Source organism: Thalia democratica, chromosome 2 (assembly GCF_965202585.1).
Source record: "Thalia democratica chromosome 2, ktThaDemo2.hap1.1, whole genome shotgun sequence".
Lineage (NCBI taxonomy): Eukaryota > Metazoa > Chordata > Thaliacea > Salpida > Salpidae > Thalia > Thalia democratica.
The window spans coordinates 46,239,283-46,311,371 of record NC_139166.1 but is presented as its reverse complement, the minus strand read 5'-3'; the positions used below and the strand labels follow the sequence as shown (position 1 = coordinate 46,311,371).

The following is a 72,089-nucleotide window of genomic DNA, read 5'->3' as shown; positions in this document are numbered from 1 at the left end:
TAGTTCAAAAATAAAATCAAGTTTTAGTGAAGAGATACCTCAAAGTGATCAAATGTAAGTGATGAATGATGCATGTATGTTTAAATAAAGCTCTATTAATATAAATTGAAAAATAAAATTAATGAAGTCCGTAAGCGGAGCTAGTTTTTTATAAATGCTCTTCAGTTTTCGCTTTACTTTGAGTTGATGATAATTAAGTTATTAAAAATAACATGTAAGATTGAATGTCTTTTTGTTTTGCTTTTAACGAAGTATGTAAACTAATTTTGAACTAATACCTAAAAACTGCTAAAACTAACTTGAATATTTTTTTAGCTTTTTTTTAATAACAATAAAACTTAAACAATGGTTATAAAAAAACAATAGCACTTGTGACGTTTTGATATACTACAGCAAAGGGTCTTCCTGACTTTAATATTAAAAATTAAACGTTTAAAATTGAATTGATTTTTCATTATAGATTGTAAATACCTTAAAAGAAATAACATTTTATTAAACCAACTGTTAATTAATAAAAGTATACCACTATATTATTAATTACAAAATTGTTTTATTTCACTATTATTAAATTAAATATTTTGTTTTTAATAATTTATAAGCTTTTGGTATGTAATAAAAATCTCAACATAAGAAACGTTATTGTTCTGTTCTATAACAAGCTATAGAATCTAGTTAACAATTTTTTTTCTTTTAATTCATAAAGTTTGAATGTTTTTAAATCATTTTCTATTAGAAAATTAGGATTAAAATTTGCAAACTTTAATCTTTTAATAAGTCATACAAAGAAATATATATTTTGTTAATGACTTACAAAACTAAGAATAAGATTGAAATAGCTTAAATACTACAAGTTTACAGGTTCGTGAAACCACATAATTTTGACAAATAACATCGTAAGCATAATAGTTTTTTGATTACTTTTATCAATTGTTAATTTATCAAGTAAAAGCACTTAAACTAAGCTTAAAATATTAGTTATGTAAAAAGTATTTTAAAAATAGAATCACTGCTTATAATAAGAGATTAGAATAAAGAAATATTTTTTGATTACTTTATATAAATGCTTATAACCTAAAAAAAAAGACGGCGTAACTTAAAACATCTCTTAAAAAGCCAATCTTTATGCAAAAATTAAATTTGTACATTTATCAACTATAAAGTAATAAAAAATATTAATTTTATTTTTATAAGCAATATAGAAATGAACATAGTCTATTTAAATAAAATAAAATGAATAAATCTGACTATGAATATTAAACATAAGTTTTGCTAAAAGCTAACAAGCAAACTAATACGGAAAAACAATATATTTTTCTATAGCAGAAAAAAAAGTTAATTTATCCATGCAGTATTTAACAACAACTAAAATCTTACTATACTAAAAAGATGTTTATACTTCTATGTTAAAGGTGCTATTCTTTTGTTTTTACTGTTAAAAATATTCTTGTTGCTATTTTTCTTAGTAAATTTTTTTTTTGTTATTTGTTTTGTAAAAATTGTTAGGGTTTAATTGAAATTCGACTAGATTAGCAAAGTGTAAGTTGAAAATAATATTTTTAGTTTCTTTAAACTGCTTATTAAATTTGTTTTGATAATTAAAGGTTTGCATCTATTTAATTTGTAAACAAGACTGGTTTTCTTAACCAGGAATGGTTTTTATAAAAATACTTATTTTTATGTAACGAAAAACTTGTCAGAGTTTTCAAAAACTTTGGTTTGGGAAGCGAAATATTTTTAAAATTTTAGTTGGTATAAAATATTTGTAAAAATATTAGTACTTAAAATTGTATGTTTTTCAAATACAAACACACTAAAATAGTTATGAGACTTTTAAAGCTATTATACTTAAAGTTTAATCTCCTAATTGGGAACCGTTAATTATATCGTTTAATTTTTTCCAAGATAAACGTATAAAACAAATTTGATTTTTAAAACTCAAACCCTTGCTAACTTAATAAACTTATAAAATATAGTCTACAAACTGAATGTCAGTACGTTTTGGTTTTTTTATGTCTTGTTTTTTAAAAGTTTATAACTATAAAATTTGTGTATGTTGATGAATATTTTTTATTTGTCTTATTTTCACAGTATTAACTTTTAATAAGTTTTTAAATTTTATTATTAACTTTTGTTCTTATTAAATTTTTTTAATCAGATGACATAATAGAAATTATAATTTTTTTACAGCTGATAAATATAGAAACTCTCTTGACCTTGAGGCAATGACTGAATTTTCTAGAACTAACCATCCTTTAAGTCCTGAAAAAAAGTAAATATCATAATATTTTATATATTTCGAGTAAAATTTTATAAATTGTAACTAGCTTGTTTATAAGCAACCAGTTGTTCTAATGATATTTAAAAAAACTTTAGTTCATTTTTACTACATACAATAAAGTATTTTACCGGAAAGATAATTATCTGATCGAACATGACAAGAATTTTATTTAGAAATGTATTTGAGGTTATAAATTGAACAAAAATAGTTCTCAACTTATTTAAAAAAAAGGAGACAAATATACAAAATTAGTTATTTAAGATTTTTATTTGCAAAACTAAGTTTCACTCTTTAAGGGATCTTCAGTTACAATTTAAGTCTTTATCAATATTTTATATAATAAATGGTAACTATATCAAGGTATACGAACCATGTTTATTCTATCAAAAATTCTAATTATTAGACTGTTAAATATTAAAAATATTTTTTTTATCAAAAAGTTATACTTCCTTATTAATATACCGCACTACATTTTTAATTTAAACAAAATTATTTATATACATTTGTTAAACTCAGTGTAGATTATACTTTATCATCATAGACAGTATTAAAGCATAATTATTTTAATGTTTTTTATAAAATGTTAAAAATAAACTAAAACAGCAAATTATTATCTAAAATACGCACACGTTTTCATACTATTTCAATTCTAAGTTGTTATTTTAGCTGTCTTAAATTAGAAAAATATATTTTAGGTGTAAAACAGTAAATAACTTTTAAGATCTTGGTCTGTGGACGACACCCTAAACAGTCCCGAAATATCAAATCAGCTAAAAGTTAGCAGTGAAAGCTGCTCTAGCAAGAGGTCGAGCAAAAACAAAATGTTCGGAAGCTTCGAGAAGGGTTTGGACAGAGTGCGTACTATGTTGACGCCGAGCAAGAAGAAAACTAATTATGATCAACCGCGAACTATAAAAGTTTGTTTATTACAGTTGTTTGTTTCGTTAATTTTTAATTTACTTACTTTTAAAAAATTGTACACAAGTTGAAAAATTGTCTTTTTATAGACAATGGTTTTTATAATTATTTAAATTTGAATTTCTATAAATTAGTGTTTAATTTTTATAACTTTAAGATTGCAAAGTAGCTTTTATTGAAATAAGTAATCGATTTTTTTTTTTGCGTCAGCTAATTTAAATATACAACAAATATTAATAGAATTCGTGCAATATATCAAACATAACGACTTGTGGTGATGGTGAAAAACTAATGGCGGCCTTGATTGAAGCTGTTAATAGACAAAATATCGACCATGCTGTAAAAGATGGGTTTGTAAAATTTTAGAAACTGGTTAAAAAAATTAATAAGTTTTGACGAGGTATAAAAATATAATTTTAAGTTTTTTCTTGCATTTTATGCTTGTTTAAATAAACTTTTTTATTAGTTGCAACAGTTCTGAAATAATTAAATAGTATAAAGATATTTATTATCAAAGTTTAAAAATGTGATTAGCTTTGATGCTATTGTACAATATAAACTATTATAAGAATTCTTAAAAAATAGTTTGTATACTGTTTAAGGTATTGATCTTAAATTATTATATTTAGCATCTACCTATACATTTTCATCTATATAAAAAGAAATAGTTATTTTGCAGCTTTGTAAAAAACTTATTCTTTCTTAGCTGTGTTTTTGTTTTGATTATGAAGAGTATACCTATAACAACTTTTTTTTTGTATAACGATTTTATGGTTAATACATTTTAAACAACATTGTGGTCATTAAAATACATAACAGTATTCTTCTAGTACATGATAAAATAAAAAATATAAAAGTCAACTGTTATTTTTTCAAAAGTAAGTATTTTGTTTTTCAATAAATATTAAGTTTGATGAACAAAGTTTATTAACTAATTATAAGTATAAATTGTTATTTCCTAAAAAATAGTTGTTAACAAACCAAATTCAGAGACATTGACAACACATTAATATGCAGACTAGTAGTAAGCTAATATTTATTTATCTTTTTCACAGACCAAGCAATAAAATAGAAAGTTTGCATATCGTAAAGTATCAAGCTAATAAAAACGAATCGTCATTGTTATATCCACCAAATCATTGTTTCAGGTTTATGCTAAGATGCAAAATATACGACGGATCGCAAACAAAAAGCAAGCTCTCGTTCAAACTCGAGGTTTGCCAAGTCATCACCTGCAACATGAACTCACCCCACGGATTTTACGGAGTGCGAAGAAAGAGATTGAAGGGAGACTCGTACTTGTACAAGAAAGTGTGCCAGCAAATCATCTCCAGTTTTCCTTCTTCGCTTACACAGTGAATTGTTTTGTAATAATTAAATGTATTCCACTGTTTTGTTTTTGTCTTCTCCTTTTAAGAGTATATTTCGTTTTATGTACTTGAAGTAAAGTTTAAAAAAATATTTTTTAAATTATTAATTTTAAGATTTAACTGAAATGTTATTAGCAATTGATTACTTAATTTTCTTTTATCTTTTAATTGTATTTTAATTTAATACTTAATTATATCAAACAGTTGTTTTTTTATTTTGTTTAATGTATTTGTACATGCGATTATTACTTCAAATTGTGTTTGAAAACTTCTTTAAATTAATTAGAAATAAAATTAATTCTTGCTTTATTTGTTTGTTTAAGTAAAATTACATTCCTTTAAAACTAATAACCTCTTCTTTTTAAAAACACTAAAAATATTTTATTCTGATCAATATCGTAAATACACTTACTTTTTTCAATGATTCATGATCAATAAACTGTTTTTGTAATTTAGATTATTACCTTTTATTTTTATTTCTCTAAACATAATCTTAAGCATTATTAAAGCTTTAAATAAATGTGATACTAGTAGAACAACTAAATAAAATTATAATGTACAATTTGAAAAAGACCTTACAAGTTTTTAATACAATTTACAACTATAAACTTGACCAAATCTAATTTTCAGTTTAACATTTTTTTTAACTGTTCAGTAGTAACAATTTGTAGAGCACTTGCTTTATTGAAAATAAAGACTGGCTCACGTTTCTCTGTGTTAAATTAATAAAAATTTTCAACGGAGTTTTGAAAAAATAAGCACTTCAAAGAGTATACGATAAAAAAAGATGAATGTGTGTACTTTCTAGTTATAAACTATAAAAAAATATGATAACAACTAATAATAATTACAAAATATATTAATCATGTACAGTATTAGCTTACAAACGTTAATTAATAAGTTTCAAGTACAAAAAAAATGAATTGTAGTTACGTAATACACAGTGTTATACAAGTTTTCAGGTGAACTACTTTAAAAGTCTGACTTTCTAAAATATAAGAGTCTGATTTTTTGAATAAATTATGAGTTTTATTCATACCAAGTATTTAGTTTTTGTAAGCAATATATTTAGTAGAAATGCGAAAAAAATTCTAAAATAAGTTAGAGAATCATTTTCTTTTAAGTTGATATTGTTTACTTCCTTACCAGTGATGAAGTTTTTTATTTACGCGTTTTCATCTACTAATTATAGATTATATTCAGTTAATACTAACAAGACAAATTTCATATTTTAATTAAAGCCTGCATTAAAAACCAAACTTCTTACTGATTTTATATGCAAAGAAGCTAAAAAAGCATGACTGTTCTCTGATTTAAACACAGGCTTACAATTATTGTCGGAAGATAACGCATGAAAGTATATTGCAATAAAATAAGAGGTAGACAATTATGGTTAAAAAACATAAATGAAGGAACTATGGATCAAAATACTATCATAAAATAAGTATAGAAATATATTTAGAAAATGTCTTTATGTGAAAATTAAAGTTCAAATTGAAAAATGCAAGGGTATTGTTTGAAGAATAACCGTCTGTTGTGTACGCAGTTGTTCAAAGTACCTCGACTTTTGTTAATATGGTTATGGTCTTCAACTGCTTCTACCAGCCGCTCTAGGTTGCGTGTTTTGCATATTCCCTCGCGCTATCGATGTTACTTTTGGTGAAAAGTTATCTATTTTTGGTTTGGTACCATACGTGTGAAAACATTACCAAAAAACGTGATAGTCAAACTGAAACAAATAAAACGCAAAAATTTACATGGTTACATACAGCTCAAATTCCGACAATTCAAATTCTTAAAAAAATACTTAAAAATCTATATCTCAAAAAGAAATATGAACTATTTTAAACAGCAAAACTTATAATCAGAACTAAACTCAAAATTGTTTTCATTTATGAAATTTACACAGTTATTTTACTTCTAAGGTGGAAACTACTTAGCCTACTTCGTAAAGATTAGTTTGAAAAGAGTTTTGTAGTTTAAAATTAGTTTAACTTTTGACTTGTAGAAAAAATTTTTCTGTTCATCAACGAAATAGCTCATTTAATTTTATTACAAAAACTGTGTGTTAGTTTTTATATAACTAAAGTAAAAAATATGAACTTATAAGTTATTACAACTTTAGCGTAAGATAACTTCATTGATTGCATTTTGTTTCTTAAAAGCTTTTAATTTTAATTTTCTTATAAAAACGGTTAAGTAAGTATTAAGTTTTGTTAGTGAACGCACTTTAAAACGTTTACAATATTGTTAAAACTTATACTTTTTAAATATGCTGTGAGTAAACTAATATTATGTGTTTAGAATAGAACAGTTATTGTTTATTGATTATATTTAAGACATAATTTAGAATATAAAAACTTAATTCAAGAATTAATAAAAGTCCGAAAACGCAGAAATGCTATGCTTCATACCTCTGTATTAAAAAAAAAACAAGAATTTTGACTTCAAACCATTTTTTAAGTACATATTTATTTGAAAAACTCACTGACTTAAAAATATGACTTACAGTAAAACATATATATATATAAATTAAGGTAACTTTTCAAAACATTATTTTTATTACATTGCAACAGTTGAAGTTAAAATAAATATATTTGTATATTCAAGATAGGTGGTAGGATTAACGGAGCCAATCATTTCTAACTCGTTCACTTCTAACCCGATTATTTCTAACCTGATCATTTTATCCTGATGATTTCTAACACAATCATTTCTAACTGGATCATTTCTAATACGATCACTTATAACCCCATCATTTCTAACGCTATCACTTCTAACCCGATCAATTCTAACCTGATCATTTCTAACCCGATCATATCTAACCCAATCATTTCTAATTCAATCAGTAAATTTATTTTTAGATTTTTTTAATCACAATTCATTTTTAAAACAAACTAAACTTTAAAAAAATATTCTTTTATTGAAATTTAAAACTTCTTTCTTAAATAAAACTTAGTTTTTATTTTGTTCTACTCAAGATATACTTTTAATCATAATTCCATTTTAAATTATCTTGCTTACAATTTCTTTCTTTATTTTGACATTTTGTTATTATCAATCTGCTTGTATCAAACTTTAGTTTTTATATATATATAAGATTTACTACACAGCATTCATTCTAAAATAAGGAGAAACCAGAGTCTTCTTGATTGACAACCTTCATCTTAATCTAAATTCACTGTCCATTAAAATTGTCTGTGTTAAAGATTGAAAAAGTGTAAAACTATTTTTTCTAATATGCTACGCAAACTATGAACCACAAAAGGGTCTATAAACATTTTTTTTAGATTTCGTATTATTAAAAAAAGTTTTATTTATTTATTTATTTTTTTTTAAAACATTGTTGTTATTCGTCAGTGAAATTAGATTTTCTTAGATTTTTTTGACTAAGTAAGAAGACCCTAAATAAAGACAAAAACTGAAAAAAACAAAACTTGACAATATTATTATTGTAAGTTTATTGTCATACGAAGGACCCAGGCATCAAAACCTAGGCCACTTATACAGAAAGACATACAACAAAAATACAAAAATAAACCAAAATTGTACATTAAAAATGAAAAAAAAACTGAGTTTAACTAATTAAAGTCTAAAAATTAACATAAAAACACCAAAAATTATAACACAAAATTTATAATTCCGGTGCTTCCGAAATAAGAACAACAATATCCTACTTCAACTTCACCCGAACAGATGGTTTCATTCCAAAACTGGTTTCACTTTCATTCGAACGACTGGCTTCACATTATTTGAACAACTAGTTCAGCTTTCATTTGAGTAACCGGCTTAACTTTTATCCATACAACTTGTTTCACTTTTATTCGTATAACTAGAACCGCTTTTATATGAACAACGTTTTTCATTTTTCTTAGGAGAGCCTGCTTCATATTTACTTTCAAATCTTTAATACTCAGATAACTCAGCGTTTGTTGGACTTTCGTAGTAGCTGATAAATGTTGAGAACACTGACTATAAACAAAACTTAAGAACCCAAGGCCTCTAGCACTTTAACAGCCCAATAAACTATGTATTAAGGAACAGGTTTTGTTATACACAGAGGAAAGGCGCCGCTAATAAAATAAAGCTATAGGTTAAACCAAATTAGACAAATACAACCAGTGGTTAATGAAAAAATAACAACAAAAAAAAATCACTTATGAATTTTGCTAACAAAATATTTATAAAAATCAAACTTTTTTAACCTTAACCGAAAATGCTCAACTTTTTTACAAGAAACTAATTCGTTTGGAAGCTTGTTCCATAATTCAACTGAACGATAAAAAAAAGAATTATGCCAAACATTATTATTGAAATTATGTCTGCATGTAAATTTTCTGCTGTTACCTCTCAGTAAATAAGTACATTTATGAGGTTCAAAAATAGACTGTAAATTAATTGTAGTTTCACTATTAATCAGTTTGAAAAAAGTAATTAAGTCAAACTCAATCCTTCTATACTCTAAAGACTTAATACCAAGTTTTGAGAGTCTATCAAAATAAGATGTGTATGAGATGTTACAACGGTTGAAGACTATTCTTGTATATTTTCTGGATTCAAGATGGTTAATATCTTTCTTCAGGTATGGAGACCAAATTGGTGTGTTGTATTCTAACTTAGGACGAATGTAAACGAGATAAATTTTTTTGAGAATGTTTATATCTGTAGATTTAAAACTCTTTAAAACTTGAAAAGAAATAGTTGATGCAATTTGATAAACGTAATTGATATGGTGGTTCCATTTTAGGTTTTCAGCAATAAAAATTCCCAGATCTTTAAACAATTTAGTTGAAGGTAACCTTATGTTGTTTATTCTAAATTCAGAAGTGATACTAGATGTATTTTTTTGAATGTTTAGAACCTGACATTTACTAGGATTTAAAACTAATTTTCTTTCTTTTAGCCAATGATAAATTTTATCCAAAGATTTTTGTAGAATTGTGTTAGAATGGCTAAAAATTTTTGTATCGTCTGCAAAGAGATTTATGTTGTTATCGACATCTACTTCTAAAGCTATATCATTGATATATATATATATATATATATATATAAATTATAAATAAAAGTGGGCCAATAACCCCTCCTTGAGGCACTCCACTGAAAACAGGTAAAGACTCTGAAAAAGTGTTACCAATAACTACTTTTTGGGTTCTGTTTTCAAGAAACTCTTTGAACCAGCTAACTAAACTTTTATGAATTTTGTATTGAGTTAAAGTCTTTATTAGTTTAAAATCGGATACAGAGTCAAAAGCCTTTTGAATGTCTGTGTAAATAACTTTAGTTGACTTATTGCTTAGAAATGAAACCAACCATGAGTGTAAGCAATTCAACAGTTGATGACTAGATGATCGATTAGGTAGAAAACCAAACTGTTTATGTGAAATTAGCTTATTTAAAAAAAGGTGATCAAGTATCTTTATATACCAATAAATAGTTTGGTTTTGGTACTGGTTTTAACTAAAAAAAATAAGTATAAGTCACTCATTTTTGAAAGGTTTATGTAGCGCATCATCAGAATAATCTTGCTAAAAACTGATAATAATATAGTGTAAATTTAATTGTATACAATGAATTTGAAAATTCTAGCTAAAAACAGTTACGTCATAGATTATAAAAGTCTGTTTAAAAAGTTTTATTTAGATTAAAGTTAAACTTTGCTAACTTTAAGTTATTTATAAAACAAAATTGTTAAGACAAAAACATTTAAGATAGTGGAAACTTCTACATTTTAATGGAATTAAAACAAATATTAGGCGAGCCTGAACATTTTTTTTTTTTATTAAAGCCCTTAACTTTTAGATATAACCTTTCTAAATAAAACTTTCTTATAATTTATCAAACCGAAAAAGCATGTAATGTCGACTGACCGTCTACCTTTTATTTCATTAATAAATATCTAGCTAGACCTATAGCAAAAAAATCAATCAAACTTAAACAGACTTGTTTGTTAAACAACAAGAACGAGAATTATCAAATCTCGTCTACTTAATCTTCTTTAGTATTTTCAGTTAAATTAACATAATATATGAAAATTATTACCATATTGTACAGCTCTGTTGCGGTAGAGAGTCATCTTATTTCTTTCCTTCTCTTCTCTCAAACTTCCTAATAAAATTAACGATCACGCTTGAGCGTGGCTTTTGAGTTTTTACTGTTTTGCAGTTAACTATAAGTCATTTTTGTTGGCGGCTTTTTGCTTCAGTTAGTTAGTGATGGTTTCTTGTTTAAGCGAAGGATTTAGGCGAATTATTACTTTGTTTCATGAGTTTAGTTTAAAAGAACACTTAGTGTTCAGCTTCTTTGATTTTTGTAAATTAGTCTTTAAAAACAATTGATAGTTCGATTTATTGGTTTTATGTTGTACAGTATTATACCATCTTTTTGTTTCGCAATTTTTTTGTAAATACAATTTCATGCTTTAAACTCGATTTCAATATACAAATAGTCTAAGTCAAAGTATCAAACTGCCTATGGTTCTATTTCAATAAATAGCAGCATAGGTTCAATCAACACTTATAATCTATTAGAATAATAGTATAAGTTTAATTTACATTTGATAAATCGACTTTGTTAATTAACTAATATTCATTATAAATATAAGCTTAATAAATTATCTAAGGATATTGTGTTAATAGCGCGTTTAGTCAGTAATCGCCATGCTCGCGTATATAAATAAGTAACAATATTAACAGATGGTTTAATTTGATTCACTTTAATTGTTTTAAGTACAACTAAATTAAAACTTATGTTATTGTACTCATTATTTTTTATTTACTTTATTCATAAGAGTTAGAAAAATGTAAGCACAAGCAAAATAACAGCGAATAAAAGCACTTTATATAAACAGAAAATTTTTAAAACCACATATAGTTAAAATAATTATAATTACGACCAAAAGATTATAAAAAAATTTCTTATAAAGTAAATGTAGTTGTAAAAAATTAAATATATCAAATTAAGTACTAATTCAAGTCGTAATTTAAATATTTCGAACGTTGTATAAACATAAGTAAAAGTTTTTAAGAAGATTAACTAGACAAAATTTGACAATCCTCGGACTCGTTACATTAAAAATAAAAAAACCTGTTTAAGTGGTTATATCTAAAAATTATGATTTTCTTATAGACTGTAATATGAAAATCTTTGTATCTGAAAACTATATTTGTAACAGTTTAATTTTTAAAATTTACTCGTGTTAAAATAATACTATAGTTATCTAAAAGACAAGAGTGCATAACTTTAGTTTAGTAAAAACAGCTTACTTTTTTAGTTCAACAAAGTAGAATTAAAAAAAGAAACCATCTAGTAAGTCTATTTAATCTGAAAAAAATGTTCGATTGAAGCAGGTTGATATGAAAAATAAATTCAAAATAAAGAAAACAATTTGAAATCATAATAAGTTAGAATAAAATAATTGTTAAACAATCACTTTAATAAAAGCTATATAAACAATGTTTTTTTTGTTAAGACAAATAAACTATATTTCAATAAAGAACAATTTTGTTAACATTAGTTTGGTTTTAAAATAAACACTTATCGAAATAAATCTAAAAAACAAAAAGTCGCTGCTCAGGTTGAATTGATCGGGTTAGAAGTAATCGGGTTAGAATTAGTCGGGTTAGAAGTGATCGGGTTAAAAATGATAGGGTTAAAAATGATCGGGTTAGAAATGATCGCGGGCTAGAAATGGTAGTAAACCAGATTAACTCAAGTAGTTTAAACTTTATTGAAAAAAAAAACAAAAACTAAACCTTTTTTTTCGAGTACAATTAAAATAAGGTCTTTATTTAAGCACGAGTTGTATAAAACAGTTGTACTTTTAGCAAGATAAGTTCCGTGATATTAGCTTTCCATTATTAAGTAAAACGATACACGAAAAGTATTTTGTTTATATCAAGTGTTTTAATATTTAGTTTCTAAAAAATTAGTTTAATTTTGACTTTTGACTACAAAACGATATATTGTTTGCTAGTTTATGGCTTCATGTCGTCGTAAATGTATTTAAATTACTGACTATCTAAAAATTTTAATAATTAATTTTTGTAACATCCGTAAAATATATACAAATATTTTGAAATTTATGTGAATCATGACAGCTGACGTATGTTTTTGTTCGAGCTCATGCGTATTTTTAAGGATAAAGTAGTTAAATAATAATATCATTATCATTGCTCAACATCCAAATTTTAAACTTGGTTTGGTTGACTTTATGTGGTTAGATTGTTCCCAATAGATTTTAATATTAACCGTTGCTGCAGCAGAGCTTAGTATCTTTGGGGTAAGTGTTTAACGTTTGCAAATAACAAACTTAGGTGTTGGACTATATAAAGGTCTTAAAATACTCATAGTTAAATTTTTATTTGTTGCTGTTTAACAAATAAAGACAATTAATAACTAATTATCATTCTACTGTAAAGAAGATAATACAAAATAAAGTATTATAAGTATTATAGCTTAAAGACTGAATTAAATTTTAAAAATACTCTAATAAAAAACAAACAACTAACAAAAATATTAAAATAAAACATTAAAAGTATTTTAAACAATTAATAAACTGAGATAATAACTTTAAACAAATAATAATTTCTAAAACAAAAAGGGTCTAATAGTAATAAATAAAAGTTGTTTAAATTCACACAAAACTTTAAACTAGTGATCTACCAGATCAATAAAATAAGGATCCTGCCAGATCCAGATCCTGGTAGGTTTAATTTGTTTGTAATTTAAGTAGAATACAATCTTACACATAACAGTTAAGTATTATATAACTACTATTTTAGTAAAAAAATTTGAACAATATTTTATCACAAATTAATAAATAAATTCATAGTTATTATTGATAAACGTTCTTTTAATGAACAAAAAGTATACGTCCTGCTAAGACTAAATAAATTTAAGCTACATACATTAGGTTTAAATTATTTTTTTTGACATGATAAAAAGCTATATTTACAATTAACTTGTATTTTCGATGTTTGTATGTTGTAAGAAAGTTAGTTAAATTTTAGTGATAAAGTGAATGGTTAAAAAAATAAATAAAAAATAAAATAAAATAGCTTTTTTTCTAAGCTCAGTTTAAGAAACATTTCAAACTAGTATAACTTCACGAACAACTTAAGTTATCCAAAAACTTGATAATAAGTTTTTGAACGATAAGAGATAGAATTAATTTAAATTTTTTAATATAGTTTTGTTTTATTTTCGTAATCTTTTAAATTTTATAACTTTAAGAACAAAAAAACTTTGATATTAATTTTACACTAAACTTAAAAGCTAGTAGTAAATCTTTAAATTTATGTATAACAATTATAAAGAAGTACAAATCTCTGTCGTGCAAGTTTATTGAGCAACGTAACTACATGACATGATTTGAACTTGTAAATTATATTAGCACATAAAGTTTCATTAATAAATTTTTTTTTTAAATCGTCGTAACACTAAAAAATGATATTTAGAAAATAAAAAAGTTCTTTTGTTATTATGATTGCTTAATAAACACAAATGTTTATTGACAATCAAGTTGAGATTATAACTATAGTTTAATATTTACTAAATTATCTAACTCCTATTTATTAAGCTCTTCTTCCACTTCAAATATTTACTACATTTCCACAACTTCGCCATCATATAAGTTGGCAATTCACAAAATTAAGCTAGATAGTTTTAATCACTTATTTCTTTTAATTGGCTGATAAGTATGTTTAGTTTACTTAAAAAGTTTCAGTAAAATTAGATCCTTAAAATAACTGTCCAAAATATAAACTTAAGCGTTTTTTAACAAAAGATCCTAGCGAAACAAGTTCACTCGAATATATAACAATAACAAATTATACAGTATCCTTCTTTTATTACACTAACACATGTTTATGTGTGTTTAACGAGTCAACACGCTTCAACTGAGCTAAAAATAAAGGAAGTACTTAATACGTTAATCTTATTTAAAAATTGTTTAATTTTGAACATTGAAGTTGTACTGCTTATTATTTTAAAAGAAACACCTTAGTATAAATTGTAAAAAAACTTAAAGTTTAATTATTAGAAAGTTCATGAGCTTGAATAAAGAAGTATGATCTTATTTTTAATATTATAGACTTCTTAAACAACTTTACTAAACAAAGCTTATCAACTTTTTACTTTTAAAACTTTTGTAAAACCTAAAAAAACTAAGGTGAAAAAAAAACTAATAAAAACTAATACCAGTCTTTATAATTAATAATATAACAAATGGTTTGTGTTTTGAATTAATGAATTTAAAATTATTGTGAATAACTTTTCTAATTTCCGTTGATATTGTTGACAATAAAAAGTACAAAGAAAATAATAAAATTTTGCATTTTTTTTGTTATAAAAAAATGATTTTTTATTACTAAACGAGTTTTGCTCAAAAATAGTTTAATGTTTTTTAAATTTAAACTGTTTAAAACTTAATTGACTACAATGACAATAGGGATAGATTCCAAACTAGTTGCATAACTTTGATTGGAGTAAACGTTTAATGATATTAATAGAAAAAAAGTTTAGTGAAATGATCACTAGTTCAATACAGATTGCTGATTTTAATTACAGTCTTGATTCTGATTTAATGCTTTTCAATTAAGAAAATTGATATTCAGCTTAAATTTGTAGAATTGTCTGTAAGATATGTTACCTAACATGTATATAATTCACTTTAACATTTTAATTTTTCTTGCTAATATATTTAATGTTCCTAAACATAGGTTGTGCTTTTATTTAAGTTACTTTAAAAGTATTACTAATTAATTTACATTGGGTAAATAAAAACTTATTTTTAAGTTATTTATAAAGATACTTGTTAATATTGAAATAAATTGTATTCAGTAAAAACTTACTAACTTTAAAAATTAAAAAAATTAACTAAAATATTTGAATATACTACAACTTAAAACTAATAATTATCCACAGGTTTAAAAGTTTAAAATGTTTGAGGATAAACTTATTGAGCTAAACCGTTTCAATCCTTGTAAAAAAGTTATTCAAAAGGTAGTTCTGAAGGTTCATGATGCAATGGGCAACAAGTACAAGTTTCAAATCCATCCCAACCAACTAATGATGAAGTTGATGTTTTGTTTTATTTTATAAGCAATAGTAATTGAATTAAAATAGTTGAACTTAAATATCAATAAGCTTACCAACTGAATTAGTTTTGTAGGTAATATTTTACTGAGTCTAACATTAGTTCTCTTATTTAGATTAATGGCCAAGTACCTTGAGAAATTTAATGCTGGAAAAAATAAAGTTGGATTAATATACAAAGGAAAGGCTGTTATTGACACTGGCACACCAATTTCAACAGGCTTTAAGAGTGGAGATATAATTTGTGTCTATAAAAAGTAAATAAAATTTTTAAGTATCTAATTTAAATAATTTCAAGAACTTATATCATCTAAATAATAACTTTAACATATAAAATATAACAAATAACGTTAGAAATAAAGTTTGCAACTGTTTAACCACTATTTCTGACTGCATAAGTATTGTATTTTTATAGGGCTTTTGAAGACATTGGAAGTACAGACAAAACTTCAAATTTAGAAGAAAGCAGCTTGCAATCTCCTTGTATCAAAGTAGTAGCTAATGTAGTTGAATATACAGGCACTTCAAGTAAAAAAAGTAAATCAAAACCTGAGGATATAATCCTAAAACCAAAATCAGAAACTAGTTCATATAAAGATGATTCAACAAATGATAGTTATGTTGACTCATCAACAAACTGTAGTACAGATGCAACTATTGAAGATGAATTCAGTAGTGTAAATGAAAACAAAACTTTGAAAAACTTGTACTAGTAAAAACTTGTACACTGTACTACAAAATTAATAAAAACAATGACCTAAAAAGGTATTACTTGAAACAATTAACTTGAACTGATATGAGCTCTAAAGTTTGAAACTATGTTGAATTATTATTACAATTTGTAGTACTAATTTTAAAAATCGAAAAAGTAGTAGTTAAACATATTACAGCTTATAGTTTTAAAATAACTTTAGTTTGTTTAATTGTAATTAAATCTAACTAAAAGAATAATTTTAGAATTATGACTGAATTTTGTAAAGCTCGAGGACTTGAAAGAGATCTTGTGTGTTTTATGTATAATGGTCAAGAGGTGTTTGAAAGAGACACAGCTAAGACTATTGGACTAAAAGAAGGAGACAATATTGTTTTAATATGATGTATTTCGTTAGCAGTAGTTAATTTGGACAGTTATTTTATAATAGAAATCAGGTTCAACACTGCTTTATTTTTTACTTCATATGGTAAAAGACTAGTAAAAGAAACATAACACTTCAGGGATTTTGTTGAGAGCCAAAAAGTTGATCAACACTGTACTCAAGCTGTCGACCAAGTTAAACAAAGTGATAAAATGATAGAAGATCAAACAAATTCGCCGCAAGAAATGAATGTAACTGACAAAGAGAAGATTTTAGGTGAAAAACTTTGTCTAGTTCAAAACATGAAGTTTATTTAAATAAAGAAGGCTTAAAAACACCTGATAGTGCTGAGGTAACAACTTGCAACGAGTATGAAAGATCTGTCAACTTAAAAAACACAAAATCTGTTAATGTAAATAATCAAGAATCAGTTATTACTTCAAAAGAACTGGCAGAAAAAAATATAGCTAGAACTCAAATGACTACAAACGCAAATAATAGTATGGAAAGGTTTGTTTAGATTTATAACAAAAGTATAATAAGAAAGTTTTAAAAACCAGTTACTCAGTTTATTTGATTTTGTTTAATTAACAAACTAAGTACATAACTTGCAACACATATTAACCATAAGTCTAAGTACATTAAATTTTTCAGTTTCGTGATTCAATACTACCGAATAAAAAAATATAGAAAAAGATAAAGTCTGTTTCAAGTACGGTGGTCGTTACATTAAAGACACTGATACACCTAAATCTTTAGGATTAAAAAACGGATATTTAATTGAACTTAAGTACAGGTTAACTACAAGATTGTGTTCAATATTAAACCTCAACATTTTTGTAAGATAAATATAAGTTGTGAAGAAACGTTTATTTTACCATAATAACTCTCCCTTGTTAATATATTTGTAAATTCATTGTTTAGCACATATTACCTTTTTTTATACTGAAGTTAATGATATCAAATAATAACAGAAATACTTTCACTGGTCGAAAATGCCTCAAAAATTCAGATGTCAAAGACCAGTCTCTTTGCTCTGACCGTCTAGTCAATGAAAATAAAACATCTGAAGCTGGTAATGAAGATTAAAACTCTAGCTTTGCAAACAGTTTGAATGAATCTGTTTTAGTAGAAGAAAGCTTTGCAGCTTGTTCAACTAATTGTAGTGAAAACAAAACTTCTGTAGATGATGCTGATAATACCAACAGTAGCAACGCTTTAAAAAATAGTAGAACACTCCATTTCAGTATTAATAAAAACGACAAACTACAAAATTAAGTAGAACACAATTTATTTAAAACCATTGTAAGTATGAACGGTAGCTAACCAAAACTTACTTACTTTTAAGCTTCTTCTAAATTGTACAATAATAGTTCATTAATGGTAGTAAAGCATACTCAAAATGTTTTATCCTCAAAAACTTATCTAAATTATGATTATTGTAATTATTTAAAGTGCATTCTATTTTAGATTGATAGCTGATTTTTGCAAAACTAGAGGTCTTGAAAAAGAAATGGTTTGTTTCATGTATAATGGTCTGGAAGTATTTGAAACAGACACACCAAAGTCTATTGGTCTCAAAGAAGGAGACAACATTGATTGTTTTAACAGGTAGTTAAATTCTTTAGTTGAACAAGTAAGAAACTTATACCTTAAAATAAAAATAAATAAATCACAATTTAACTATTTAAATAAAGGTCTAAACTAACTAAGTTAATTTTTATTTTGATAAGTCAATGTTAACCATTTTGTTACTTACTTAAGGTGTTTAGAATAATATTTTAAATTTAGTTGTATTTCAATTTTTTGTTTGATGAAGTTAAATTACTGAACAAGTTAAAATTTGCAGGGTAGTTACGGACAATTTGTGTAATCAACTTTTTGCTGATAAAAGCGACCATGCTAAGCAAAGTAATGATAATAACTTAGTTCAAACAAGTCCAGAGCAATTAAGCAGTCAGGTCGCTAATTTAAAAAATAATTTAGCTGATCATTGCAGCAAGCAAAATATTTTAAATGATGCTCCTATAAACCACAGCTTTGAAAAAACCGAGGTTGCAAGCTTCAGTTTAGATGATTCTAATTCAAATGACGCACATGTTGTTAATAACTGTAAGGATAACGCTTCTAATTTAGTGAACAAAACTCAATCAAACGTCGCAGATGTCAATTCTTCAGAACCAAAATTATTGAACAAAAATGCTAGTGAAAACGAAAACTTGAAGTATAGATAAATACCAGCCACGCTGTGGAAAGGTTATTTACAGACAATTTCGATAAGTTGACAAAAATAAGTTGTTCAAAATTAAACACGAACGACTTATAATTTAATCCTTTTTTTTCATTTCAGGTTGTTCACGAACTACTGCCAAATTAAAAATTTAAAAGAGATTTTGTGAGTTTTAAATTTAGTGGTCGTGAAATTTTTGATACAGACACGCCAAAGTCTATTGGAATGAAGGAAGGAGATAAAATTGGTCTATTGGAGAAGTAAATTAATGTTTTGTTTAAAAAAAACATTTGACTACCTAATTCTAGCAACCTTAAGAAGCAATATCGGCATTTTTGGTGTAAAGATATTTTTAAAGTTAATGCACTAATAGATATGTTTTGTTAAAGTTAAAATAGTTATAAAATAATAATATAAGTTTTGAATTAATGGAATAAACTGATATTTTATTAATCATTAAGCATGTATCTTTAATTTAAATCTAATAACTCTAAAAAAATATTTTTCTTAAATTTATTAAAATATTTCTTAACCTTCAACATTTTCTCATTTCGCAAACAAATTTCCGGTTCTGACATTTCAAAAAACTTAAGAATGAAAAACAATTATATCATAAACGGCTACCAATTGTAAATTATAATTAATTCTGTTGTTAATAAACCAATTGTCAAACAAAACAAATATTCAGTATCTAAACTATAGTAGTTATAGTTCTCCTATTTATGAAGTGAATAAGAACTGTAGATATTTTAATTCAAGTTAGGTTTTAATTTTAGGCCAACGAAGAAGCTAACCACAAAAGAAAACATTTCGAAATTAAATATTAACTCTGTTGAATCAGTATCTCAAAGGTGTAAAATGTCCAGATCAGATAAGTATTATTAAACATTCAAAGTCTAGTGACAAAAAAAATTTTATGATCCATTTTGGACTTCTAACTCTGTAATCAAACCTTCGGAAATGTCTTTGAAAATCATTAACCAGGAAGGAAAAAAAAAGAGAGTTTAGAATCGATGTGAGACAGAAAATTGAAAAGTCAGTTTGTTTAACTAATACTAATTTAAATGATAAGTTTTCTGAAGTACTCTAAGAATGTATTATTTTAAATTTATTTAGATAGCTAAAAATAGCCCACTGCCTTGGTTTTTTAGCAAAATATTTTAAACTTAAACTGCAGGCACATATCTTTCATGTGCCCCATACAAATCTTAGCAATAGTCATTTTTAAAATATATGCACTTGTAGGTTGTTTAACAAGTACTGCAAGAAAGAGAATATTGGAAACTATTGCTTGTGTTTCCGCTTCGGCTTCGATTTGGTTGAGCCCTCGGATAGTCCTCAGTCACTTGGAATTCTAAATGAAGCTGTAATCGTTGCTGAAACTTTTCAGTTCATCTACTTTTTTTGTTTAAGATGAATGCATTAGTTAATTTCAAAACTCTTCGTTTGTTACATTTATACCATTTTTTATTATTTTTGTTAATTTTTCTTGTTTTAAGTTTTATTCAGATAAAAAGTTTTTGTTCAAAAACTAAACTAGCTAAAAAGTAATGTTTTTTTTTTAAATGTAGAAGTTTATTTAATTTATACACTGTATCATCCCTATACGTTAGTTACGAGTTACGTAAGCTAGCAACTCCAAAGATAATAAAGTTTTCAGATTTAAATAACTCCAAAAAAATTTATGTCAATAATTATACTAAACTACAAGCTAGTAAAATGATGTTAATAACTTAAGAAAAACCAACTTAAAACTAGTGAATGTAGTTGATAAACATGTAAAATCATTTCAAGTTACACTAAAACAATATGCGCACATTGACAATTATGCAGTAAGTTAATATAAGTATCTAGTCATTATTTTCTTACCAATGACTAATAAAACTTGATCATTTAATTTTTTAGAATTTAAGTCTAAAAAATCTATAAAAAGATAAACTAAGCTTTGTTAAGTTCTTAGCATTTCTTATTACGCTTTGTAAGTTTCTTTTACTGAATGAAGTTAAATCTTTTCAGTAAATAGTTAAATCATCATACATAACAGTTGTATTTTTGTTAAGTTTTTAACGACTGTATCAGCGATACAGATTTAATATCATGTTAATCATGGCTATTTATTCAGCCATTTAGTTGTACAGCTTTTTTTTATTTCTAACAGATAAAAACACATTATACCATGACTGCAATGAAATTTGTAAAATAAATCAGCTATTCTATACTAAATCAACTGCATAATGACAAAATAAATACTTTGTCCGCGTGATGCTTAGTTTTTGGTTCTAAAAATGTTTACACATAAAGACATATAATATTATTAGTAATATATTCGTGTAATAACTGTTTTTGGTTTTATTTTTTAAAGTTAAACTTATCAACATCCAACTTTCCTGGCTCTATGCAATATAATATCTTTATAGCCTTTTTTTAAAGTTAATCTAGTGTGGTAGGTTATTTCTTTTTTCTTTTGTGGTTTTCGTAGGCTTTTTAATTTTCAATTAAGACAATGTTATTAATATAAAAAAATTAAAGAATATTAATGTATCAATAAGTTACACTAAAAAATTGCTAACTCTTTTTTTTGCTGAGTTTAACTTTATACATAAAACTTCTACAATAATATCATACCAACAAACAGAGTAATTCTAACAATTTAAAGTTTTAAATACAACCGTATTTACATAAAAATAGTTTTATAGTAAAACAAAACTTTATTAAATAAACTTTTTTTACTTTATTGAAAGAAACGCCAGTTTATTTTTTTGTAAAGACTTTAACAGTTCATTTTTTTTTACAAAAAAAGGCTAAAATAAGTGATCTAAAACGACACAGTAAAGCTGAACTTCATATTACTTTATAAGATACATGTTGATAATAATTTAATGCAGACAGTTTAACAGTGAAATAGAAATAAATGTTGCACACTTTTTTTTTTACAAATCACTACACACAAAATGTTGGCCTGATGGTTTACGTTGGGGCTGAAACGAGACCGGCTGGACCCTTACCCAATTGTTGCCCGGCAATGGTGGTTTCCAGGGGTTTGAAGCCAAGTTCTTCAGGCGGTATTCCGAACGCGACAAGCTTCGACTCATAAGTTCTCAGCAAATCGTTGTGAGCCTGATAATAACAATAAATTTTTCAAATTTGATACAAAAACAATGTTTTTTTAAGCCTATATACTATATTTCGTATTTACAAACTTTTAAATCTTATTAAAATAACGAATTAAATAAATCTAACCTTACAAACTCTTGCGAGCTCATACTGAAGATCTTTGATTGCGCCGTTCTTTGAATCGAGAACATCCTGTTTTTATTAATTGTATAACATTATACAGTTTATATAAACAAACAAAACTTTGCTATAAATTTATAATTTATAAAAAACACCGAAATTCTAAATAAAAAAGCTGTGTTTTTTTTGTCACTTGGTGTTTATCATTTAGTAGTTAAAATTTTCTGCGGTATGCAACACACTTATTTACTTTATGTTCTATAAGTTAGATTTTTTACTTAAAATGACTAAATTCATCGCTGTAATAATCTTTATATAGTACGTTGATTTTTATATTTTTACAGTTAGCTTTATTTAGATTAGAAATCAGTAAAGAGTTGGCTTTTTAGTTAAGCAGAATGTTAAGCTGGTTATAAATATATTCTAAACTATGAAAAGGAAATAAAAGAGAAATTTCTAGCTAGTGATTTTTATATCATTTTCATGCTTCTATAATTGTGACCTTTTAAATATATGTAAGCCAGTAAGAAGTAGAAAATATTTCATTTAATTATCTTTACATAATTTATTTTTAGAAAAAATATTTAGCAAATAAAATTTTATCAATAGAATGAAAACATCTATAAAAAACTTATTTAAAAACCTAGTAAAAATTTATAACGACATTTCGAATAAAAAGACATTTTAGTATACATGATAATAAAACTAAGGACAATAAAATCTTAAGTAGCAGTCAAAAAAAAATCAACTTCAATTGCTTTTAATTCAAAAAAAGTTTTTTATTATAATAAAAGATAGTTTATAATGCAAGAACTTAATGTTCGACTGAAATATGATCTTATTTTACTTATATATTGGTTACATGATTAAATTAAATTTGGTTGAAGTCTGGTTATACTAGACAACTTTAAAGCACTCAAAGGTGTTGAAACAATTATTAGATGGTACATACAACAGTATGGAGCTTTGACCTATGTTTAGGTTTCTCATGATTGCCAAGAGTCCTTTTTAAAATATATGGTGGTTGATATTGCTGACAGTTATCGCAGTAAAAAAATCGAATAACTATAATAATTAGTATCCTAGTAAACGTATTAACTGTTATAAACAAAATTAAGACTAATTGGCATCATGCTCTTTCACAATTTTAAGCTTTTATTCATTCTTAAACGCTAAAAAAATATCTTATAGTGTTTCTATAACTTAGACATCTATTTTTGCAAAGCATTAAGCCTAATTTCGGTTCGTTTTTTTTCTTACAATTAACTAAGTCTTAGTTTTTAAATCTTTTAATTTTTTTTTATTCCTTTAACTCTTAACATCACCAATTGTATACTTATATTGTCTTATTCCATATTTGTAACATTTACTTAGACTACCAAGGTTTTTAACGATAAAGTCTAAGATTTCCTTTACAGAAGAAAAATTAAGCTTTTTTTATACCTGGCTTTCCTGTAATAAGTATCTTAACGTGTTAGTAAATTGCTACAGATGGAGTAAAAATATTCATGACTGTTGCTGTGCTTAAACCAGGTAACATTTAATTTTGATTTAAAGTATAGTTTTGGCTATAAAACGTAATTTAAGGTAATTATCATGCTTGATTTTGTACAGAGAACACTTACTTATATTCATATAACCTAGTTTTATAGTTCTATTAATTTAATTTAGTAATTTAGTTATTACAATAAAGGTCACACACTTTTTCACGGTCCTACATTGCATTTTTTAATCGAAATCTTACACTATTAAACTTTTGAATCCATAAAAGTTATCCTTTAATTTGTTGATTAAAAGAAGACAACCATCTCATTTTATTTAAAACATACGCTTACAAAAGCTACCTGTTGTGCAACAAAAAATCAAGTTAAAAAAACGGCACACAATAACTGTACCTCCAGTTTTTTAGTGACAACAGTCAGGGCAGTCGGGTCGAGGTTGGAAGCGCTGAGAACTTCGCTGAGTTGCGCTTCCTTCTTCTCGAGCGAGTCACCGAGGGCATGCAGCTTCTTCTCGAGCAACAAGTTCTTGAAGTTGGATTTCTGCTGCACCTCCTGAATGGCGCTGACGAATTTCGAGTACAACTCATCCCGCTCCCCTTCCGTCTGTTGCGTCATAAGGATAGTTCAAATTGGTAAAGTTTAAAAATATATTGGAAACAATTTATAATATAAACGTCTTACGTGTTGAAACCGCTGGCGAAGAACTTCAAGCTCCCACTTCGTCGCTTTCAGATCTTTTTCAAGAATGACAATTCGAGCTTTACTATTCTAAAAAAAAAGTTTGATTTAATACTATTTAAATAAAGTAATATTAAACTAAAGAGGTTGGCTTCTCATATTTAAAACAACAAAAAAAATTAGAAGTTTTGGTAAAACAATATTATTATAATTTTTTATAATTAAATTTATTTTGATATACTCTCAGTTTCAAACTAACAGCTAGAGAAGTTTTGTCTTTTCCATAGTTTGCAAGCTGTCGTTTCAAATCTTCAACTTCAGCTTTGGCAATTCTGAGAGGCTCGACTAATTTTCTGTTTTGTGACTGAACTTCATTCATCTCTTTAGTTAATCGTTCCTCATTCTTTTTCATATCTTCAATTTGCTCCTAGATTATTTTAATTAGTTTGTTACGGTATCCTTTAATGATCTTATTTTTCTATAAAAAAAAAGACAAAAAACAAAATTTTAAAAAGTTTAAACGGTTTTTATGTTAATAACTAACAACAAGGATTAACTTTTTAGTAAAAACAATAAACGTTTTAATTTACTTTTAATGAGTTGATGAGAGCGAGGTTGTTTAAAGTAATGTCATTGTAATAGTTTTTGATGTCAGCAAAAGCTTTTTCGTGGTTTTTCATAAGCTGATTAATCTGTTGATTTTTTCTCTCTTCAATTTCATGAATTTCACTCTTGCGCTTTAACTCAAGCTCGTCACGGAGAGTTCCCATTTTCCGTTCGTATTTTGATTCTATTTCTAAAATGTTTGAGAAAATTACATTATAAAACTAAAATAATAATTCAAGTTATTTAATTGGTGTTCACAACAAACTTTAAAAAAAAACGGAAAAAGTCCTATATTTGTTCATATCCGGCTTGGTTTTACTTTTAAAGATAACAAACTTTCCAACTACTAGTTGTAATTATTTAAGGTTGGATCACAGAGTATTAAATACATTAAATGTATCTTAGTTAATTAATATACAAGTGTCGCAAGTTACTCATACCTTTAGCTTGTCGTTGAAAATCTTCTCGAAGAGCAGTGACAGCTTGATGGTGTTTCTACAAAATATTAGCATAAAAGTTTTGGATGACAAATATTATAGAACATTAAAACATCAGAAAAAAAAGTAAACTAATAGCTTTTGTTTTAGGTGCTTTTAAAAGAGTATTAAAATATTAAGTTAAAAGTTAGTCGAAAAACTTACTAATATAAATAAACATAAGTATATCATTATTTATTGTATTAATGATACTAATACTATTATTTTATTGTTACTAAAGTATAATTTATTGGATAATACAATTTTATCGTAGTAAAAGGTCTTTTTAAAAACTATTATATTTACATTATTTTCTTCTACTTAAAAAAAACAATCTATTTTAATGTTACAGACAAAAAATAAAGTAATTAAAATAAGTTAAGCTCACAAAAATTGTTTTTTTAATTCTATAGTGTAGTAGTAAGACTGGCTTAAAACAATATTTTGAATATATCAATTTCAACTTGTGTACATAACTACATACAATTTATTTTATTATAATTACTTTGCAAACAAATATAAAATCAAACATTTAATGTTTTTATTTTACTATAATTTATAAGTTAACTTTAATAAGTAATAACTTATGTAACAAAATAGTTATTTATTTTCAATATAAAACCACTTTTATAGACAAATGTTGTGTACTATACTTCAATTTTAATATCCAAACAATAAAATACAATTAATTTCCTATAAATGGTCCTATAAAAAAATAATTTATATATAGTAAATTCTGGATGTATTTCAAAGTCAAATTTTTCAAAATTTACTAAAATATAAAAAATAAATTAAAAGTTATAAGTATAAAAACTTGAATCAACTAAAAATAAGACCCTGAGTTAATACTGTTATTGTATGAATGTATATTTAAATTATACGGCTAGCTCTAAATTGAATTAATCATATATCTAATCATTTTTAAAATACTGCACAAAATGTATTAAGTGTTAAGATTAATTACAGTCTTATAAGTAATTAATAGTTAACAGAGGTTAGTTAAGTTGTTATCACTTTTTACATATACAGTTATTAGTTGTTTTACTCGGTCGAAAAATTTAAGGAAAAATTTCAAAACAACTTTAAGTGCTCTGATAAATTAAAAATTATCTTAATAAATATCCAAGAAGTGTTCGTTAACTAATAATATATTGAAAAATGGTTTTCCAAACTGCGAAAATGTTGAAGACCATAATGAACATAAACATACTTTGTTTATACAGGTAAAAAATACACAGCTATAAAAAATGGTCAAAAGCGTAGCAATAATGTACGACATAATTTTCGAATAAACTACACGAAGACAATTGTTACCGTTTTGGTGATTGTTAGCACCAATTTTCTTTATAAATATGTTTACTGAATCTAACTCTCTACGTTCAAAAATCAATGTAACTAACAACAGAAAATACTATTACCTTTAAATTATACTTTACTCAGTTTTAAAACCCCTTCGCCTTCAAATCAGATAAACTTTGTAAGGAACTTTAGTGTGAAAAAACTCATTAAACTTGAAACTTACTAAGCGCAAGTCTTTATCGGCGTCTTCGTGAGACAGCTCCTGATCTTTGTTGATCACTTTCAGCGACCTCTTGTCCTTTCTCAGCTCGTTCTCCGACTTGCGGTGCTCCTCTTCAGTTCTCTTGATGACAACCATGTTTTCTGTTTTCAGCTCGTCCAGATTATTCTGATGCTCGTAAAGCAAGTGCTTGACTTTTTGCTTGTACACCTTTTAATTTAAAAAATACTTTTGTATAGTTTATAAGAACTGAATTTGGTTTACACTTAAACATGACTCAACGTATGTTTATGAATGTTTATTATAGGGGTGGGCAACGTTTTTGATTGGCAGGCCGGATCTGGAAAAATTCAGTCCTTGGTTAGTTCGACTGAATCCTAACTTGAAAATATTATTTGGATCCGACTCGATACTAATTGAATGGATCCGGTAGATCACTATTTCAACTTCATTTAATTCACAAAAATTTATCAAATATGACATCCTAAGTTAATTTTTATTAAGTATTTAAATTTATTATATTCATTAGAACACTGGACTGAATTAATATTAACTTTATAAATACAACAACTGGATTACTTAAAATCACTCGTTTGTAACATCTTAAGATAAGAAATACACATTTTTATTAAGTACGTATTCGGAAACATCTATTTTTGACAACCCTGAGCTAGAGTATTAGATTAATAAAATTTAGTTTCATATTAAATAACAATATATATTTTAATATAAACAAGTATATTTAACTTAGATTGATATAAAAATTATTACAACAAAATATTGTTTTTTTATCACTAAACATAAACTAAAAAGCCATTTTTAAACATGTTTTTCAAGTCAAACTCAGTTTTGTTTGGTAAAATTATGATACAAAGTTTTATACAAATTTTGTAATATTGAGCTTGGCGGGCCAGTCACTTTACCCGCGAGCCGGTTATTTTCACTCTCAGCGGGCCAAATTTCATTGAAATTTAAAAAATGTTAAGAGGCCAGTCAATTTCATTCAGACAGATCCGGCCCGCAGGCCATATGTTGCCCACCCTAGTTTATTATATACAATTTGTTTTGTAAATTTATGAAATATTCTGTAAGTGTAAAATTTGTTTCATGAATTTTTTTGTGTAACTATAAAAATAACAAACTTGAAATTTTCAAAGTTAAATTTTCTTTTTTTTAAAACCATTATATATTTTGATGTTACACAAGTACCATTGTAATTAGTATTCTAGATATAAAACAATAGCAAAAAGCTATAAGTATAAGTTTTTTATACTCATAAAATTGTTGATTATTTTCTACTTGAAAAGGATATCTAAATTAAACAAACTATATCTTTGTATGCACACCAATAACAACTAAACTAAAACATTGAGCAGATTTATTTTAATTATATTACTTAAAAATTCTAATCACTTTCTATTATTCTCTTAAAAGCAAACTAACTACAGAAAATTACTTCATATTTCACTCAAACTATATACTGTTGTACAATTACTTACTTCATGACTGTTAATTAGCCTTTAGGAAGTTTATAATAATATCTTCACTTATTAAACATAATATTTTAATTTTAGAGATGATTTTTATTTTATTGAAAAATTCTTAAATAACCTTAATTTACACACTGCTAAAAGTTTTTAAAACTTATAATACAAGTGCAACGTTTTAATAAAAGCTTTTATAAAAGTATAACAACAAAAACTTAAAATTTAAGTACAGTAACCTCTCGCTTATTTACGCACATTGTGTCCACAGAAAAAGTGCGTAAAAATACGAGAGATCGTAAAGATACGAGAGGTACCAACTTAACTTACTATGATTGGCTGTTTTTTGATATTGCTTCTAGTTAATAAAAGACTGGGAATTTTCCCACTTTTAACAATTTGTTTACTTTATTTATATATATGAAAACAAAAGGTAAAACTATACACATATTAAAATAAAATTTAATTTATATAAAATAATAATACTTGTAGAAAAATTTTACTATTTTTAATAATATGTATAATTTATCTATATGTGACTTATTTGATACTTAACATTCATATTCTCTTCTTCTAACTAGTGATATGTATGTTTACTGAAAACTAATTGAGATTCGTGTTAAGTGTAAGGCATAAGCTCTATACTTATCAAGTATCACTGCTATTTTTTGCTAGGAAGTTTCATTAAATTTCTTTTTTAGATGTTTATTTTTATATAGGGAAAGAGTGCTGTATTATTGGTTTGTGTATTAAACTTTCATTATTAGACACAGTCATATTTCTTTCAGAGTTTTATTTTAATCTCTTATTGTTAACAAAATTTCTGATATACTGAATTATAACTAAATGTTTATCAATTAGTCTAAAGATATAGAGAGGTGAGTTAGCATTTAGAAAAACATAATTTAAATCAAAAAAATACAATAAACCTAATTAGTGCAATATAAAAAGAAAATAAAATTTTTATTTTTAAATTTTTTTACAAATCTAAAATGCGTAATTAAACGAGAGTGCGTAAATATGCGAGAGGTTACGGTAATTCTAAACAAAACATCATCCAAAGTAACTGAAAAAAAACTATCACAAATAAATCTTACTTTAAACACTTTCTATTCAGTTTCTAATAAAATTGTTACCTTAATTTCTATTTGATGTCTTTCTTCAGCTTCTTCCATTTCTCTATCTTTATTTCTCAGTTCTGCTTTTTTGTCATCAAACTGTCGCTTTGTAATTTCCCAAAATGTGTTTACCTGTAAAAATAATATTTTAAGTACTTTTCTTATTAGATTTATAAGCTTATATACGAATTATGTTTGGTTAAAACTTTATTCATCAACTTAAAACAAGAGGGGTATAGTATTATATCTTACTTAACACACTTTTTACCACTTAACAAAACTGAAAATTCCTTTGAGATAAAAGCAATCAAACTCGGAGAATTCAATAGATTCTCTATAAAATAAACAGACAAAAAAAGACGGTTTTTGTAAAATTTGATTCTTGCCTTCATTTATTAGGTAAACTTTTTTTTTAATTTTACTGTAAGTTCATTACTAATGTTTAAATAGTTCATTAAAGTCAATTTTTTAACTTAAACAAAAAATTTTTTTGTGTGTTTTATGTAAAACTTTTATATTTTATTACTTTTGTAAATACTACGCAGTCATTTTTTACTTGTATAACAAAAGTGGGTAGCTGTCAAGTTTTCACGAGCGTAAAAATTTGCACAAGGAGACAAAATTGCACAAGGGGAAAAAATTGCTTTTTTTAATTACTGTTACCACTAACCCTCCGTTGGTACCTATTTTTTTTTAACTAATTTATTTTTTTTAATTTTTTTATAGTAATTTTTATTAGATAGTTTTTTTTTTCTATCACTGTTACCTTTAAACCTTACTCTCTGTCAGTAACTTTTTTTTTTGTGTTTATATTAATTAATCGTTTAGTTTTTTTTTTACTCTCGTGCAAAAATGACTCTATGTGCAAAATTGACCTTTAATGCAAAATTGTCTTTGTGCAATTTTGTTCCCTAATGTAAATTTGTCTTTGTGCAAAAGCATCTTTGTGCAAAAGTATCTTTGTGCAATTTTGTGCCTTTGTGCAATTTAGTAACCTTGTGCAATTGTGTCTTCCTGCAATTTTGACCTGCTCCGAACAAAAGTATCCTGAAAATTTTAGGTCAAAAGCTTAAAAAAAATTAATTTTTAATGAAATTTAAATTTCCAAAAAAAAATGTCACAGGAAAATAGCTCTCAATGCTTTTCTTATAGATTTTTTTACAAGATTTACTATAATTTAGAATGAAATTACAATACTTATATTCTATAATAACTGACCTGCATTTATAGTATAAGCTTTCATATAACATTTAAAGTTAAATTTTGTAAAAAAAAATGCATTAAACCCCATATGGTCTTAGTTTAAGGTTTCAATTTAATTAGAACAATTTTCTAAATATTCTTTAAACACTGCAGAAAAACCAATTATAAATGTAGTGATCCAAATTGTAAGATAACTACGACAATATTTTTAAAAATCTATTGATAGCTTACTACTTAAATGTTCTATTGAAAATACTTTAAAGGTTTTTACGAAGTCATGGTTAATAAAACTTAACTATAAAAAATACCATCAACTAGTAAAAAAAGACGAACTACTATAATTTTTTTTTTCTTTTAATGAATAACATTTTTGCTTCAAATTAATATTAAAAAAACATTTTCATAACAAATGCAACTCTACATTAGCCAAGATAGTGATATATTAAAGTTTTTTAAACAGCAATTTATATTACTTTATTACCTTATCACGTTCAAGTTGAAAATAGTTTCTTTCTTCACGCTCCCTATCAAGAGCTTCTCTCATTCTAGTGATGTGGTCCACCAGCTGTAAGCATTAAAAATTTTATTACAGGTTTATTTATAAAACTAAACTTTAAATTTTGATTTAAATATCAAACTAGCTATGTTTAAAACATGCATTTATAAAAAAATTAAATAGCTTTTTTTTTTGTTTACCAGTATAAAATAACTGTACCTCTTCTCTGGTCATTTCTTCTGTTGATTTTCCATCAAGTATAGTGGGGAGAGTTGGCTTTTTTCCTCCTTTTTTCTTACCTTTTTTCCCCTGTAAAAATTTTATAATAAATCTCATAATAAATCATAAATGTTAAATTTTAAACTCCAATAACCTAAGTTATGATACAATACTATAAGCAATACTTGATTCATGTTATGTTGGTACAAACACAAAAACATCAATGAAATAGTTTTTAATTTAACTTGGTATGGGTAAAAATATTTGTGGTTTTCCTAAGGTACATAAAAAGGAAATAAGGTAGCAATGGGCTCACATTTGTGTCAAGTTTTATCAAAAAAGTTCGGGTTATCTAGAGAAAAAACTTTTTTTGTGCTTGAAATCATCTTCAATATATCTCAAGTATGTAGATGACACCGATGTTATTTTTGAAAACAAACTAAAAAACTATCAGCTTTTTAATATAATTATCAATGCTCACAAAACCTTAAGTTTCGAACGGATACAAAAACTAAAATGGTTGTTTTTGTTTAAAGGTCTGTTAATGGTGAGCTTTTAACTATAAACAAGAAAATTGGATTTAGGGTCACTATACACATTGTGAACATCTTTTGGACCAACCAAAACAGAAGTTCTCGTTACCACATTGAAGACACATCGAAAATTCTTCAGAAGCATTTCAGTTTCTCTTTGTTATCAAGGTAGCTTAACATAAAAAATTCTACAAGATTGAGATATTTGACTATACTAAAGATAATTTACCTTTAGAAATTCCAAGTTTACCTAAAACTTACTTACCATAGCAATATTTCTTAAATAGTTACTTAGGAAATGTCTGACAAAGTTAGCCAGGTTTTTGGCTAGGTTATGTTTAAGAATTATACTGCACAATACACTAATTTTCCTTCACTGGATTCCGAAAAACATTTCTCCCAACAAAGTAAAAAGTATAATCATTTATAAGTTCTGTTGTAACTGTGGTATAGATAATAAGCAAAAAATATCTTAAAGGTTCTTCTCACATACTGAACTGGATGTTCTAAAAGTTCACAGAAGTATAATAAATATTCATCTTATAAACCTAAGAATAATCACTTTTATACAACTGGATAACAAAAATTGACAACCACAAGTGTACCAGTAATTCTAATTATAAGGTTGAGGACTTTTGCTAAAAACTCTGAGCTACTTATTTTGGAAGCTTCATTTATACAACTATTAAGACCTAGTTTATGTAAACAGAAAAAGTTTTCTCTACCAGACTATACATTTTAAATCATATATAAAGTTGCTTTGTATAATAATAATTTTTTATCATTTTAATAAACTTATTTTTTTCTAATAAAATTATTCACTACAAAACCTTATTAAAAAAAATACAACCTACAATCTTACTAACTAATGAAACAGTTAACGGAATAGCTTTTGATATTAAATACGTTTTACCAATTAAAAAAAATGTACAGATAGATAATACTTTAAATTATAGTAAACTGAACATCATTTTTTAAACTTAATCTAGATAGTTTTAAACACTTGATTAACAAAAGGTAAAAACCAAAGTTTAAATAAATCATTTACATAAAAATAGGACCAATAAGATAAATAAAAATAAAAGTATGTATAATTTACACTTACTTTTTTTCCTCCCTTTTTCTTGGGTGGCATACTTGTTTTTTATAATAGCTGACAATGATTACTAAATTTCAATATATGTTCAAAGAAAGTAAATAACTAGTTTTCAAAAACATATACTTATAAACTATTAATGTCATTTCCTACCTTTTAAGAATCAATCAATTTATAAAATGAAAATTACCAAATGTATTTGAAAAAAGTAATAATTAAAGTAATCTATAACAGTTTTAAAGTATTTTTTAATCAGGTATTTATGTAGTTTCCCTAAATATTTTGTTTTTTAAAACACTTTTGATAAATAACAAGAATAGTGAAAAGTTAAAAATTCTAAATCTGGAAATTTTTAATTAAAAATTTAATTTTATTTAGTCTGTTCTGAACACAAAAAAGTTCTTGCTGGTTAAACTCTTAATTCTAATAACTACTAGTGCTAGATATTATTGATTAAAATCGAATTGTTTAATCAATAAAAAAGCTAAGCAGGTATTTAATAACTTTAATCTTTCTACAATCTAGAAGCATGTATACTAAAAATTTATAGAAACTATTTAACATCTAGTGGTGTTTTAACAATACTGTGATTATACTAAATATTATAATTATACTGACATAACCAATAATCCCCTCTTATCTATTTCTGAGTTGTTTGTTACATTTGAGGTTGTTCTTGTAGAAAGGGAAAAAAGAAAAATGTGAAAGAAAAAGATCATAAAAACAAAATCTAGGGGAGGAAACTAAGTGAAGCCCATGATAGACTATGGTTTTCATGGTCATTATTAACAAAAAGGGTGCTTAACATTTTTTAAAACTTTGTTTTTTTTTACTTAAATAGTTTTTTTTAATGTATATATACTTACTTTCAATTTTTTTTTTAAATTATTGTTTTAAAGTATTAATTACAAGCAAACGGTGTGCAGCTTGGTAACTGAAAGATATCCCTCCACACCAATCCATTGACCTAAGTAGTGAGGGTTTACATTTTTATTTCTTTCAAAGTAAAAGATAACAACATAATATTCTCATCAGTACTAAACAAAAAGTTTACACATAGTAAGATGATAAGCTTTTGTTATTTGCAATTTTCTGCTTTGAGCACTAGATATTTGGTAAAACAAGAATATACAGAATATTTATTAGTTATTCTTAATATTTGGTGTTACTTAAAATAAAAACATTCTCAAGTTATCTAAGCATAAAAAAACTTAAGTTTTCAAAGTTATTAAAAGTTTTTTACCAATGATAACTAAAATAAAGCAAGCAATATAACAAAGTGATTATTTCAATCAATAAAACCTATTATCAAAGACTAATCAATACAGTCAATCAAAAAAACATTTATCTAGACTAAAGAATAAAAAAATACATTAAAAAGATAATATAATTAAGCTATTTAGTAGATTTAGTTTTGTATAAACATTTTGACTTTATTTTATTGATGTTGTAATTTCCACTCAAAGTTTTTTTTTCAATTCACAGTAAGAAAACTCATTCATTTTTTTATGATTTTTTTATGCAAACTAAGTTTGAGTCAAAGACCTTGTCAGTGCACATATAATTATGCAATTCTTTTTAAATAAAATATAATAGAATAAAGTAGATAATGAAATTTTAGACAGTACATTTTTAGAATTTAATTTAAATAGAATATATTTATTTGAATAAGATTTTTATATAAGCACTGACAAGGTCTTTGACCAAAACTTAGTTTGCATAAAAAAGTGTTAAAAGAATGAATGCATTTTTTTACTGTAAATTTAAAAAAAAGCATTGAGTGAAAATTACAACATCAATAAAATAAAGTCAAAATGTTTATACAAAACTAAGTCGATTAAATAGCTTAATTATATGATTTCTTTAGTGTATTTTTTCTCTTGAAAGAATAAAATACATTTTTTCTCCTCAAGAAGTTGAGATCTTTTTGTTTGTTTTCAAAACATCAAAACATGTAATAATAAAACCATTTAATAAAGAAGACGTATTTTGAATGTCATTATAAATAATTAAATATCAATGAAAAAATTGATAAATCAAATCTACTGTTTAGTATTATATCAATTGACCATAGTTGTGACAATCACAACTTTTTTCTTTTAATTTAAAACTTACATGTAAGTATACTAGTTTTATAACTTATTATCATAAAAAGCATTGTTTTGAAAATAAAGTTGCTAAGTGAAGTTTGAACACTTAGCTGTGCTGTTTATCGAGAAAAGTTAGGTCAAGTCTCAAGTTCAAATTATCTTTTTTTTTTTTGATAATGCTTTGAAAAACATTTTAAGTGATTATTATTTTTTCTTTCGTAAAAGAAGTTTTTAACAAAGTAGATAAAATGTTTATCAAACGTTTTATCTATAAAATATTACGCTATTTCGAAAGAAAACATCTTATAAAGGTATTCAGCGAAGAAAAAACATATATAAAAGGGAAAGTAAATGCTTATTATGAAATTTAGAGTTGCGTCAATAAATGCTTGTTATATTAAGAAAAGCAAAAAATGTTAAAAAAACTAAAACAAAAAAAAATTGAATAATCTACTTGTTCTATAATTGATCATTATAACTACTTAAATTTGTCTTTTTAACTCATACTTAGCTGACAGCTGAATCTGTTTAACTTAAACTTAAAAGTCAAATTAAAAGTTTATTTTTATCTAATTTTCAAAGTATTTTATTTGATATTATGTTATTTTATTTTAAAAATAATTTTTTTTTGCAAACTTTATTTTTCTATACAGTATTATTACTTATTTGATATAACTTATTAGTATTCGCTAAAATTAAAATTTTGTTAGAAAAAGTAAATATCTAGCTTATACAAACTTTCTACCGCATACATTACAGTAAGCTTTTATAACCTCTATTTGAAACCTTTTTATGCCTTATTTAACAAAAAATGTAACAGTTTTTTGTAAGATAATATTTTTCTAGTAAAAATAACATTTATTTATGTGGGCAAGTAAAAACTTTGGCTTTTAGTTTTAAACTTAACATGTTACATTAAAAAACTGTTAATAACTATATAAAATGTAGACAAGCAATAAACTGAAAAACTAATTTAAGCCTTATAAATTATTAAAAGTAAAAAAGTTAAACGCTAGACATACTTAATAAAAACTTAGCCTCAACAATTATGATACACTATTATAAAAGTTTTTTATAAGTAACTAGCTAATTAAAAAATCGAATAAACAACAGTAACAATTAAGTGTTAAAATAAATAATTTCATTTAAAGGCCTTTGATTTTCGATGTAACTAGAAAAACGTGTTTAAAGTAACAATTTTTTTTATTAAATTTAAATTTATTTAAGTTTTCAAAACCTCAGTATTGATTAAAAATTATTTTTAAGTTGAAAAAATTGTTTACGTAGAAGTCTTTTTCGATGGATTTAAAAAAGTTAGACCTATTTAAAAAATAAGACTAAAATAGTAAAGGTTTGTAGTTTTTAGTAGACTTTTTTCAAAACACTTACTGTGACAAATAATTTAAAAGCTTATTGTAAAGCTCTACCAATATTAAATATAATTAACTCTTATATACATATAGTTTCTTCTACTATGGTAAGAAATTTCATTAACAACAATGAACTATTACGTTTTTTTTATTAATTGATAATCTTTTCTGCTATCGCCTGTTGTTTTTTTATTATGTCATTTATATGTTCAAATACCCTTATAATTTTTGAAACTAAATTCTTTGAAAACAGGCATTAACATTGTTTTAAGAAAAGTATATAGGTTGAGAAAAATAATAAGTTCATATGTAATAAAAGTTACAATTTAACATAAAACCTTTAAAAGTTAACTAGTACCTAAATAAATCAAGTTAAATGGTTATTTTAGTAATTTGAATATTTATTTGAACCAACAAAATAAAAATCGTCAAAAAATAATTAATGGTTCACTTATAAAAATTTGAAGGCTATAGTTTTGTTATTTTTATTAGTGTTCATATTTTTTTTATGTTTATACATAGAGAGTAAACATAAAAATATAAAGTAACAAGTACCTATTAAATATACATCTACTGTTAAAGAATGTGTATAAAAATTATAAATTTTTTTTAAATATTTCTAATTAGAATTACTAAAGATAAAAATTTGATATTAAAGTGTCATATGCAATGTTACTAAAAAGTGTACGGCTTAGATTTTTTAGTGTTAATAAAATTATAAAAATATAAAAAAATAATTTAGCTAAAAGTTTTACAATGATAATATTCATATTTTTTTTTTGCATAAAGTTTAAAAAAAAGTTCTACTAAAAACAAAGCAATAATTACTTGTTTTGTGTTTGTTAAACTTACTGTATTCAATGAATTACTTTCTTATAGTTCACATATTTCAAGGAAAAGTTTAGTATTAAAAAACTATAGTTAAAAAAAAATCGACAGACACAAGTTTATACTTAAACTTGAATTTTTTTGAACCTAAACCATAATGTAGTTAAAACGTAAAAATTTAAGTTTTGAAAAATTAAAAAAATATCCTCAAAAAAGTTACCACTCAGCTTTCATCAAACTTTAGATAGTATTCGAAATTTACGAATTGTAATTGATCTTTGACCATATCAAATAAGACTAAATATTAGCAGTATGAGTTATTCTTAATAAATTTAAAACTTATCAAGAGCTAATTTATTTTGTATGTAAAAAAACTTACTTACATTCTATAATCAATCTACTAAAATTAACTTCAATTCGGGAGCTGGAAAACTAAGATTTACTAAACAAAGTTATTAGTCTGCAACATAATTATCTAAAATTTATTAATTACCTATTAACCATCTAATTTGATTATCTTGTTCTATTTCCTTGTTAAAAAAATTCTTTAACCATGGAAATAGAAAAATATTATTAAATTTGTTTTTGGATATACTAATCACTAAGGGTACAGAAAAGTTTCTCACGAATGTCTACAGAAAACCTTTATTCTCAGGGCAATACTTATATTTTGTACTAAAAAACGAAAAAAAAACTTAATTAAAACCTTACACTGTTGAGCTTTTATGATTTGTTCTCCTGAATTACTTCATTCTGAAACAGAGAAAATTAAAGATATTTTGGTTAAAAATGGTTATTCATTGAAATTGATTAAGAGAGTTTTAAGTTACATGATGAAAACTTTAGAAAACCTCAATTGTTTGGACCGGATAAGTTTTCTGCGGTTCTTAAATTACCATATTTGGGTAAAATTTCACAATTATTTTAGAAGAAAGTACAAGATCTCACACAATCAATTTAAAACCAGATAAAACTCAAGTGCATTTACATTTTTAAGGCTTAAACATTGTAAAAATAAATCATCCATCGCTATAGAAAATGAAAAAAAATCAATACTGGAATACAACTAACTCAGTTAAGTTTGTAGTAAGTTAAATTAACTAGCACTAAAAGTAGTTTGGTAAAAATTAACAGAAACATTAAAAAACTATGCAATAAAAGTATTGATATTTTTGTTCTCATAAAAGATTAAATCTTTCAAATGTTTTTGTTGTAATAATTGATTGTGATAGCCTCTTAAGCGTTAGTATAATAACTTGTAGTCACAAACAATTAAGTTCAAAGCATTTAAATTTTTATTAGATCACAAAAAAAGAATAAATCAGTTTGTATGACTTGTAAACTGTCGACAACCGACAAATAAATATCTATTAACTTTTTTTAATTCAAGTTACTTGGATTATTTATGAATAACATTTATTCATAACCAGTTATTGAAGGCTCAACAGCTAGTTTTGGTTGTATAAAAGTTTATTCAATATAGTTTTATTCTATCAAACAGAGGTAAACAAAACAAGCAATATTGTTGATCAAAATAACTCCTGCAGTGCACCAGTACGCAATAAAGTTGTACATGTAGTTCAGCTTCTCATGCTGTGACACGATGTAAGACGTCCATATTGCGAGTCCGCTTATTTGAAGAGCAGCTAAAATTAAAGATTTTAATAGTAAAACACATGTAAATAATGCAAAAAATGTTAGTTTTATTAATGTTTTCTAAATAACAAAAGGTGAAAAAACAAGTTTGTTTAACTGTTAAAAAAAACGTTGTTAAGTTTCATGAAAACGATTATAAAAATATCTATACCTGTTAGTACAAACAGTGCAGTGAAAATAGATACCCATTTCTTGCATGGGTTCTTGAAAGCTCCATTAGTGAACGCCCATGCAAAAAATCCAACAATCAATGCAGAGACTAAAAGACCCCTCGATGCAATTATTTTCGGTTCTGATGCTGTAAAAAGTATTAAAATAAATTATTTTATTTTGGTCAGAACAATTTTTAAATATTTGGTTAACTTTTAAATGCTTTTTATGCTGAAACAAAACAAATACAGTTGTGTTTATTTTACTAAGTAACTAACATTTTAGTTACAAAATCAAGTTAAGGCTTTATTGTTAGCAAAGTAAAAATTTTTTATATAAAAAAAAAGAATTTGATAAAGCCCTCAGTCGTTATTTGAGCGTTTATTAATATTTTATAATTTAAAAACCACATAGGGAATTTATAGTAAAGCATTTGCTTGTGTAATTCTTCTTCGTATGCAGAAGCTGGCTAGAAGAGTATATCGGCAAGGGTATTTTGGGATTAGTAAGTATGGACTTAGGTGTAGACGTTCTACTACTGAATTTTTTTTCAAAGCTGCCAATAAACAGAACGCGCCTTTGTATATCTTTTCAAGTGACCTTACGAAAGCTTTCAATCTAGTAAGGTGAAGCGAAACGTTGAACTTTTCAAATCCTTAGAAATGAATGACAACAAAAGACCACAAACGATAAAATATTAAGAGATACTAATCTCTCTCACCACTATGTACTTAACCCTCAGTAAGCGCAGACTCGGTCATGTTCTGAGGATCGGCATGGAGCGATTCATAAAGTCTCTGCTGTACAGCGAGTTGGTCGTTGGCAGACGTACCCGTGGTCGGACAACTTTACGTTGTAAAGATTTCCAACGCGACCAAAGATATCAAACTTGAGAGAAGACTGCTAATGACCGCGAAATATGGCAGTCTTTTATCTACAAAACACTCTAAGTTGAGTTCGTGCTTTTAACAAAGCCATAAAAAGTCTACTCAAGAAGTCGTGGTTTAAAACTTACAGCATAAACGACAATAATCTAACTATCTTAAAAGTCTTAAGTCTTATGAAGGGATCTTAAAACAAATTAACAATCTTTTTAAATACTCTTTTTATTGAAGCTCAAAAAATGTTCTAGATTATTGAACTATTTAAAGTTTACAGCAATATTGTAAAATGTTTTGTATTTTATCAACTTAAGTTTTATGAATAAGATTGTTTTAAGTTCAAGAACATTTTAACATTGGTGACTATTTGAACACATTAAATACGTAATGTACTTTGTTTACAAAACAGAGAAATATCAATTTCTTGTTAAAGCTAAGTTTTTTTTTGAGAAATTTTTAATAAAAGCGTAAATAGGATTTAGTTGCTATCCTTTAAAGTTTTGAATATATATTTTTTTTACTTTAATCGTAAGCTTTAAGGTGTACTTATGTACATTTTTAAATAGTTTCATTAAACATGAGAAAACTTCAATAGATAATTTTTTGGTTAGTTTTATTTCTTACTGATAAAGCTTTTTAGGTAGAACTAAAAATGAAAACTTATCTTTTGAATACTACGTTTTTTGAGTAAAAAGTAAGCACTAAAGAGGAAGACTACTGTATTATAAGAAACCCAAGAAGTAGATAAAGAAATCATATTACGTTTTTAGTTTTTTGTTTGTTTGTAATTAACTTTATGATATTATCTTAAAAGTCATTGTGTATGCCTTTGTTTTAATTCTTTCTTTTAACACAACTCGCATAGCCAATATTTGCTGAAAGCGGACTTATTATTATTTTGATATTCAAGTTTTTTTTACAAAAAGTTTCTTATGTTATTATTTCTTTTAAACCAATATCTAACAAGTTGAAAGTTTTAATATTTGAATAAATTTAATAATTGTTTAAGTCTAATTTTTCTAAAATCTTATATCTGCGAGAAGACATGTATTAAAATTAACATTATAATTTTTTATTTTTTACACATTTTCTTACTTTCAAATTTTCCGCACTCAGGGTTACAACTTCTGAAAAGACCAAAAGTTTGATTAGTTCCTTCTACAGCAACCCATGAATCATTGCCAATTGGTCCAACTGAAAAACCAAACACTACCCACCATGTAATAACAATTGTTAAGCTTAAAGCAAATTGTAGGTTACACTCAGCCATTTTGATATAGTATAAAATAGCTGTGAATCAAATTAAAGTTAAGTTATTAAAGTTTAGGTTAAAAAACCAAATAAACAACAATTGTTTGAAAAAAAATCTATCAAATGTGTAAGGCTCAATAATTAATACTAAGAAGTTTTATTATATATAAAACAGCTGTTTGTTAAAATATCATGTAAATTTTAGTAGTCTTAAAGAGTTTTCTGAACCACGGATAAACATGATCGAAGTATTAAAAAACCGTTATACAAAGTTTTAATGTTTTGTACAAAAATATTTTGCTGGTAACAAATAACTTGATTATTAAAACAAGCTACAATTATGACGTAATTTACTTTGCTGTTCTGCTGTTCAGACGATACAAAAAAAAAGCTTGAAAATAAACTAGGTACAAAATAATATTAGCCCTGAATTTTTTTTTTTTTTGAGAAAAAACAAAAAGCTGATTTTTTTTTCTACAATAAATACTTCTTAAAAAGACTGTATCGTCTATTTTTGTAACTTTTCAAAGATGTACGATCACTTTTCTTCTTAGAAAAATAAAGCGTTTTTAATCTAAGACAATTAAAACTTATTTGAGTTTTCAGCAGTTTTAACCTGATTTGAATAAGTTATAAAGTCGCCATAGATTTTTAAAACATCTTAAAATAATTTGTAAAACAAGTCAGAGTTCTCCCAATAGAAGCATGAGCTTTCTTTGAGATATGTTTAATATGAGAAAGTAGGCCTAAATATTTACTCCAAGTTTTTAAATTTAAGTTGTTGTAAGCATCTTAATTAACTTCGATAATACCTTTGGTTATTAGATAGTTTGTTTTTAAGTATTTTCTTAATCTATTTCACCAGTATTGTAAAATTAAACAATAACCATACCTAAATTATTGAAAGGTAAAATAAACAAGTGTATAAAAGTGTGAGAGTTAGATAGATATAAAATCAAATTTTACCTACAGAACTAATATATAAAGAGTTAAAACGCATTAAACTTAAAAGCCAACACAGCAAAAAAATAAATATAACCTACAAGATACTTTGCTAAAGTAGAACTTACAAAACAATTTGCTTTTAAATTTTAAAAAACTTAAAATAATTTTAAAAATAAGACTACCAATATATTTAAATTTTTACATAACCTTCTAAAGCTAGGCAACTTTTTGTCTTAATTTTAATTTTTTTCATAATTTTTTAATGAAACTACTTATTCTATATGTGAAACTTTTAATCCTTACGACGTTCCTCAGTCCATTTAAAAGTATTTTTCTACAGAGTCTTATTTATTCTGGATATATGAACAAATATAAACTTCAACAAGTCTCTGTAGCACTTTCCTTATAGTGAACAGATAAATGTCGTCAGTGCATAAAAGTTTAATATACTTCTAAATCAAACTGATTTTCTAAAATAAAGATATAAGTAAGAAAATATATATCAGCTTATATAAAACTAAATACTTAATTACGTAAGTTTAAATATAGCGTACTTTTTGCTTTAAAGGTTGCAATCAAAGTTCTCGACTTAAAAAGGAGAATGATTCAATGATATATATTTCACATATAGATTCAACAAATATCTATTTTAATTTGTGCAAGTATTTAAACCAATATATAATTACGTCATAATACAATAGCCAAACTTTTTTAAACGAGTAATTTTAACTTAAAGGTTTAGTTAAAGAGATGCTTTTCTTTGTTAGTTATCCACAAATTTCACAAGACCACTAAATGTTAGTATAATTATTTTTTATTGTATATGTATTTTTTATTTATTTGTTTAAATTCTAAGATTGTATAATTATTAAGTAACGTGCATTTTCCTAAATTTAGCCTAACAACATTAAAATCATCATATTCTAGTAACTTTAAGCTATAGGTTTCAATTAGATTGTACTCAGTTTTTTGTCATACTTTTTTCTTTTTAACTTATTTTATTTCAAGTTTAGCCTAATGTCTTCCTACTTGTTATCACATAAATTTTTACAGATTTTAAACAACTGAAGATCTCGTTTTTTTAAACGATTGAAACATTGTATTGTAATAAAACTTAAAAAAAATTATCATTGAAGTTAAAATATATGTTAATTATAAAATTGTGCTTATCTTTAAGTTTTAGTTTTTATCTTAGCTATTTTAAAACAAGTACAAGTTTATTTAAATAGTGATTGAACAATTGTTATCTACCGTTGAAACAAAAACATGACCCAAAAATACATGCTTAAATATTTTCAAGTAGACCAGTTACAAGTCACAAATACTTAGGTGTTTGTAAAAGTACTTAAATTATTTAAACAATTTTGTTTTTCATAAACAGTTCAGTTATTGAGTTTGTTGCAGTCAGCTCTTATGTGGGTTAAAAAAAATAACCAAAATTATTCTGATGTTTTTTAAGAATAAATTTTTACTTCTAAATAAATAATCTTTGGAAACCTTAAATACTGCTACTATTGTCTTAATAACTCTAAACACAGTTAAACGAAAAATGATATTTAAAAAAAGAAACTTGTAATAAAAAAATCAACCCAAACAATCCAAGATTTTATCTTTCATTAACTTATTACTTATTTTTTTAGTCATCAAAACTTTTATTACCTAAACTCATGAGTAAATTTCAACAATGCAACAAAAACTTGTGCTGTTATGAATAGCAAAAGTGAAAGTGTGACGTACTTTTTTTACTTCATGACTTAAATTAGCTTTCGGCTGTTTACGCATGCTTGGTTTAGAAAATGCATAAAAAGATATTGTCTACAAACCCAAAAATTTTTCTTCTTCAACAACTATACAAGATGTCTTCAACTTTGTTGTGTACTTTTTTCAAGTATTTCAAAGAAAACAATTTGAATTGATCATGTTTTTCATGTTAATGCAAAAATGATAATATTGTATTCTCAATGGCTAGCTTAAATACTTCTTAATTGATACTGTCTTTTTTGTATTTAAAAAAAAAGCATATTTAAAAGATTATTATTTTTTTATAAGAAGTACACAAAACTTATTTTAAACTATTATAATTAAACATTTGATGTTTAAAACTTTGGTTAAACACAGTTCAAACTTGCACTACTTTAAGACTAGTACATTTTCTTGTATATACATTGTTTGTATATAACACTAAACTTCTATGTACTCTTTTTTAAAACTAACTAGTCATACTTGATTTTTTTAAATAAAAACTTCTTAAAAGTATCTTTTACTGCTGTTTGAATTAGTTTTTAGGTAAATTACTTATGTTTAAAAATTTACCAATTGTTATAAGAAAAATTAAGTTTTGGTTATATGAGAATTTAATAAACTATCAAGTGCTGTAAACTAATATTTTTAAAGTTAGTATTTAACTTCGTATAATTTTCTGAAAAATTTTCTCACACATATAAACTATAAAATTTTGCTAATTTCCTCTTTTTAGGGTTTAAATTTTAGTAATAACCTATTTTCATACAGTATCGTAAAACACTTGTTGATGTTTTTTTATAAATGCTCTCTAAAACTTTAACTAAAGCAAGTATATTATAGTGAGTTTAAGATAATATAAAGCTGTATTGTACTGTTATAATAATTATAATTGATTTTTTTTAACATTAATTAATTTTGAAATTTAACATTTCTTTAAAGTTTTTACTTATTATGAATTTTACACCATGTTGCGGACTTAGATTAAAGATTTACTTTTCTTACTTAATAAACTTTTTTTTTAAAAGTCAATATATTTTTTTTTTTGAACGATAAAAAAAGCACTCCAAAAGTTTGGTCTACTGGCCTGGTGTTCAAAGGAATATTTTGGTAATTGAATCGTACGCCACATTCTTTTACAATTTCTTACGAGCTATTACACATAATTTTTTTTCATCTAAATATTTAAATCTAAAGTTATAAAATATAAATTAAACGAAATGAAAGAATAGAAAACTAAACGAAAATTAAATGAATTTAGTTTTTAAAATATAGTTTAAAATTTGTCTAATAACATAAGAACTAAAAAAATATATGTCCTGGACAAGACGTTTAAATGTATCCGTGGTGTGCGACTCGATAACCGAAAGGTTTTTTCGTGCACCAGGTCCTAAGACTAAACACTTTGAGCGCTTTTTTATGTCGTTCAATAAACTACTAAGTAACTACTATATAACTTAAAAGTAACTTATAAAAAGAGATAAATTATACTAGTAGCAAACATGTGAATACTTAAATTATAGGTTACAACTTCTTTAAAGAAGGTAAAAAAGAAATACGCTGAAATATTTTTACATTAAATTTTATCAATTTTGTGTGCTAAAATTCTAGTATTTTTTTGTTTAATAATTTTACTTGAGCAGTTAAAAGAACTTTACATTTGAATAGATTAATAAACTATTGTACAACTTTTTAATAGTTTTCTAGAAGTGAATTCTACTATAATGGACTTAACTTTTATAAATGAAAATAGAAAGATAAGTACTGTAACATTTATGCACTTAATGAGAAAAAAAAAACAATAACAATGTATATAAAAACAACAACAACAACAAAAATCTTCCTTTTTTTTTAAATATACTTTTTTATAACTTGAATATTTGTCTAAGTCTAAAATTGTAATAACAAAAAGTAAACAATGTTTGCAAACATAAAAAGTTGTACTTTTTTTTGAATTCTTTAGAAAAATATGTTTTTTTACATAAGTTTGCTTGAAACAGTTATCTCAGCTTACTATCTAAATACTTAACTTTTTTGTAAAAGTATATACATCTATAACTATTTTTATTTTACATTGGCATGTTAAAAGAGAAAGGAAAAAGTTTCTAAGTATTCTGAACTTAATTTAAAGCAGTAATCTTTAAAACTAATCTAAAGAATAACCAGATAGAAAATGCTGCAATCTAGACTAAACCACTGTTATTGTAACCAAACAATCAACTTCTGAAAAATTTATATTAAATGACAAATACTATTGATGTAAAAACAAAAGTAAATAGACGAGTAGCAATGATGACTAATGACCTTAAAAATCAATGTTTTATATATAATCTTTAAGTTCATCCTGGAACTTTCCAAAATGAATTTTATTTTTTAAACATAATGGTAGCTTAGTAAATAACTTATTACCGTGGTCAGATAGCGATTTATGATCTATTTTGCTGTTGAATATAGGTAGGAAAAAAAAATGTTTCTGAAGATCTCGTATGACAATTATGGAAATTTTTTACACTTTTAGAGTAATTGTTAAAGTTAGCTGGTAACAAATTATTGTTAAACTTTAACATAAATAGACCTAATTCATATCGAAACAGACTTTTAGCATCTAAAATTTTTTCTTAGTTTTTAATTCTCTTACACTATCTTCATATTTCTTATAATGTATGCATCTAAGTGCTCTGATTATGAGAACACTAATATAATTTACACATATTTTATGCTCTTCCCCAGCACACCAAGCCATATCTAACATTGCTTATATGCAAAGAATTAAAGATCAATTATAATGGTTTTTAATTTAAGAAGTTTCTCGTTTTATGGGAACGGGTCAAAGTTGCACGAAGACAATTTTGCACCAAAGGTCATTTTTGCATGGAGGGTCACTTTTGCACGAGAGTAAATAAAAACAAGTATTCCCAAATATTTAAAGCTATTTGTCTTTGTTATATTGGTTTACTTATATTTATAATAAGATTAATATTTTTCCAAAAACTATTTTTGTTTGATGTAGAATAATGCTTCTGGTTTTATTGTGGTTTAGATTGAGTTTGTTTACCATAAGCCAATCTGATACCTTTTTTAGTTCTGTATTAAATCTTTTACTATAACTGAAGTACGTGTTTTTTATGAACATTTTGTATAGCATTGTATCATCTGCAAAGTTGAGAACACTAAGACTAGTGTTATTATGTAAGTCATTTATATTTATTTGTAATAAATAATACGTTTCTAAATTTATGATCTCTGACTTTATAAGTTTATAATTAAACCTTTTCTAATTTGAACGTTTATATTTTAATCTTATCTGTTCTCAAAACCATTCTAATATTACTTTCCTTATTCTGTAAAATTCAAACTTTTATGTTATATATTTTATTATTTCACACCTGTGCAATTGAGATGATAAAGTTTATTTTGTAGTTTTATTCCGATTTTTTTTTAACTTGATTAGAATAAAATGAAAATTTAGTTATATTCAAAGTATATTTAAAAAACTTTTATAACTAAATTTGAATTTCCTTTGAAAACAACGATATGATCTTAGTGGCTTAAATCTATAAAGTGAATAACAAAAAACGTACCGACATACTGTACAGAAAAGCAAAAATTAGAAACGTATCGAACTAGAAAAGATCGAAATAACAATGTTTCAAATATAAAAACATCAAGTTAGATTCTTATCGAGTTAAAAACGATAAAGTTTAAAAGTACTCAGCTAAGAAATAAAGAAATCAAATTAAAACTTTAGAAATGCAAAATTAAAATTAAAAAGTAGTACTCTTAATATATCTAATGTTTTTTTTATTTAACAAAGTTGTTTTTTGTTTAAAATAAATATTGCTTTAAATAATGTAGTATGTTAGTTCCTTATATCTTTCTAGTAAAACTATTAAACATTTTTTGTAATTAAAATTAATATTATCTAGTACTTTGTATTTATAAAACATGTAACAAACAAATTGACAAGCTTTTGGCTTTGCTTAGTTTTTTTTTGTAATTACTTCAGACTGTGTTTACTCATTTTTAAAAAACATAAACCAAAACACTTACACATGAAAAATATTAAGAAAAACCATAAGTATTTAGATTCTTTTAAATATACTTTTATATTAACTTTAAGAAAAATTAGTACAAAACTTAAAAGACTGTATTTAGACATTAGAAAAATTAATTTCAAACTAAAACTAACTGAAACAGACAATGGAATAATTTAAATACCAACTGATTTAAAATTTTTTAAGTTTTAGCTCTAAAGTATTGTGCTGATACTTTCCATAATATGTTGCATTTATTTTTCCTCATGTTTGTTTTATATCTAACTTGCAACGTTTTGACATTTGCGGCTATTTTTTGCTAATTAAAAGAAGAATGTTTTTTAAGCATTATAAGCTATTAAAACAATTTTTATATACTTTAGTTTAAGACAATGATCGGTAAACTACGGCAAGCGGGCTGGGTTCAAAAAAATTTAGTTAGATCAAAATCTTAATGAAGTACTTCTAAATGAAGTTTGTTTTTATTTAAGTTATTGGCAAACAGTGGCGATATTATAGTTGTATTTTACTCAAAAAATACGTTTTAAATATTTGTTTAGGTTCAAAAAACATCTAAATAATTCTTTCTCGACCCTCCTTTAGGGGGTCAATTTAATCTGTATTGATTTTACTTTAAAAATATTACTTACTTAAATTTGTGTACTTATATTTATTTTTCTAATTAACAACAAGTGTAGATGAACTTAAACAGCAAATGTATATACTTATGAAATAGTATTACTAATGATATAATTTTTTTTGATGTGTATAAACAGAAAGCCTTAAAGTAAACTAAATGATTTCTGTCAAAAACTTAAGGAGCTTATTATTTTAAAACTTCTAAAAACTAAAGACTGTAAAAAGTATTTTAATTATTTTGTAAGCATCTTTATCAGTAAACTGTTTAAAATAAACTATAAAAATTATTAGCTGTAACCAATGTTAAGTAAGTAGGTTTAAAAAGAAGTTATAGTTTGTCACAAACAGAAACTGAAATAAAAAACTAAAGATAACAAAGAAGAACTCATAATCTTAAATACTTATTTTTTAAATATTATAAAACAGTGCTTCTGAAATGGGGTTCCGCGACGCCTCTCAGGGGTTCCGCGAAGCCTTTCGAAATTTAAAATTTTATGTAGAATAAAATTAAAATTTATGTTAAATTAAAATTAGGGAGTCCGCGGAAAAGTTGAACTTTGTAAAAGGGTTCCGCCACTAGAAAAAGGTTCAAAAGCACTGTTATAAAACATTTTATTGCTCGTTTGATTGAACTGCGAAAAATAATGATTTTAGGTAAAATCAAAACTTAAAGCTATACATGTTCAAGAATACTTAAAATTATCAAAAGTAAACTTCTTCAGTCTTATTTTACCCTAAAATGTAAGAATTTAAAAACTAAAAATTTGAAATTAAACGGTTTGTTATCTGTAAGATATTTAATAATATCATCTTCAAATTTAAGACCATTTATAGCAACTTGTCTAAAGCAAGAGGCTAAAGTTTTTCAAGTTGAACAATACAAAAAAAAAATCATACAGTTTATTTTAAAGTGTAAAACTAATTAACTAGTCAAAGTTACTAATAACAAATCAGTTCATATTGCTTTTTTAAGTTGAAACACGATAATAACCTGTGTCATTATTAAACTAAATTAGAGAGTTAGGCCTAATCTATTTTTTTAAATAACTTTATATATAATGATTTTTTTTTTAAGTTGTATTGTTTACTGAACAAAAAAACCAGCGCTCAAAAAATTTGTTCCACGGACCTGGTGTGCAAAAAAAACTCTCGGTTATCGAGTCACCACAGGTACAGCTTTATTGTCTAGAACAAAAAATAAACATTATTCGTTTCTCAATAAAGGGAAAAAAAAATCTTTATTGATAACATTTTTTTACATTTTTTTTATGAAAAAAAACACAGCTTATAGTTTTCTTAACGACATATTTGTTTGTGAACTTAAAACTTTACTTAAGATTAATGGACACCTTTTCAGAAATGTTTTTTTTAATTCTGTTGGTACTACAATATACTTTTTTAATTTTAGTCAAGTTTTCTTTTCTTAATTTCATACAAGTCTTTTTATACACCCAGGTCCTGAGACGAATTTTTTTCTTAATACTTTGTTTTTTTATTTCGGTTTTGTTCGATAAACTTATAAGTTTTCTTAATATTAATTATCGAAAAATGTAAATACAGATTAATTGATATATGTGAGTAGTATTGAAAAAAAAACGAAGGTGCTTAAAACAAATTGGTCTAAGAACCTGTGTGTATGAAAAAACCTTTCGGTCATCGAGTCGTGTGCACAACATCTAGATATTTATAGAAGATACATAAAGGTATACAATAGTTGTCTTAAATTCTTCCTAAGCTGAACTTTATAAAAAACTTCTACTTTTCGAAAAATTATCAAACGACAGGTTAGTTTTTACAATCTGGTACTAGCATGAACAAGCTTTTTAAATAGTTAGCCTTAACTTTAAATTTTTTTCCTTTGCTTCAGTATTAGCAATCTTGGTTAATAAAACAAATTTTAAAAGTAGAATGCACTAACATCATTTACTTTGTTAAGTCATGTAACAAATTCTTAAACTTTTCAAAAAACTATAAAAAAGTATAAATAATTTACTTAATATCTTACACAACAGACCTTTTTTTTTATAAAGTAATAAATTAAATAATAAGCTTTAAAATGCATGTGAATCTAGATGTTTACTTCTTTTTTGTCAATTTTTTTTTAATCATTTTTTTTAAAGTTTGGAAATTTTTGAATATTTTTCTTTAAGTTGATGTTTTTTATATCTTTAAGTTGTATTTTATGTCTTTATTATAATGTAGCTTAATAAAACTGGCGAAAATTTAAAACCATAATAAGTAATTTTTGCTGTCATATGCGTTACTTATATGGTCTAAAATATCTATTTATTCTGAAGTTGGAAAGAAATACAAAGTATCTATTTGTTTTATACAAAAAATACCGGCTGTAAACCTATCTTTTAAACAGTATATAACATTTTTACGTGGTTATTTTACAGATCTGCTTACAAAATCTGTGTTATTAAAATTTTAAATAAATACAAGGTTATGCAACTATTTGTGAAAAATTTTGTTCAAGTTATTTATTTTTGCCTGACTTAATACTACAATATGGTGATGCTAGGACTTATCCAAACCGCACAAATCTAATACTTATAGAAATAAAAAAAAAGTTGGAGTTAAACGATTATGTAGTTTCAAAAAACTTTTTATATTTGAAATATCAGTAAAAATAGTTATTGAGCCTTTAAGTTAATGTTTTAGTTTTTATTTATGACAAAAATTTAAGTTTTTTAGCTAAGAGTTAAATTTTTTTGTCGTAAAAGTGAAACTAATATGATTGTAACGTTACTACACCAGAATGTAAAAACTTACCAGTTAAATTAATAAACTAAAAATGAAGAAGCTATTTTGTTAAATGCGTAGTTTTAAATAAAATTCTTTGATTTTTTTTATTTTTGTAGTTTAAGATACTTTAAATTTAATATTTTTGCATAAGATAACATACAGATTAAACTGATGATAACATCAACTAAGAGGTCGGAAGCCTTTAAATTAAAGGTTAGATAAAAAAATATATATTGGTCGCAGTTCTCTTTTAATATGTTTAATAAAAAAACACAAATAATGGTGTTCAACAACAATTTTTTTTTAATCACTTAATTAGCAACTTAGCTAAATTTAGCAACATAGCTAAATATTCTTAAAATAAAATAAATAAAATAGAATAACATTTGTGGATAAAATGCAATTTTTTAGTCGCAAGAAGTAGCTTGGCGCTTGAGATGAGCAAAAAAGAGTAAAAAAAAATATAGATATTTTATTTATAATTTTTACTTATCAAAGTTTTAAAAAATATTGGCCTGTTTCTAAGGGTTTTTAAACTTTTTTTTATGTTTAAAATAATTCTTCTACTTTTCTTATTGATAGTTTTTTGACTATTTTTACAGCTTGAAATACTTTTATTTTTTCAAATTTGTTTGTTTACAAGTTTAAAAGACTTAAAAGACTAGTATAGAATTAACAAACTTACATTTTTTTACTAAACTGTTTTGTAATAAGTTAAAACTTCGTGGAGTTTTTAAAAGTCTTAATACTTTTTATAGACTAATTTATAAATTATACATTAAAAAATTTGAAAGAACTAGTCTTTCATTACTAATTCCGTACACCTAGCTTTAACTCAGTTAAGACTTTAATTTATTTGTTTAACTTACGAGTTAGAGTCAGGATATTCACAATAATTGACTGGAAATACTAAATTAGTTATTATGTCACGGGAAAGAATGAGGATAACTTTAAGGACCAATTTGTTCACTTAGTTTAAATACCAAATGTTACATAAAAAAGTTTTATTTTTACTTTAACTAAGTTATTTGTTTTATTGTATTTTCTGTAGTATAAATATTTAATTTCAAATTTATTTAAAATTGAGAGTAAAAACTTTAAACTGTTTAGTTACATTGGCTAATTTTTTTTCGGTATCAAAAACTTAATTTAGTATCGTGTAATCCAAAAAATTGTACGGAAATTAAAGCTAAAAAGTATTCATCTCATTTGATGTAAAATGTCAATGTAGTATATGGAGAAAAATTGCAAGTTTATATTATAAAGTATGTTTTAAAAATTTCGTTGTTAAAACTAAATTTAAAAGTTATTAGTTTATTAAACTTTGATATCTGTTTTATAAACTTTTTTTTTTTAAGTTAGCTTCTTTAAATCATAAAACTGATAAAACAAAATTATAATTATTCTATAATAATTATTTTTAAACTATTTTTAATAATAACAGCATGTGCAGTATAATTAAACAACTATGTTTGTACTTATTCTAATTTAAGTGACTATTCAGCATATAAAACTCAAAAAAACCATTTTATCAAGTATTAAAAACAATTTTGTTGTTTTTTGGATCTTAAATTTCAAACTTTTAGTTAATTTAACTTTTTAAATTTACCTATAAGTTTTATTTACTCTAAAATAAAGACTTGTTCAACTTAAATCATATAGTTACATGATAATAACTTTCTATTTGTAAATAAATTACTAACAATCACACAAAACAAAATTCTAATGCATTAAACTTAAAATGATTGTTTTTTTGAGACACTCTATTTAGCTTTAATACAGAAGTTAAATGACTAGGATTACATATTAAGGATTAAATGTTAAATCTACAAAAGTGACAGCTTTTGAAAGTTTATGATTTATTTGAAAGAGTGACCGAGACAAAAGTCTAATGTGCTTTTAAGTCTTATAAAGCCTGTTCTTGAAAAAAAGTATTTTGTTTGTTAACAACAACAGGCTTTTGTTATACTTTATTAGTTTTTTTTTGAGATTCAACAAAACTTACCAATTTTAACTATTTACAGTTTTGAAGTCAAACATATTTTTAGATCTGAATCATAAATGAAGAAAAACAGTTAAATAATATTTCAATTTTATATTGTTCTGATTCTGATTGTTTTAAGTATAACAATTATTATAAATTTAAAAGTGTTTTTAAAACGAATTTTGTTAAGAAAAATTTTAATGGAATATAGTTTTTAATTATTAACTTAGTTTTAGCATTTGAGTTTTTGTGTTTTTTATATATCATGTACATCTGTTATAAAAAAAAGACATTTACAATACCCTTTTAAGGATGTGTTTTGCTTAAAAAAATAAAGTTTTTAGTTGTAATTTTTTTTTGTCGTAAACAACAACAACAGTTTTTGAAATCATTGTTAGTTTAACGTCTAAGTTAACAATAAACTGTTTGCTCCATTTAAATTTGATAGGCACGCACAGCAATAGAATATCTATACACTACAATGTGCAGTTGAGCTAGATATCAAGCACAAGTTTTTTATTTTTAAAACCATTTAAACTTAAAAAATCATAATTTGTGATAATACCAAAATTAGTGTATTTTTTGATGTAATTTATATTTGAAACAGCTAATTAATGCTAGCAATAGAGTCTAGATATTTATTGCTTTTGTAGAAATTTATATGCTTTAACCCCAAATAAATAATTATTTATAAAAAATAAAGGTTGCTGAATTTAATTTGAATAAATTCAATATTTTTTATTAAGTTTTGATTCTTACAACTTATATTTGATTCATTTATTTTTAAATACGAAAAAATGGGGTGCAGAATTATTTAAATTCTGATTATTTAAACTCCGACACTCGACAGTTCAAGTTTTAATAGTTCTGTATTAATGTTCGTATCTCTTTGAATTAATCTTAAAAAACTAAATTATTTAACTTATTAATATGATTATTTTTCTAAATACTTAAACAATTTTTTGAGATATGGCTAAAATAAGTTTTTATATATAGTAATTTTTTGTAATTTTGGAAATTTTCTATTTAAAAAAGTTTTCTTCAATTTTTTTACAATCATGATATTTTCTATTAGACCTACTAGAGCTTTATTAATTTATTTCAAATATATATTACTTTTTTAGATGTGGCCAATTAAATATATATCAAGAATTTTAATTGTCCAAATTTTAACTCTCGAATTTGAGTTTTCATGTTACCAAAAACATAATGCAAACAGCATTAAATTTTAAAATTGTGTGTAATTAAACTTAATCATATCTTACATGTTTATTGTTTTTTAACAATAATTAAAACATCTAAGAAGTAAAGCAATGAAAACAAACGAAGTTATATTTTTAGCTTGCCTAATTTTACGTTTATATTGACTTTGTTCTACAACCCCACATCTGCTAATTAAAGACACAACATATGTTATTTATTTTAGTAGATCGGCTTTTTCGTGAGCTAAAAGTAGTCATTTTACATCAAAACTTATGCTGGTGTACTTTTTTAAATGACTAAATGACTTTAAACATAGTTTTATTTTATCAAAAACGAAATACGACAAATGCAAATATTGTACTTAAATATAACATTGTAAAAATGATTATTAAGTGTTTGAATTTTCAATTTGTTAGTTTAGTTAATTATATCATACGTTTGTGAGAGTGCATTTTTGACTGCTACAAGAAAAGCCGTAGTAATTCTATTAGTAAACACATATCATGTAGAACATATGAACAATTAAAAAAAAAGGTCTAAAAACTTTATATTTAAAACAATTTTAATTAGATTGATTATAAATACAAAAATAAACAGTAGCACGCACTTTAAAATATTATAAATACACGGAGTCAAGTTACAGTAAAATCCGTTTTTAATTGACACATCACAAGATATTACAGATTTTAAATATTCAAGCCACAGTATTTTTAAGTTTAGTTATTTTCATCCATTTTTTTAAAATCGCCACCTTGTAGTGAGAAAAAATAATTTTGTAACACTAAACTTCAATCGTGACAATGGCTAAACAAAACGCTTGAAAACGGCCAGCGAAACACGACGGTTAATGTCGGTGTTGCGTGTGATCGTTGCTATGGCCGCCTCGGCGATGATTTTGCGGGTGCTTGTAGTGAATATTTCAATAATACATCCCTAAAACATATAGCATGTCTTTCGATGATACCTGATAAGAAGCAAAACATTACAGGCGACGGAAAGTGACAAAATTGCTTTGAAATGCCTGCGGGCGGCCGCACTAAACAATGAATTGTGATTTTTATCATTTAACTTTTATTTGCAATTTTATAAGGTGATTACAACTTTTTTGGATAAATTTGTTCTGATGTAATTGATATTACTTTAGGTATTAAAATTTTAAACAATTTGTTTCAAACTTAGTTGTTAAAAAAATGTACAGTAATTATTATGGTGTTTATTTGTATACACTGTAATTATGTTTATATAATTTAATATGCTTATATATGATTTACTTAAAAATATTGTAGTGCTTTTATTTCTTCATTAATACAAATTGAATATAAATATGTAAAAAAAAACTTTAACCTAAAATTTTGTAAATTTATCCTACTTGTTAGTAAACCTATTTTATATTCTATGCTGATACTATTTTATAGTTAACTCACTTCTTTTTTATTAGAGAGCTATTTATGATTTTCATAAGTTATATCTTCTATTTGATTATAATATGCCAATTTATGTATATCTCGAATAAAGTTGTACTTTATCACACTTTAGTTAAACCAACTTTCTTATTTAGATAAAAACTTCAAAATAGTTAGTTATAACTTTTTTTAAGTGTATATACAAAGAGTTTTATAATTAATTTAAACGACAATCTTCAACAGCAATGAATAGATAAACTTTTTAATAATTGAAATAAACACAAAAGTTTTAAAACTTTTATTAATTCACTTATTATAATTACTTTAAACAATAAATTATTAATAAAACTTTCAAATATTAAAAGAAATAAACACTATAATTTTTTAAATGTAAGGAAAATCCAGTTTACATTAAATAAGTTTAGAGTAACCAATTTTTTGATAATAAAGTTTATTCAACTTTAAGTACACTTGTTATATTTACAGAAAACTTATTGTGGATTTATTATGTATAAACAATAACGTATATGCCTCATATTAAGTTTTCTAAACATCATTCAAACTTTACGCACTTTTTTTCCGGATATTTAAACCAGGATACTGCGTCTTTGGGGAAAAGTGTTCGCTTTATGAGCACTTTTCAATACTGGTAGTTTAAATTTTTATCTGTCCCAATCGATTTTAACCAAGTTAGCCGTGTTGAGAAAACGCATAAAAAATTTACAACCGAAATTACGCGTTCAGTAAATCATGCTTTCTCTTCACTAGCTTTTGAATTTGATTTATTTGAAGCATTTTCGCTTCTTTTGGCTTCACGCTTGCCCACTGCTGTGATCGATCAGTTATTGCTACTTGAGATGATTCTGTTTCAGTATTTTCAAGGCAATAAATCAACTTCAAAGAAAATAGATTTTGTGAGTATTGGTTAAAAGCGCGACTCAATCGTGTTCGTATAATTGGCTTCAGTTTGATTGCCGCGTCTCTTGTTTCAAGGCAAGTCGCAAGAAATAGTCTTGTGTGGGCTCCCAAATTTAGATGGATCGCTTTTCAGGAGGATATGAGCGGCGAAGAAGTCTAGCGATGGGGAAACATTACACTTGAAGACGAGCAAATAGCACTTTGCTACTCAACTATGCAATCAAAGCTAATTTCCTCGAACTTGTTTTGATTTTCTCTCTTCAGCCCCCCTTCTTTTTTTCGAAAATGTTTTTATTTAGAACCCCATCGACGTTCCAGCCACTTATCATCTATTGTTTGCACAACAACAAGGCTGGCTAAACTTGAGAAAGCGTAAAACTTGAAATCCCAGACCACATCGATCCGTCTCAGTTAGCAGTCAATTTGCGTCTCGTGCATGAGTGCAAAAGAGGGGAGTCCCCTGGAGTGCTGATTTTTTATTGTTTTGCTCGAGAAAAGCTTTCGAGTTATATTTTGATTTATCGAAGCGAGATTAACCGAATATTTTCCCACTAGCTTTGTATGTTTGTACGTTTCTGCGAGTATGAAAGTAACTTTATGGTGAGCGACAAATAGTGCCTTGAATAATAACTTTGTAATGTACAATATGTCATATAATTAATAATGTTTTTTTTTTAATTTGCGAAAGTATTTCTTAAATATTCTTATTAAAACAAAATTTGTATTTTAAAAAATGATTGTTGGCACACAATTTTATTTGACGGTATATTTTTCTTCATTGACAATCCTTTTTAAAAGCTCTTAGTTAACCTAGATTTAAACAGCATGAGAAAGTTGACATATTTTGGTCTCAACCATTGGTAGTGTAAAAATAAAACTTTAAAAAAAAAACGATTTTTTTTTTCGAAGCTAACTAAATTTAAAATAAAATACTTCTTTTTGTAATTTAGTGTACTACTTTTTAACTTAGCCTTTGATAAAAAAAATTTATTTGTTTCTATCAGTGTGCAATTTGCATACAAAACTTTTTAACTTAAACATTATTAAAAACAAAATAGTTGAGACAACAAAAAGAAAAACAGTTATAACTTAAATTAGCATTAAACTACAACATTTTATGTAGATGTTTTTTAATTATTCTTCTATATTAGTTATACATAAAAAACTAAGCAGAAAAGTATAGTTTTACAACATAATATTTCATATTGTGAAAACTCGTAAAAAAATATTTTAAGAATAAACTTAAGTTCATAGTTTTAAACGTACATATGTTTTATACCTGTATACCACAGATTTTTTTTGTTAAAATAATATGATTTTTGGTTTATATTATTTTTTTTACTTACCATTTGTTTTTTAAGTTACTTTTTTATAATGTTCTGATAAAACTACCTATTTTTAATTTATAAGTTTAAGTTATACACACATAAAATAAATATGCTTTGCTTTAACCTAAAAACTGTTATTTTCACTATTAACTCACCTAGTAATAGTATAACTTAAATTAAACTGTTTTATTTGTAACTCTATAAACAGCCTATCATTTATTTTTAAGGTTAGAACTGTTATAACTTTAATGATGTTACTTAAGTTTTTTTAAATCTTATTAAACTTTATAGAACTGAAAATTGTATAGAAAAAGCGATCAAACGTTTGTTTAAACTAAACAAACTTAATTATAATTTTTTCAATACATAAGAAGTCTGTATACTTACGTCATGTCATTAGTTAAGCTTATAACATTAAAGAGTTTTAAAAATACTGCGTTTTCTATTGAATTGATGATGTTTAAACTTTTCTAACAAAACGAGTAAAAAAATCTTTAAAATATTTTTATTGTGTTTTTCAGAGTAAAAATGTTTTACTTGATGATAGTAGTTTGGTAAGTCTAGCTACCGAACTTTGTAAGATTATGTTTTATTTTTTTTTTAGAAAACAGTTTATCTCATTATGTCTAATTGTTTCCTTCTTGTTTTAAAATATGTTTCTACTTGTACAAATTTAAGTTATTAATTTTTTACTACTTTTGTAATTCAAACAAAGTTAGTACTAATTATTTATGAAGAAATAAAAGTTCTTATAAATAAAAGTTTTAGGTTAAATTTATAGTTTTTATCTCGAACAAGTCATTCTTTTAATGAAACTTTTACAAAACAACGTATTACTAAACTAACTCAAGTTTAAGAAGTATACTTCTAAACGAAATTGAAACTTTGCATACCTTAATTAGTAGTTATTATTGAAATCGATTATGAAATACAAAGTGAGGAAATCTTATGCTTACAAAATAACTATTTTAAACACTCTTATAATAAATACAAAACAGTTGTTTTATTATTAAAATTGCATTATTGTAATTACTGTAACTTCTAATCATAATTTTTTAGTTATTGTTTTAACTAGTAAGCTGCTAAAAATTACTTATTTAAGTTATAGTCGTACTAATCTAAATTTAAAAACTAAAACTTGAAATGTCTAAATATCTTTAAATAAGAAAAAAAATCATTATAACAGCTAGTTTTAAACTTCTTTTTAGATTTTGTCTAATTATTTTTGAACAACTGTTATAATAAACAAAACATTAATCTTATTTAAAGTTAAGAGTCCTTAAAGAAAAATAAAGTTATTCTCAAAACCAATTCTACTTTGATCTGCTTTTAAAATGTTTTGAAAAAAAGCTGTATTTATTGCTAAAAAATATATAATTTTATCAAAACTTTTGAAAACTGTTTTCATATTAAGTAACATATTTCAATACCGAAAATATTTAATTTAAAAAAACTCAAATTTTATTGTAAACAATGTAAACACATTTTTTACTTTACATAAGTATATTGGAAATTTTTTGTGAAAAAAAGTTTAACTGTTTTTTAAAAATTTTGCGTATCGGCTTATTAAATTCTATCAAAAAGCAAAGTGAACGAACGGATGATGGATCATTACAAAGCCAACTGTCGACATTTTAAGTGAAAGCCAGAACAAACGTCCCTGTGACAGCCGCTGTTGATTGATGAAAAACTTGAAAATTTTGCCGAAAAGTTTTGACGACTTCACACATCTACTTACGCGAATTCTTATACTTATGAATTATTTGGAAAAAGCTTGAAACATGTGATTTGCTAGTTTGCTGCAATATACTGCTTGAGACGCGAATCGCAAGTTTTGCTTGCTTAGTAAATAAAATAAAAATGATCGGAACGTAATTGTTTGCTGGTGGTAAATAAGAAGCTTTTAAAGCTTCCGACTTTTGTGCGCGACGTCGAAATTTTACGAGAAAGCTGAACGTTGCAAAGACGGCGAAGTTGATTTGCCACCTCGGTGTCTCAGTGGGTGGGTTCCATTCATAACTCACACGGGTTTCGCTTTTCTATTGTCATTGCAACTCTAATTTTCGACTTTCACGGCTTTAAACGCTGCCAAATCACATGTTTCAATGTGACGTGTGTTGCCGGTTCGGATGCGGTAATTACTTTCCAGGTAAAGTTAAATTAGATGATGAGTCAATTTTATCTACATATGGTATTATAAATTGTTTTCCTAGTTTTTATGTTTGAATGAAAACGACAAAGGCATAATCAATTATAGAAGTTTTTAAAATCGTTCTTTCATAACGATTTGTAAATAATTTGTAAAATATCGAAACAAATCGTAAAATCGTATCTAAATCAATTTGAAAAAGTTTTGTTTATCTTTTATGGTGCTAAGCGATCCATCTTTAAACAGCGAAAAAAAGGAGAAAATGTTAGAAAAAAGCATAGTCAGAGTATAAATGCAAAGTAGGATAATTGTGGTGCAATAACCAGCGTGTTTAAATCATTTAAACACGTTATAAAAGAAATGTTACAATTTTATATACTAAAAATATAGCAGACTATATTACAAACAATAAAATCATTTATTAATAAAAAGTTTAGTTTATAAAAATCTTTGAAAAGTTTTTACTTTAACTTTAGCAAATTTTAAAAGAAAACAGTTTAGCTTTTTTTGGATAACAACTGTAAAAACATTTGATTTTTAAACCTTAGTAAGAAAAAGAACTTTTTTTTAACTTTTTATGAAAGTATTAAAAGTAATTGAGATTAAAAACTCACAATTTTGTTATAAGATTATTTGCTAATTGTACCGAAAATTTATACTCTTCTGTTCACTTTTAAAAATACTTTCAAATGAAACTTTATAGCATATTTAACTCTTTATGATGCAAGCGTCTTTAACGACTGTAAGTAATTAGTTTTTGAGAAAGTCGATTGTGTATACAAATTAAGTTAAATAATTTTAAACAAAAGTTAGTTGTGAGCAAAATGAATACATTGTCTTTTTTTATTTCTTTTTTTTAAACAGACACTTAAATTTATAAGCACAAACATTATATAGTTTATATGTTACATAGTTTGTACTTAATTTATAGTTTTAGGTTAAGTCAATTTATGTTTACACTTGTATTTATTTTACTTTTTCCAAAGAGAGAAAACTGTTTAATATTTTTAGAAAGGCTTTTTAATTAATATACATAAAGCAGTTTTAGTAATATAATTTATACCAGTTTTTTCTTAATGTAGTTATGCTGAAATGAACCTGACCTTTACCTATCTGAATCTACTAAGATTTATTATAGTTGTAATAGTTCTTTTTTGTTTTTACTTAAATAATTTGAAAAAAGCATAGTTTAGCCAACTATAAGTTATTTTATTTATCCATATTGTTATGGTAATTTTTTTTCTATTCAATAATAAGTTTCGTTTTTACTTGTTATTATCATTTTTTATCATTAGATGAAGGTTGTTTATTTCAAAAAAAATATTAAAGTTTGAGTCAAAAAAAATTTAGTTGAGTAAATTGAAGTTATGTGACAAACATTTTGTTTAGATGTTTATTTGTTTTGTTCTAGTTATAAAAATTCAAAGTGTACTTTTTATACATCTTGGGTAGTAAACATATATTCGTACTTTGATATACTCTTTTTGTTTTACACTTTTAATTCACAAAGTTCCAAAGTAAAATAATTTTTCATCATAAAAAAAATACAGTTACTTTACGGAATAAAACCAATACATATTCAAATAATAGTACGTAGCTGTTTTGCTACTTAGATTGTACATAAAACAATTTTACAACAAATTTTTGATCTCTTAAAACTATTTTTCTGTTTTATCTTTGTTAATATAAAAACAAAGACTACTTGTTACATAACAATGTAGCGTTATAATTTGGCTTTATAGTCACTAAAAATTGTTAAGTCAGTTTAAGTTATAAGTATAGTTTATTGAACGACAAAAAAAGCGCTCAAAATATTTGGTCCTAGGACCTGGTGCACCAAAAACATCCTTTCGTTTATCGAAACGCACACCATGGATATGATAAGGTATAAACTTTATTTTAACATTAGTTTCAAATATATTTTGCCCTTATATAACAAAAAGTAGTAGTTTTAATTATTTAAAACAAAATTTGACCGAAAGGTTTTGTACATGTATGTCAATCAATAGCTTATTTTTGTCATACTATAAAACATAGCACATTAGTCTATTAAGAATTTTCAAAAGTTTATTTATGCAACTATTAAACCTTAGACACTAAAGGAAAGCTCACACTGCTTTTATAATTTTAAAGTAAAACTAAAGCACAGCTAAACTGTAAATGATTAGTAGTTAAAAATAGTATAGTTTATTAGTTTGTTTAAAAACTTAATATCACTTATCATTAGACCTAGAAAAATTTTTAACAAACTTTTATCTGAAAAAAGTACATCACGGTAAAAACTTAAACTGAATATTTTTTATAAGACTTGAATGTTTTGTATTTTTAGTAAACTTGAGGATAGCTATAAAAGTTGAGTATTTAGTTAAAAAAAGTAAACAGCTGATTAAAACAAAACAAATCAATTCAGATATTTTATATTTTTTTTATTTCAAGCACTTTTATAAATATTTAAATTATGTTTGTTTATTTTTGAGTCTAAAAAAATCTTGTACAAACTTTAAAAAAAAATTCTGCACTAAAGTTAATATTAAACCATTTAAAAAATGATTTCTAATATACTTATCAAAAAACTTTTAATACATAAATTACAAGTATTAAAGTCTATTAAGTTTTCGATAAAATTTATACATAAGCTTCAACTAACTTTAAACGGCATCTAAAATATGTTATCACACATTATCCTTTAATAACAATGTTAGAAAATATTTTTTGTTTTTGTACTTTCAAAACTTTTTTATTTTATTTTTAAGCCCAAGATAAAAATTATCAAATTTTTAAATACTATATGTTTAGATACTAAAAAGTAGGATTTATCTTTTTTAATTGGTTTAAGTTTGCTTTTAAAAGTTCAGAAAATGAGGTACTACAGATGAATAAGCAAAAAAAAACAATATTACTACTAGATTGTTGTTTCTTCAAGTTAAAAATTATATAGACTTTTCATTCAAAAAGTGCTTCAAAACTTTATTAAAGGACAACAAATTATTAATTTATGACAGTTATTTTACACCCCTAAGTTTAATGATTAAAATAACACTTTGAATCAATTTTACTAACAGTCTCGTTATACTTCCTGACAATTTACGCTATGTTTTTCAATAAGTTGAAAAAATTAAAAAAAGTTATTAATCTTTTGATAAATCTTAGTCGTGATAAATGTATGACATATAAAACATTTTTTTCAAGTTTCCACCAAAAGTACGTAACATCTAAAAATATAGCTTTGTGTTTTCAATACATTCAAACAAACTTATAACTATTAGAAGTTAAATATTTAAAAATATATATATACAAAACTTATTTTTAACTTTTCAATTGTTTCATAGTGAATTTTCCTTTTTTTTTTTAAATTGAGTAAGCTTATGTAATAACTTTAGTCAAAACTAAGATATCAAAAAGTTGTACTCGTCTTTATTAATTCAAGATATATGCTTAACTTATATAATAACTTAAAACCTTTCTTACAAAACTGTATTTTGTAAGAATTACACCACACTCAGTATTGATTTATGTTTAAAATTAACTGATCGGTTGTCTTGTATGCGCAACTGATGAGTATGACATTGCTTATGACGTCTAGAGCTATCCGGTATCTCATCTATAATTCAAGTTTTCACTTTTGCAGAAGTAAACCGATAATTAATTTGCTTTAGTTAGTATGCAAAGATTTTTTTTAAGTTTTTTAACTAGTAATTTAGATATACTTCTAGTTAAAACTTTTTTATAAGCAGCAAATAAAGTTCACAATAAAGACATCTAGAAGCTATTAAGCTTACTTTTGTTTTTTTTTTGTTTCGTGTTTAGTTAATATGGCTAATATAGTATAATACTGTTTTCTTGTTATTTTAACTTTAATATTTGATATATATATATATATATATTTATTTTTCTTTATTTGTTATAAAAAACAACAAACAATTATTTGTCAAATATAAAATAGTATGATTTTAAAACTAAAAAAAAATCACTTTTTATTTTGAAATACTTTAAAAAAAAATTTCTATATACTCAAAACCTTTTTTATGTCTTAATTTTATACTTTTTCAACATTTATTTGGTTTTTATGTATATTAAAATGATGTGTAAAAATGATAAAACAAAATCGACCTAAAGTTTAGAATTCTGATAATAAGTTTATCCTTCAACTATTATTTAATACAGTTAAGTCTACTTATTTGTTTTATTTAAGAAATTCTTTCATCAAGTTTAAATTAATATCTTTACATAACCATTAAAATTCTTACAACGTATAATAAACAATAAAAAATACGTTAACAATGATTACCACTTGTAAAAAAATATCATTTGTAATGTTTTAAGTTTAACTCTGTATGTACATTAAACTTGTATTAATAAGTTTCATTAGTAAAAATTGAATTTTTTTTTCAATGATTAAAAGCATTAACAATAAAAATAAAGTTTTAAATAACAATTCAGATTTTAGATAATCTTAAACTAACTTTATCTTATATTAACACAAACTATTTAGTTAATATTTAAATTTTTACCAAATGACAAAAAGGTTTTACGCCGTTTCTTTGTTAAAGAAAGCCTAAACAGTTTAATAAACAAAAAAAGTTATAGTTCTTGTTTGTGTTCTTAAAAACTAATTGTAGTATTGTTCAAGTATCTAATTTTAGATTCATGTTTTGTAAATATTTATTATTCAAGCTTTTAATTTTTTCACTCTTAATTATTGAAAATATTATCATTAATAAATTAGTATTAAAAGTTTTAAAAAGTGTAATGCTTTGAAAAAAATAGTTAAAAAAGTTTCACATATACTAGTTTACTACAAAACTTAAATATTAAGTTTGTTAGCAGTTTTTACAAGTTGTATACACTATTACTTTGATTAAAATATTTTTATAACAACAAAAGATATACACTAAATGTTTTGATTTTTACAACATTTTGTTAAACTAGTAATTAGTATTTTTTTAGAAAAAAAAATTATAAAGTATATAGTCGTTAGGCTTAATGAAATTATGGCAAACAAGAATTCAAAACAACAAGGATTTTTCTTTATTTTAACACTTTTTATGTGTAAGTTTTTTTAATTATTTTTTACGTACAAAACACCTATTTAACTATTTACATTTTACCAGTTGTTCAAGTTCAAAGCAAGGATGATTCTACGTGGAAATGCGATGACGGGCTTGTGATTTCGTCATTGTGGAAATGTGACGGAACTACAGACTGTGATGACGGGAGCGACGAAACATTAAAATTATGCGGTTTGTGATGTTAAATGTGTAGCTTTGATTAGGATATTTGAAAAAACAATTAATGTTTATTTTGTTTTTAAATTTAAAGTTGTATTTAGCACTTTGTCTGAAATAAAAAAATTTAACTTATTTTTGTACCGAAATTTGTTTTAATTGTATATTTTAGTTGTTCTGTGTGTTATAAATATTCACTTAGTTATAACACCTTTTGTCATGTTTAAAAATCTGTTTAGGAAAATAATTTAAAAAGTTTCCAGTATATTTCTACATTTTGTTGTTGTTGCACATAATAATGTTGAAAGTTTACATAAGGCTCGAAATATCGGTTACGTAAGATACTTTTGAAAAATAAATATATGTCAAACTTTTATTTGGGTTTGACGTATATATTCGAAATTGCTGATTTATCTGTTAGAATACTACCATTTATACCTTGAAATACGTGCATTCTGTATTCAAAGTAAACAATCATGTGTAGCTGTTATCTAACTAACATTTTAGCGATTGTTATGATCTACTTGTCATGTCTATGTTTTTACAGGCAAGCAGCTTTATTAAAATGATACTAAAAGACGTGCAATTAATTTCAAGTTGTTTGCTAATTAAAAAGTATGTTCTGCATACATCTTAAAGAATTTTTTACGTTATGGAAGACACAATTGCTGTTTTACACTACAATCTTTAAATAATCTTTAAATAGTTTTTCTGAAAATGAGCAGATTTTAATCATGATTTTTTGGCATGTATTGATACAACTAAAATTATTTTGTATTTTACATAGTATATTTTATCCAAAACTGTTATAAATAAATATAATGTTGTAGTTAGTTAATTAAAATTTTCCAATAACACTGGTACTAGTAGTTAGATTTAATTAAAAACTTATTTTTAACTATAATCAGTTTTTTACGTCTTTTTATTCGTTCCGTAAAAATTAGCTTACAAGAACACATTGAAGCAAGGTTTTTTTTTTTTTATTAAATGTTTTTTTTTATAAAGTTTACTGATAAAGCAAACAACCTTTGTTTCTTCTTAAAACAATTCAAAACAAAATAGATGTTTCTTTGTCGTTATTAAACCAACAGTTTTTAAACGAAATTAATTGTTTTGTTTTATTTTAACACTTTTACAACACAAAACAAAACTTTAATTTTTATTTACTATTCTAATGACTAACAAAGGACAAATCAACGAGCAAAAACAAAGGAATTTTTTACATAAAAATAAATGACTTATATGAGCGCAGTTTTGGTTTAATTTAACAGCTGTAGGTGTTGTGTGGGCTTAAAACGAATTAAAAAGATGATCTTTGTGGGGAAGCTGTTACAATGCGATCACATTCTGCCCGTGTCGCGTTACACCGCCTTATTGCGCCCGCATCGTGCTAAGTGACAAATTGGTCGCCCGATAGCCTGTTTTTAGCAGTCTATGTTCCCTGTAATTACTTTATCATCATTTTTTTCGCTTCTCCGTCTTCGATTTAGCGTCTCAGATCTTTAAGTAGCTGCTACCTGGTTGTGTAACCGATTGCATAAATTGCTTTTTAATGAAAGGCATTTGAAAGTGTTTTTTTTTTCTTTTAATTAAAAATTCATGGAATCTTAAAGAGTAATTTTTATTCAACTTTGGCGTTTAAAACTTATTTTGACACCTGTTTGTTCGAAATTAAGGTACTATGTAAGCGAAAATAACTGAATGCGTTTTGTTAATACAAGTTTGTGGTATTTAATTTTCGTTTTACTTTATAGCTACCACTTTCTGTAGAAGTTTTCATATTTTAAAGAACTTAAATATGCTCTAAAAATCTCTGTCTTAATTGCGTTTCAAACATTGTTTATTTCATAAAATATTAGCTTAGTTTAAAAGCTTTAAAAGTTTTAGGTATGATCTTCTTTTTTTACTTATTGACCTACTGATACGGTTGTTATTATTTTGTTATAATAACACTATTAGTTAAAGTATAATATAGCATTTGAAAAATACTTCAAACGAAGTTTTAAATATAAACTTTATACTCCAAATATAACTTGAGCATATTTGAAATCATATAGTTTCTCAAAGTTTAAAAAGTCATAAACTTTTTACTGAAATGTAAAAAAGTTAAAAACATCAATATAGTTCCGTATTTTTAAACAAAGTGTAGTAAAAAAAAAAATAGAAATTTAAATTGAATAAGTCTAGAATATTTCTCTAGTTGTTTATTCACATTTTCTTTTAAATAAAATTGACTTTTTAACCTCAAAAAATCAAAAGAAGCTTTAATTTGTTTTAATACTTTAAACATTACGTTTATCGATTATCTAATTGTAAAAAAAATAAAAATAAAACTAGATTAAACTCTAGGCATACCAGAAAGTTGTGATTCAGATCAATTTCGCTGCTCAAACGGAAAATGCATTTCTATAGGGCTGCGGTGCAACGGCGAGTCTAATTGTGGAGGAGTTGACAAGAGCGACGAGCAAAACTGCACATATTCAGTTAGCACATGTTTTATACATACTGTTGTTTAAAAACCAACACAAGCTTTTTATAGATAAAAGTTTAGTTTTCAATGCTGAGCTGTGTTTTAATAATGTTTAAAACTTTTAAATGTTATTGAAATTTTTTCTTACAAAAAGATCAAATAGTTATTTTCTTTTTTAACTAAATAATGTACAATAAATATTAAAAAATTACCTTCTTTTTGTAATTTGATTAAGTAAATTTTGTAGTCTAAAAAGTTTTGCGAACTGTTTTATTCGTTAAACTAAATTTAACTAATGAAATTTCTATGTTCATGCGATAAAAAAATAACTAAAAATGTTTAAAATATGTTGTTTTTAAACTTAAAACTGACTATTTAAGTAAAAAACTACAAGCAAAACAGCTTTTATATTTGAAAACTAATTTCTATTTATAAACTATTAGAACCAAATTATTTAGCTCAATAATTTACGTTAATTTATTCTTAAACTTCAAGTGTTAAGGTTTAGAAACAAAAGACTACCAAGTTTTTCTGGTTTTTTAATAAACAACTTTATATTAAAGTCTAAATTTTAGATCGTTTTGATTTTTTTAATTTAACATACGTGATCTTTATAGGAGCAGAATGATAACGAAGAACTGAAATGCGACGAACTGACTGAATTTAAATGTCATCAAGAAAACATATGTATTGAAAAAAGCTGGGTTTGCGACGGAACTGACGATTGTTTTGGAAATGAAGACGAAGCCATGTGTCCCTGCGAAAATGAAGATGATTTCAAGTAAGTAAAACTTAAGTATTTTTAAGTACTTTAGATTTAACTAATCAAATTAAGTGACAAGTATCAAACTTAGTTTGTTAATTCGGTTGTAAAGTTTAGCTACTATAGTCAATTGAAGTATCTTTTGTTTACATTAAAGATTTTTTACTCAGATGCTCAGATGGTACTTGCTTAGATGAAAGATATATTTGCGACGGGCATCCAGATTGCAGTGATGGAGACGATGAAGAGAAATGTCCGACAAGTAGTCTTTGTTCCTAAATAAAATACTGAAGTCCTATAACTTGAATTAAACAAATTGTTTTAACAGATCTACCGGAACACTTGGCGTGCGACGTGAGAAGCTTCTCGTGCGACGGAGACTGCTACCCGACGGAACGAGCGTGTGACGGCTTCCGAGACTGCTTGGACGGCAGTGACGAGCAACAGAGCATTTGCTCATCGGATATCTGTCTCACACGCGCCGACGTCCGCAGAAAAGTCCTCAGCAGCGATTTTGTTTGCGATCATTTGTGCAGACCAACGCCCAGCGGACCAAGGTGTCTTTGCTATCCCGGATTCGAGTGAGTCTTAATTTCTCGGTGCTCTTTTAGCATTAGTGCGAAAAGTTATAAGTATGTCGTTTATCATTGTGTTTTTAGTTGATAAATAGTGTTTATTCACGATTTAAAGGCTGGAATCAGATGGAACAAGATGTAAGCTTTTAGGGAGACAAATTCCTTGGCTATACTTTTCGGTTGACAACAAAATTATGAAACAGTCGCTCTTAAGAAAAAACGAAGAAGACATCGTATACACAGCAAAAAAAGGCCAACTGTAAGTTTAAACTTTTAAGAATAAGAGACTTAAAAACTATTTATAAAATAACTGAAAACTGTGTAGTAAGGCATTTAATGAACAACAAAAGCTTGTAATAAAACGATTTGGAGCTTAAAATATTAATTTTGAGATTTAAATGAAATATTAGTACTGGTTTCAGAATAAAATCAATCGTGTCAGACGTACGAAGCTCTACAATATTTTGGATAGATGAAAAAGAACAATCAATACTCTCCTATGACTCTCGTGGAAAAATAACCAAGATTACTGACTGTAAGTCCTTATCATTTATTCCTACTTAAAGTCTTTTATTAACTTATAAAACATATTTCAGTAATGGACAAAGATTATGACGCGAATTCACTTTCATTCGATTGGGAAATGAAAAACTTTTATGTTACCTATAGAAGCAAAGAACTAAAAAAAGGTTTAATAAAAGTTTTTCAGTGCAAATCCGGATCAAACAAAGATAGTGTTTTTGAAATTACTAGCAAGCTAACAAAACCAACACACATATTCTTAGATCCAATAAAAAGGTATGCATGTGAACATTTATATTTTAGTAACATTTAAGATCATTGTTTTTCCGATATAAAGTTTTTTTTAAAGTTCTACAATCATTCACATAAGGTAAAAATTATGTGTCAATGTATATTTTTGTATACTTTTTGAATCATAGTAAAAATCTTTTGATAACAGAGTTGCTGTTGTTGTTGATATACACGAGGGATCGCAAACGACCAGCGTACAAATGTTCGGAATGAACGGAGTATTTATAAAAACCATTGCCAAGTCGCAAAACAAAATAAAGGCAATAAACATTGACCACCTGCAACACCATTTGTACTGGATCGAAAGCACTAACTTAATGGGTGAAATAAAGCTCACTATATATGATCTAAACAATTTTGAAAGCAAGGTTTTATTGAGTTTATGCTTAATATGTATTTATAAGTATATTACTGAGTTACTACCAAAGCAAAAGTTATTTAGTTTTCAGTATTTTATAATTTTGTAAAACAATGACAATCAAGTATGGATTCTACAATAATATTTAAAACTTTAATACATTTTTACTTAAACTTCTCCTGCTTATAATTCTATTAGTTAAAATAGTAGTTAACCCCTTTTGTACGCTTACAAAAACTACTTTGTAGCCTTTCACCCGTACTTTCACGTACGAACCGCCGTTCGCCAAAGAAGTCACATCCCTCGCCATATTCAACAACGAAGTCATTTTCAGCGACGCCGTGACGCGCAAAATTTGGAGAATCGACTCGATCACCGCGAACTCGTGGTTGGCCGCACCTGGAGGCTCGCACCGAGCATTCGTCGAGGTGGAGGGCAAGCAGTACATCGGGGCTCTGTTCGTGTCGCACACCATGTTTCAACCGCAAAACAGAAAGCTGAACAATGGTAAAATGTTTCATATTGTTGTAGTTGTTTTATTCAACTTATAAGCTAAAAAACTACGTAGTTTTAACTAAAGTAAAATTTTAGTTTAGTTAGTTTGGTAAATGATATAAAAAACACTATCAGTTTTAAATTTATTTTAAAATTTGACTAGAACATTTAAAAACTGAAGAGTTTGACTTACTAAAACTCGTGTACTTAAGCTACTAAACTTAAATACAATTATACATTAACAGCTTACAAAGACTGTTTAAAGGCGCAATGCAGTCATCTATGCTTGCCTCATCCGACAGGCATAAGTTGTACTTGCCCTACCGGAATGAAAATAAGCGATAACGACGATAAGTTATGCATAAGTAAGTGGAATTTTGTCAATAAATGCTAAAGTTTTTGTTTAAACCAAATATGCAATGAACATTGAACAATAAAACTTTTTTAAAAGAAAAGTAAACATCTATGAATACTTTTTTTAATTAAAATTGTTAGAAGTTTTTAAAATATAAAATAAAAACTGTTTGATCCATATTTTTAAGTTGTTAAAAACACGATTAAAACAATTCACAAACAATTTGTTAATATTTACTAACATAGTTGGAAATTAGAAATTAAAACTATATACTTTACTTGATACTAAATGTATAACTGTTTGTTTCTTGTATAAATAAACTTAGTTCAAACAAATATAAACTTTTACGTGAAGTATTTTAAAGCCATAACAATTTATCGTTAACTTAATATCATTTTCAGTTTCAACTACTAAAGCTATTGAACCTTCAACTACTACGTTACCAATGAACACAAGCAAGTTTACAACAGTTTACAACAAAAACTGTGTACTGGATAAAAACAACATGGATAACTACATCCTTTCAGAAAAGCAACTTCGGCAAGATTACTTTGCTGGCCAGTCTGTTTTATTAGAGTGCAAAAAAGG

The 72,089-nt window shown here is 25.2% G+C and overlaps 3 protein-coding genes across 5 annotated transcripts in view; 1 reads left to right on the top strand and 2 right to left on the bottom strand.

Annotated features, from left to right (window-relative positions):
* The window catches only part of LOC145830153 (maternal embryonic leucine zipper kinase-like), a 19,189-nt gene extending 14,284 nt beyond the window's left edge, over positions 1-4,905 (top strand). Inside the window, exons 13-17 of one of the 3 annotated variants that reach the window (XM_082938046.1) lie at positions 28-54; positions 2,188-2,269; positions 3,000-3,195; positions 3,437-3,546; positions 4,345-4,905. In XM_082938046.1, the coding sequence (XP_082794172.1) occupies positions 28-54; positions 2,188-2,269; positions 3,000-3,195; positions 3,437-3,546; positions 4,345-4,555 (626 nt within the window). In that variant the 3' untranslated portion in view covers positions 4,556-4,905. Of the gene's footprint in view, positions 1-21; positions 55-2,187; positions 2,270-2,999; positions 3,196-3,436; positions 3,547-4,344 lie in introns of all 3 variants that reach the window. The other 2 variants (XM_082938045.1, XM_082938047.1) reach the window with 2 other exon arrangements.
* Positions 4,906-21,825: 16,920 nt separating this feature from the next.
* LOC145849631 (dynein regulatory complex subunit 4-like) lies at positions 21,826-33,200 on the bottom strand. Its single transcript, XM_082954620.1, has 12 exons — positions 33,140-33,200; positions 31,502-31,591; positions 31,268-31,351; positions 29,602-29,715; positions 26,985-27,191; positions 25,427-25,481; positions 24,971-25,176; positions 24,640-24,807; positions 24,384-24,470; positions 24,096-24,305; positions 22,207-22,272; positions 21,826-22,083 (listed from the first exon to the last, which is right to left on the bottom strand). The coding sequence occupies exons 1-12, from the start codon at positions 33,167-33,169 to the stop codon at positions 21,934-21,936; spliced, it is 1,467 nt and encodes a 488-aa protein (XP_082810746.1). The 5' UTR covers positions 33,170-33,200; the 3' UTR covers positions 21,826-21,933.
* A 5,495-nt stretch (positions 33,201-38,695) lies between these two features.
* Positions 38,696-41,391, bottom strand: LOC145829938 (uncharacterized). The gene is made up of 3 exons (XM_082937825.1): positions 41,201-41,391; positions 39,226-39,372; positions 38,696-39,064 (listed from the first exon to the last, which is right to left on the bottom strand). Exons 1-3 carry the CDS (start codon positions 41,373-41,375, stop codon positions 38,904-38,906), a joined length of 483 nt encoding a protein of 160 aa, XP_082793951.1. The 5' UTR covers positions 41,376-41,391; the 3' UTR covers positions 38,696-38,903.
* Between the last annotated feature and the right edge of the window lie 30,698 nt (positions 41,392-72,089).

Coding starts and splice junctions, on each gene's coding strand:
- LOC145829938 (XM_082937825.1), bottom strand. CDS start 41,375: ATGGCTGAGTGTAACCTACAATTTGCTTTAAGCTTAACAATTGTTATT. Junction 39,373..41,200: donor TGAGTGCGGAAAATTTGAAA/GTAAGAAAATGT, acceptor TACTTTTTACAG/CATCAGAACCGAAAATAATT. Junction 39,065..39,225: donor TGCACTGTTTGTACTAACAG/GTATAGATATTT, acceptor CTTTAATTTTAG/CTGCTCTTCAAATAAGCGGA.
- LOC145849631 (XM_082954620.1), bottom strand. CDS start 33,169: ATGCCACCCAAGAAAAAGGGAGGAAAAAAA. Junction 29,716..31,267: donor TTCAACTTGAACGTGATAAG/GTAATAAAGTAA, acceptor TTATTTTTACAG/GTAAACACATTTTGGGAAAT. Junction 24,306..24,383: donor TTCGCCAGCGGTTTCAACAC/GTAAGACGTTTA, acceptor ATGACGCAACAG/ACGGAAGGGGAGCGGGATGA.